This window comes from Aplidium turbinatum, chromosome 8 (assembly GCF_918807975.1).
Source record: "Aplidium turbinatum chromosome 8, kaAplTurb1.1, whole genome shotgun sequence".
Lineage (NCBI taxonomy): Eukaryota > Metazoa > Chordata > Ascidiacea > Aplousobranchia > Polyclinidae > Aplidium > Aplidium turbinatum.
In genome coordinates this window covers 7,196,654-7,268,742 of record NC_137479.1, presented here as the reverse complement: position 1 = coordinate 7,268,742, position 72,089 = coordinate 7,196,654, and the positions used below count along the sequence as shown (strand labels likewise).

The 72,089-nt window shown below is 38.1% G+C and overlaps 2 protein-coding genes and 1 pseudogene across 2 annotated transcripts; all 3 read right to left on the bottom strand.

Moving 5' to 3' along the window:
• Window positions 1–6,958: 6,958 nt before the first annotated feature.
• On the bottom strand, window positions 6,959–7,270 carry LOC145775058 (histone H4-like; annotated as a pseudogene).
• Window positions 7,271–15,517: 8,247 nt separating this feature from the next.
• LOC145776009 (multiple C2 and transmembrane domain-containing protein 1-like) lies at window positions 15,518–43,607 on the bottom strand. Its single transcript, XM_082587419.1, has 17 exons — window positions 43,580–43,607; window positions 43,074–43,129; window positions 40,871–40,916; window positions 37,020–37,060; window positions 36,716–36,797; window positions 34,552–34,862; window positions 30,759–30,885; window positions 29,259–29,407; window positions 26,849–26,979; window positions 25,801–25,966; window positions 24,597–24,793; window positions 24,052–24,256; window positions 23,445–23,639; window positions 22,858–23,006; window positions 22,262–22,414; window positions 21,462–21,669; window positions 15,518–17,456 (listed from the first exon to the last, which is right to left on the bottom strand). Exons 1-17 carry the CDS (start codon window positions 43,605–43,607, stop codon window positions 17,394–17,396), a joined length of 2,307 nt encoding a protein of 768 aa, XP_082443545.1. The 3' UTR covers window positions 15,518–17,393.
• A 10,359-nt stretch (window positions 43,608–53,966) lies between these two features.
• LOC145775561 (uncharacterized) lies at window positions 53,967–67,646 on the bottom strand. Its single transcript, XM_082586863.1, has 10 exons — window positions 66,644–67,646; window positions 61,822–62,054; window positions 61,198–61,345; window positions 60,960–61,093; window positions 60,622–60,750; window positions 60,112–60,289; window positions 59,664–59,752; window positions 58,400–58,489; window positions 57,383–57,852; window positions 53,967–56,854 (listed from the first exon to the last, which is right to left on the bottom strand). Exons 1-10 carry the CDS (start codon window positions 67,491–67,493, stop codon window positions 56,338–56,340), a joined length of 2,838 nt encoding a protein of 945 aa, XP_082442989.1. The 5' UTR covers window positions 67,494–67,646; the 3' UTR covers window positions 53,967–56,337.
• Window positions 67,647–72,089: the final 4,443 nt, after the last annotated feature.

The following is a 72,089-nucleotide window of genomic DNA, read 5'->3' as shown; positions in this document are numbered from 1 at the left end:
AAAAATTTCTACTACGGTTGGGGCTTCCTCGCATAAAACAAAAATGTTGTCCCCTCCTTCCAATATATTTTAAATGTCTGACTGATACAATTGAATACCTGAAAATGAGAATGGCCCAAGTCCAAGTGATATTATTTCAAGAAAATCAAAAAAACTTCACAATTTTTTTTTTGTTAAAGATATCAAAGCCTGGTTAATGTGGGTAGTTACTCATGGGAATAGACAACAAAAAAGCTGTATTGTGTGTTGCTGTGCGTTATAGTTTATGCGGTGCGAATCGTCAAACTCACTGGATTTGGACCCTTCTTATATTCAGGACCTCACAAATTTGTAATGCACTGCGCTTTGCTTGGATATATTGATAGATAGTACCTTGCCCACTGGCGTAGTAACCCCCTGCAATACCTGCAGTCGCAGGGGGGCCCACACCTAAAGAGCCCCACGTTTAAAGGCCCCTCTCGAAGTTGAAGACCTTTTTTGTTTTGAAAAACAACTTTTTAGGAAGAGCGTTAGGCTTAAGGATCCGAAATTTAGTTCGAACGAGTGCCATCATATTCTTTAAAACGTCAATTTATGAAAGAATGGCTTAAGAATAAGAATGTATATGGCCTAAGAATGAAAGATATAAAAAAATTATTATGAAAGAATGGCCAAAGTCCTGGACTTGGGCCATTCTGCTAATCATACAAATTTATTTGCCTTCGATAACACGTTTCAAAGCGTGGATTTGGATCTTTCATTTGCTCACAAGGTAGCGCTAGGCGTTAGTATTACGATGGTGGGTATAACTCATTTTGCCAAAAATGTGGACTTGGGTCCTTCTGATTTTCAGGTATTCAATTGTGACATTCGGTTAATATTTTCCCTTTTACGTTCCAAAAATAATGTAAAAAGATGGTGGGGACATGTAAAAAGATGGTGGGGACATGTCCCCACTGTCCAGGGTTGCATTCCTGGGGGGGCTCGGGGGGGCTGAGCCCCCCGAAAAACGAAAAGGCTTGATGTAGGGGGGGCTCAGGGGGGGCTCGTTCAAGCTTCCAATTTTTCAGCTTTTCTGGCTGAACAACAACTTCTCGATTGAACAAGTAACACTTTAACAGCTTTCTCACAACAGAACTGCAAAAAAAACACAAACATAAGTTGATACCAATCGCCAATTATCACTTTTGTCAGAAACTCTCCAGACTGGGAATATCAACTTCGTAGTAGCTAATCGTCATGTCAAATCGACTGTTAATTCTCTACTTCAAATAAAAAAAGCTATTCAAGAAGGAAAGTATTCGTTTGATGAAGTTGTTAACTTGAGTCCCGGAAGTACAAAAAACTACTCCTTTAAAGGCACAACATTGGACCAGTTCAAAGCTCGACGTAGAGACTACCCTTCTTTTGATCGTAATCGGTTTATTCAAGCTTTGGTTGACAACATTGGAAGCAGGATGGTGGACACCAACAATGAAAATTCTGTGAAAAGCTTGGAAATTACTGTACCAGAGTTATGGCCTGCTCCAGTCGAAGTTCCATGGCAAAAAAGGGAGCAGAGATTACGAAAAATATAGGAGAGATTTCATGTCATCACTCCTATTTCCGATTTTCGATTGTATGTTGACAATCCTTGTCATATTCCAGATACGATAAAGTTGCTCAAGAACGTAGTACTAAACATGATTGCTATAAGTTCTGCTGAAGCCGAACGTGGATTTTCACAAATGAACTTAGTCATCACACCGCTACGATCACGGCTGACCATATCACTCGTTTCAGCACTGTTGTTCATCAGCATCAATGGACCACCTCCTCATTTATGGAATGGCACTGCGGCAACTCAGAAGTGGTTGCAGACTCATCGGTCGGCTGTGGATATTCCCACATTGAATGAACTCAGATCTCTGCAAAAACTGTTTGCTGGCTAAAATCAAGGACTGTCGTGGAGCCCATAAAACCAAAGACCTGGCAGACAGGCTATTTGTTTTGTGTAATCTCGTTTGCACCAACTTTTGTTTTGTCCGCCCCGATAGCTCAGTGGTTACGCGCCGGGCTCAAGATCACACGGCGCTGGTTCGACTCTCGGGGTGTGCGCTTGAGCAACGCATTTCAGGACTGCTCTCCATTCAGCGGCACCTAGTGAATGGAATAATTTCTCGGCAACAAGACTTCAACAATCGGAAAACTTCACTCTGCCAATCTCGGTAACCGGCCCTGCGTCAAGTGCCTCTACAAGTATGCGAACAAGTACCAGGAATAACCTATCAAGGCTTTGTCAGTCCGAGGATAAAGATTCAAAACCAAACCAAACTTGGAATATGCTTTTGCTGTAATTGGAGTTTTTTAAACTGTTCGTTTATAACTAAATGAGATTTTAGTGTAACTGTCACATTGGCAGCTTATTGGTTCTTATATAGCAAATCTGCAACCACAAGCGCTCATTTCAAGAATTGCATTTCCTTACTTTCCTATTCAGTCAATGTTTTGCAAGTGTGCTTAGGATTGGCTCATACAAATAAGTTTACAATTGAGTTAAGAGATTGGAATTAGCTCATGCAAATCGAGTTTCAAGTGTAGGCCTACGCAGTAAAAAAAAAGCAACGGAGATTGCAGTGTAGCAACCAAGCCAAATTTCAAACTTATAATTTTATATCGGATTCAACCACGTTTTCACGTTTTGTTGCTTTTACCTTTTTCTGTACTTTAAGCTATGTTTTAGCATGGGTTGTTTTTCGACATGATGTTCAGAAGTAAAACCAAACTGAACAGTGTTTCCTTTCAAAAAAGGTAAAAATTGTTGGCTAACCTACACCGATTACTTATACATACTTTGTCTATAACAACACAGCTAAGTGTTAGAGCCCCCCCAAAAAAATTTTTAGGAATGCACCCCTGCCACTGTCCTATAGGGATCGGCGCCCATGCTGGTAAATATATACAGAAATTTTCAAATCGTACAAATAAGTTTACAGTAGGCTATTATTAAACTAAAAGGTAATTATTCACTGTCGAACAAAAAAAAAGAAAATTAATTTAAGATCATTGCATAATTATGTTTATACAGTTTCGCCGATAAAATGAAAAGGTGAACTGGCTCAACGCTCCAGCCGATGGAGGAAAATTGATCACAGCCGGGGAATCAAGCCAGGGCCTCTGAGAGACATTTTTACTAGGGGTACGAACAGTAATTCCGGCCCCCCTCTCACTCCGGCCCCCCTTTTTCATGGGCAAAACGCGTGATGTTTGCTTAGGCGTATTGCACACCATACAACATTTTACTGCAGAATTGGACATCTGTGCGCAATAATAGTATCAGGCTGCAATGAAGCTATTATTTAGTGCAGGGCTTCCCAACCGGGGGGCCATGGTCTCCTAGTGGGCCATGAGCCTTTTTCAAAGGGGCCATGGAAAAATTTGAAAAATTTGAGAGAATGTGAAATAAGTTGAGTGAATGTAGGTTTTCAACAATGTTACTTCTGAAGACAAAGCAGCGCAGTGTCTTGGTTATTCAATATGACATGCGGCTTGCTCTTTCCACAACCAAGCCAGCAATTAAGACATTTTCAGAGCAAAAACAAGCTCAACCATCACATTAACTGCATATGTAATAACTAATTAATGTACTATCATGTTTAAGTTATTGTGTATGTTGTATTTATATCATTTTATCATTCCAACTACCGGTTAAGCCTACTGTATAAACAAGTTTTTAATTAAAATGACGTTTCTTAATTTTTTTCAAAAAGTTGAAAAAATAAGGGGCCATTGATTTTTAAAATTTTTCAAAGGGGGCCACGGTGTGAAAAAGGTTGGGAACCCCTGATTTAGTGTTTTGTGTTGTGCGTATCATGTGATCTGTCCCTCGCCAGTTTGTGTATTCTGCATTGAATTCGTGTGACAGTTGTTGATGGTGCTGTTGAGAGGTAGGCTAGGCTATCGCTTGTAGGCTACAGCTTTAATGTAAAATTTTCAAATTCATTTATTTATTTCTCTTAGATGTAGCCTATAGCGTATTATTATTCCTGATGAGTACCTGTGGTGTCGAAAACGTGGGATCTAATAATGTAGTCTTTTTTTGTTTGTTTTTTGTGTGTTTAACAAAAAATGTTAAATCCCTTAACGTTACTGAGTGTAGCCTAATATGTATCTGGTACAAGTCAAGCTCTCTACCAAGGCCTAAATATAACATCGTGTTTATCAATTATAACATCCCTGTGGGACGCCGTTTTTCAGGCGTCTTAGTCTGCTCCGCCGTGAGCTACCGCGGTGGTGAGGGTTAAGCTTCGATTCCTGACAAGTTCCATAATCATATAAACCATATGTCGGCCAGGAAGCAGGCGAAGCAGCTTGCAAGTAAGGCCGCGATGCCATACGGTGTCATAGGCAGCTGTAAGATCTAGAAAAACAGCGCCGCCTTCTTTTTTGCCTCAAAGCAATCCTCGATGTCTTGGGTTAAGAGTGTGACCTGATCTACGGTGGATTTTCCGCGCCGAAACCCAGCTTGCTCTTTTGGAAGAAGCGGGTCGATGATTGGGTTGACGCATGCGTAGATCAGTCTTTCGAGGATCTTGAAAGGAACACAGAGGAGGGATATCGGACGATAACTCCTTGGGTCCTCTGGTGGCTTGTGAGGCTTAGGGATCGCAACTACTAAAGCTCTTCTCCAGATTTTTGGGATTGTGAGGTGGTGCAGGCAGGAAGAGAGGAATCTACGTAACCAGGACTTTCGGTCCTGGCTCCACTTCTTTTCAACATCTACACCCACGACCTGCCAACTACGGTCTCCGCAAAATATGCTTATGCGGACGACCTGACAATTCTCCACTTCAGAAAGTTGTGGGAAAATCTAGAAAACACCTTGAGCCAGGACATGAAAACTCTCTCAGACAATCTCCAGAACTGGCGACTGAAACTCAGCGAAACCAAAACTGTGGCAGCAGCTTTCCACCTCCATAATCGGGAAGCTGATCGTAAGCTACACGTCCAGAACAACGGAAAATCTCTGTCCTTCTGCCCCGAACCAAGATATCTTGGGGTGACACTGGACAGATCGCTCACATACCGCCACCATTTGGTGTCACTGCGCAAGAAACTCACATCCCGCGCTGCGCTACTCAAGCGCCTGGCAGGCTCCAGCTGGGGGGCGAGGGCTGACACTTTGCGTATAGCATCCTTAGCCCTTGTCTACTCTTCAGCAGAATACTGTGCACCTGTTTGGTGCCGCAGTGTTCAATGCCATAACATCGACACTGCCATAAACAGCGCCCTGCGCACAGTGACCTGATGCCTGCGTCCCACACCATTGGACAATCTCCTCATTCTCGCTGGCATCCAACCCGCTGAGCTTCGTCGCGAAGAAGCCACTCTGTCCCTCGGTCGACGGGCACTGGAGCCTAACCACCTTCTCCACCACAAGATCTCTGCTCTCCCAAACGAGCACCCCCGTTGACTGAAATCAAGACACCCACTCGTGACAGCCGCTCAACCTCTTATCAACGAAGCTGATGTACAAGATATCTCTGCGGCTGCTTGGGCGGACCATAAATGGAGTTCTGAATGGAAGTTAACCGCCACCAGACTTTATTCGTTCATTTCCGACGCCGACACACGCCCCATCGGTCTAACACTACCAAGACAGGCATGGGTGCGCCTCAACCGTTTCCGTAGGGGCGCCGGGCTTTTCCGCTCAACCATGGACTAATGGGGAATGGTTTCTTCCTCCTCCTGTGAATGTGGTGCCGAGGAACAGACCGCAGACCACATCATCAATGACTGCCCCATCTTCAAGCCACCTAACGGAGTGGAAGGTCTGCGTGTCATGGATGATGAAACCAAAGACTGGCTGCTCTCTAGTATAGCCTTCCAGTGTAGTCCGGAAACATTGTGAATCTGGGGTGGTAAAAGGATAGACCCTCAGCCCCAGACGCTCACACGACGACGACGAATTATAACATCATTATTTTTTTCCTTCACCACACGCCTAGAAGAGTTGAACGAAGCCACTTCTTTTTTTTACTCTGGCTGCGCTCCCTGCTCCAAAATTAATTTTAAAGTAAAATAAACGTGAAACTACCTTTTTCAAATAGTTTTTAAAAAACACAAAAAAGCCCAAAAATACCTGGGCTTTTTAAAAAAGCCCGGGGTTTTCTCAACCCTGCTTTTGCTACACTATGCCTCCCCCCCACCGGACAGGAGAATAACCAACATTTATGATTTAATTTAGGATGATTTAAACAAAACATTTGTGCTCGTAAAGCATTAAATCACCAATTTGGGCTCCCAATTTGTTCGGAATGCATTCAATTCCCTTTTCGGGCCCTTTTCCTACAATACGGGTCCCCCGGGACTAAAGAATAACAGCTTTTATGCTTGAATTTAGTCGTTTAGGATGGTTTTAACCAAATGTTTTTGCGCGTAAACTATAAAATCATAATTTCGGCCCCCCCAACAATCACAGTCCTGAGCCCTCCAGGTTACGCCGTACTCTCCGTACCCGTACCCCCCTCTCATAGGCCTTGAATCAAGCCATTGTTTATCTAATTAAATAAACTGCTGCTATATAAAAGGAAACTATCTGATAGAAAATAAATCATCCAATAACAGTCAGCACACAGCGTTACATTCAGAGTTGGTTCAATCACACAGTTTTTAGTTTAATTACCGTACATTGTAATTACACCATTAAAATTTTTAATTACGAAATTAAAAATAAATTTAAAATTACGGTACATCAAAAGTATCAGACTAGTTACATTACAATACCTAAGTAGCCTACATAGTTTCGAAATCTCAAAGTACAATTCCTTTCACATGTGATTAATTGCACATTTCGATTATAAAAATTTAATATTTCCATACTTAGGGCTATGTTCGTTAAAAATATTTCACAGTTTGATTCTATCAGGGAACGATTTAATTAAAGATTTTATATTTATATCATATTAATTAAATTAAATTGCTGTTATTGATGAATCTTCTAACCGCCGAAACCGTACAGGGTTCGTCCTTGGCGCTTCAGCGCGTAAACGACATCGAGGGCGGTGACGGTCTTTCGTTTTGCGTGCTCGGTGTAGATGACGGCGTCGCGAATCACGTTCTCAAACAAGACCTTCAACACGCCTCGGGTTTCTTCGTAAATTAAGCCGGAAATGTGCTTGACACCGCCTCGACGAGCGGGTCGCCTGATAGCGGGCTTGGTGATTCCCTAGATATTGTCACGCAAGACTTTTCTGTGGCGCTTAGCGCCTCCCTTTCCCAAACCTTTTCCTCCTTTGCCACGTCCAGACATTTTCGTAAAATGGATGCAAATACAACAAGTTCAACACAAAATGAAATTTCATATTAAATTCCATGTATTATGTATTAAATTTATATTAAAGATTTTATTATAAGAGACATATTGATTGATTGACTTAAGACTTTATAGCCTTTATTATTATTATTTATTTGTATCAGACAAGGTTGTCCATATTAAAACCAAACACAAAAAACACACAAAGACAACACGTAAGGAGTCACTTGGATGACATGTGCAACATATCGTTGTAGTGCTTAAAAAATGTCGTTTTATAGAAAGCGTCTGAGGACATTAATGCTATATTTTACTTTGCGTCATAATCTAACCAACAGCAGTACAATGCATTGTTTTGACAATTACATTTACTCTGCTTGTTTGTTAATATATGAAGCTGTTAAAACAAAATAAATTGAGTTCACTTGACTATAGTCATTAAGCTTCCCTACTTCAAGAACGAGCTACTTTTGAAAATGGCGTCAATGTATTTGTTTGTGCAAGTTGAGCTTTACCTGCTTAAATCACCCTCCGCTCTGACTTTATTCTAATGATGCACTTTGGATGAACGTTACGTAGGCCATGTAAAATGAACATTGACAATTGAGTAGGGGAGAACCTCTATCAATGGGACAAATTTTGCGTTTTGCTAATTTTTTTAAATTTTGTAACGAAATGCAGTGCTTTTTTTTACAACACTAATGCCAATGCATTTTTTTTTCAAATAACACTTGGTTTAATTTCATTATCTCCAGTGGTTTAAAAATAACGCGCAGTTTTTTAAGGTTACTCAAAACGTCCCATTGTTGAATCTGGTTCCACCATTGGGACAGGCAATTTTTAGCAATGGGACACAATTTATTATCAACATCTAGCCCGAGTCACCGCCACCGTTCAACGGTGGTGAAACTGATTGGAGAGGCAAAGAACGAAGGTTCAAATGAAATACAAGTAGTTCTCAATTCATTTTTAATTTTTTAAGTCTTGAAAAGGATCTCTTTCCTGGGCACCTGGAAGTCGGATGATTGAATCGACATTTGGGAAGACCATCTGAATTATTTCGCTTGCATATAATTTGATAAAAGTCCGTAGCCTATGCCCTATGAGACAAAACGTGCTCTTCTCTAGGCCTATAGTTTTGTCTTATGTTGGCTACAACTTGCGAATTTGTACAAAATTAATGGAGGACGAAAAGAGTGCTAAAAGTAATAGTTCGTTACAAATTAGCACATAATAATTTTCTTAATGAGTATAAACAGTCAAGCCATTTGCAAATTAACAGTTAAAAATATAACCTTTAAGCTGTGTTATATTTCCTTTCCATAAAAAATTCACTAGAAATTTAATTTGCATTCGGCTACGACCTGCTTATGAATAGGCTATATCCAGAGCTGGATTTCAACCGGAGCGCCGCTCCGGAAGCTCGATCAAAAAATTGGCTTCTCCGGAACGGCGTTCCGGAAGCTCAAATATTTTATACTCTTATTATGCTTTGCCCTGTTCAGTAAAAGTATATCCATAATTCTTGATGAGTCGAACACGTTAAATCGGGTATTCACTCTAATAATATATCTTCGCACCAGTCTTGACGGAAGCGAACCTGTGAATGTATTAATTTTGTAGGTCTTGTTGAGCTCGCTATTCTTATAGCGAATGGCATCTATGATTTCCTGAAGAGCTGCCTAAAATCATAAGGCATGTCTACAACATTTTTATCTTCTTGTTTGATTGGTGTTGTATGTGATGGCGCGGCTGTGATGATAGGTCGCAAAAATGGTGTAGCACAATTGCTTCGTGATGAATTTCCAGACATTGTGCTGTGGTATTGTGCAACCATAGATTGGAACTATCGGTTCATCATGCTGTAAAATCAGTCAGTAATTTGAATCGATTTCGATCTTTTACCAGCCTTTACCACGCTTCTCCTAGCAATAGCAGGGAATTGGATGAATGTGCAGCGGCTGTTGAAGTGCAGTTGTTGAAAATCGGAAGGGTAGGCCAACTGGACACACGTTGGATAGCCTCGAGTTTCCGCACAGTTAGTGCCGTCTGGAATGATTTCCCAGCACTTGTCAAATTTTTTAAAAAAGGAGCTATTAGTGACACAAGAGATTCTCAGAAACGTGCGAAATATCAAGGACTCTTGTCGAAGATAACATCCACGGATTTCTTGTTGGATTTGGCTTTGATGTACGAATACTCGCAAGAATTAACCGAAATAGCCTAAGCCTTGAATTGTAAAACAGAGCATGTAGGCTACTATTTGAGATGCAGATAACAAAATTAATAATCTTGCAAAATTAATGGAAACATGAAGGAACGAACCCGGACGACATTATGGCATTGCTAAGGATGCTGAAGAAAACTTAGAATTCAAAGGTGTAGAATTACATGTAAACAATTGCAGAAATAGCCCGCTAATGAATCCCCGCATCTTCTCACTGTAAATCAAAAAGTGTAGTTTTAACCACTTCTAGGGGTGGTCTAAAAATTACACTTCTACTTTTTCATTCCCACCCCATAGCCTATTGGGAAAAATAGTCATTTCCACCCTACCAATGGGTGATATTTTCCACCCAACAGAGAAGGGTGTATAATCACTTTAGAAATTCCATCCAAGATCGCTTGTTGAATTCAACAGACTTGTCATTTATTAACAGCTGAAAAATACTTGATTCAACTATTTGGCCAGAGGACACAGTAGCCTAATGACACACGAAGAAAACGAAATCATTGAAGTGGCAAAGAGACTGCGCTTAGATGAACGCGAAGCTGCTGTGAGAGGACTTCGTAAATATATAACTACGAAAAGAAGATCCCATAGTCTTCAAAATTTGATAGCGTCACTATAATCCCTTCCAATTTCATCGAGCGAGTGTGAGCGCGGATTTTCACAAATGAACCTCATACTGACATCTGACCGTGATTCTCTACACACTGTAACTGTTTCAAGTTTACTCTTTATACGCATGATCGGTCCTTCACTGAGAAATTTTTAACCAGCGAAGTATGTTGGATCCTGATTACGCCATGGACGTAACCCGGCAATTGAGACCCGAAGTCGCCAGAGGTTTTATGATTTTGAATACGATAAGTGTCTTAAAAATTGGAGGCTATAACTTGAAAAATCAAAAATCAAAAGTGGAAAAAACTAAAAACAATTTTTTTTCTTTTTTTTTAGGCTATAACTTGTATTTTTTTGTATTATTGTTTCACTAAAATATGAATATTTGCATTGAACAACGCTATACCATCTATAGACCATGATACTTACTTTAGCAACGTTTTAGGTACATCAAGTGTGTTGTTTCAAAGTCTTATAAAGACATATTTCTGAATTTCTTCTACGGCACCTAGTGCATTTGGAAAGTAAAAAACTAGCGCTCCGGAAGCTAATCTTCTGGAAATCCACCACTGGCTATATCCACTTTATTAGAACTGGTTGCCAGAAAATTCCACGTCATAAGCCTACAAAATGAGAGTTTCTACAATTATACCCTTTTAAACGTTTTTAAATATATGTGGTAACACCTCAAATTTTAAGGCCCCTAAATCTTGAGACCCTAGGCTTTAGCCTTTATAGTCTAATGGTAAATCCGGCACTGACAATAGCCTCAATAGGCTACTACTCAAAACGACATAGAAGTATAAACGGATCGTTGTAGGCCTGTAGCCAGATTGCTTCAACTTCATCATGCTTGATGAGGATTACCTTTATCAAGGATCACCTTCATCAGCTGTTGAGTGTGGCGCAAATTCAGACAAATTGTTGACCCAAAATTCAGTAGATTTTGCTACTCGATTTTATTGACAGGGAGATAAAGACAAAGAAACAACCATATGCCTACAATAGGCTCATGAATTTTTTTTAAACTTTCATTTACTTAAAATTCTTTCAATTGCATTTGCAGTTCATATTTCAAGTCAAATTGCCCCAATTATAATTGTTGGTCATGAAAACTAAACATGATCAGTAGCTTTGACAGGGTGATCCGGGGGTGGTTTTGAACCTAGGCCCAGAATGATTTTAAGGGTCCGTGACCTTTCTAAGCAGTAGTTTCCGCTTGCAGTAGAAGTGCGATTGGTATCAAATTATTTCATTTGCTAAGTGTAATTGCAGAACAAGCTCTTCTAGAAGCTTGCTTTTTCGTTGACAAAACAATTTTATGTTTACTTACCAATTAAAGTTGCAGTACAACGGCCCGGTTGCTACAAACATTGTAAAAACGTACATACTATTAAGTTTATTACGACGACACAGTTGCTGAACAATGAAAAATCTGGACGGTTTTCAAGATCAACCTGTAGCCTACTTTTCTTGTAGTGACTGCAGCGTTTATCCAAGAAATAAGAACGTGCGCTAAACGTAGAAAGATATAAATCCGCAGCCAGCAAAACAATCATTTTTTGCATTGATTAAACGTCTGGGTCGCTAATACTTCAATGATATTTCGTGCGCCATGAAAATGTACATCCTCAAAGCAAATAACGTAGATACACTAAATGTGAAAATATTTGCTGCAGGAAGAGTGATGGCAAAAAGATGTTAAGTCAATTCCTTTTGCTTAGGAGTTTTGAATATACGGTAGTGGCGTTTCCATGGAGTAGAGTGTGATGGCACTGTAGATTAACAAACATCTTTTGAACATTGTTGTTACTTGCTGTGTTTTTGTTTCGCAAGTTGTAGCAGAGGTCTAGAAAAAGGTAGAAGCGACAATGAACGCAGGTAGAAAATTAACTACGGTACCGTTACATAGAACGTAATTTAAACAAAATACACAACGTAACCTGAACAAAGGAATTGAAAACCTACAGCCACGTTCACTGTATAAATTTAGGTTAAGTTACATCTGTTTTGTGCGGTACGGTCTTCAAAGACAAAGCATTGAGATGCCAACTTTGCCGCTGCAGGTCTAAAAACTGATGAATTCTGTTGTCTGAACCAAAATGGCCAATACCTTTGCGAGTAATCAACAAAAGAGAAAATGACTGCCATTAAATTGAAAGTTTGGTCAAAGCAAGACGCCAAGAATGTGAACAAAGCAATTGGTCCAGGTGGCTTGATGTATTTTGTGATGAGGAATAATAAATCAGTGATGATGCACATCAAAGTACAAAATGCTAAGCGTGAAATAACTTTTCTCATGTTTTTGTTTGCAAATTTTTTCTTGGCACTGTGCTGAACTAGTGGATACGTCACAAGGCCAAGTAATGTGAGTTGAAAAACAGTTGCAGCCACAAATAATGCTGGAGAAGCTATTTTGAAAACCTTCATGAAAGATACTGTGCTTTCAATTTTGCAGCCGGCCTCAGTTGCAATCAATTTTGTAAAAACTATCTGTAAAGTTGTTAAAACAACTTGAAAGATGATAATCCCAACTAAAGTAACCCAGCTTACGACTTTAATTCGAGTTGTAAAAAGAATGGACTGCTTTCCCTTGACGTAAATTTCTTTCTGTCGAATCCACAAAATAACATATGGAAGCGATTTGTTGAGTCCGTAACATATTGTTGACACTAGTCTCAAAAGTTCACAAAGGATGTCAGATAGATGTCCAATTCTCATTCGAGTTTCTAATGTTATTATTCGTAATAACAATGTAGTAGCAGTTGTACTGAAAATTGTGTTAGTTATCCTTAATTTGTTTTTACCATATTTGAAGTGATACCGGTAAGTAACGATTAATAAATAGAAATTGATAGCTAGAATAACTCCAGCCATAATTTCTTCATGGAGAGATTTCCCATTCGTATCTTGCGTCTGGTTTGTCACTTTGACAATTGAACGCAGCGTTGAAACAGTGGAATCAAATTTGTCATCCAACGCCATTGTAACAGAAATCAGTTTAAAACTAGATAAGTGATAAATTAGACTCCTAAAAAAAGCACTTGGAAGTATTAAAATGCCCTGCAAATCACGTAAGGTTAAGGAGGCCAATTGTCTCGGTCAAATCTTTCAGAGATTAGCTACTATTCTTTCTTCGATACCAGTGGCCTTCAAGGTCTGGGCGGGTTAAATTGTGTTTTCCCAAGAAGAGCCCTACAAGGAAAGTGGTAGATCTTAGATCTGATATAATAATAATCATGCTTTTATTTATCTGCTTATTGCTTTTTATTTATCTGCTTATAAATATAATCATTGCTTTTATTTATCTGCTTATAAATCCTACTAGGGATAATACATATATCACTGCGGAGTTTAATGGCGATACTTATTAAGAAGCGTGCTAAAGTGGGCCCACATAAAATTCTGTCTCGGGCCCTTAAAACCTTAATCCACCAGTGGTTGACAGTGCACTAGAAATCATTTGCCGTCTACGGTCCACCCTAACGCTAGTTTGCTAACCGAGAGTAAACCTTAGCGCTATTTTTACAAAGCTATTGGTCGGCTACGGCCTGACGAAGTAAGATACCACGCCCATGCAGCCTACAGTAACTTTCGGACCTCCACAACGATATTATTGCCATTCCACAACTCAGTTCTTACTTTGGTTTACAACTGATGCTACTTCTCATTTAAAATAGCAAACTTATCAGATGTTTAGTGACTGCGCTGCTTAAAAACTAAAGTTGGACATAATTGTGTTAAAAAAGTTAAAATATAACAGAAAAAGCTTAGTTCACAATAGTTTGCTTCCAAGAGCAAATAATGATTTTTCACAAAAACAGCAATAGGCACATACGTGAACACCACTGAATGAACAATTAAAGTAGCCTAATTGATAATAATGATTATTTTACCTGTTTGCATGCAATTAATAATTTTAATTAATTGAACAATAAAGGCTAATGAGCAAAATTTTGTCATTTCCATATGAAGGCAAAAGTTCAGTTGTTAATTCAGGCCAAGTATATTTTAACAGGTTCTTGCAAGGCAGACGTCAGGATTGACGTAGCCTAACATGCATTGTAGGTTTTTCAGTGCAAGTAAATGCTATAGCAAATCAAAAATTTTTATAACAAAATTATCAGAATGGTCGCTGCAAGGTGTGATCATTCTGATCAAGACTTCTGGTTCGCATCAACTAAAAATTCGGTTTCATTAACCAGTAGGCTGGGAAGAGATGCTGTTTGAAAAACCATAACTGGTGCTAATCATGAAGTCGAATAGTCTCAATTTTGTCATACACAGCGAGCAGATTAATCAGCTCAATATATCGACTCTAGACAAAGACCACGAGCTACAAAATCTTCCTGAGATATTGCGTTACAAATTTACAAGCAAGAGCAGCAAGCTATGACGGAACTGTTAGCTCAGTGGTTATTCGCCGGACTCAAGGTCACGCGGCACTGCATAATTCGACTCTCTGGGGTAGGCGCTTGAGCAACGCATGGAGTGCTCTCCATTCAGTGCTCCCAGAGGATGAAACAATTTTGGTCTAAATCCCCCCCTAGCGTAAGTCTGTTGAAGTTGGCAGTCCAACGCATCGCCGTTAACCTGCTCATTGTAAACTTAAAGTTTAGTTCAATGTGAACAATGTTGCTTCTCAGCGGTCGAGTGTACAGTAGCAAAAATTGACAGCGATAGATACGTGTTTCACCCATAAGGCTGGGCTCATCAATATCGCACCACTGGTTTATGCCACATAGTTCTCAACCTCTGCTTTCGTCAGTCAATTGCGTCAGGTAGTGCTGACGCCAGGAAGATCGCTTATTCTCAACAACTATGTTTACATATGATTAATATTTGAAACAAATTACTATGCCTGTGACGTCAACGACGCCATTTTAAGCCATCGGGGTAATTGTTAAACGGCAAATTATTGTCCTATTGGTTCAACATTTTCCGTATTAGCTTTAATCGCGAGTTTAAAACATCTTTGCCTACAAGAATGAAAGCAGATAAGCCAAGTTTATGATTCGTGGTCACCCCTGGGTGATTTTCACAACTCCGCTTTTAAATTGTCACCCAATCAACATCGACCTCGCGGGGTATATGGCTTATCTCGCACAGATGCTTCAGCAGGTCTCAAAGACCAGTTGTAAAAAATGTAATGCCCCAAAGACATGTCGTGGGCTGTGCTTACCAAGTACTTTTTCGTCGTTTAAGCTTCTACAGACCTTAGGCTGCCAATGTAGCCTACCACGTTGAAAGAACCAGAAAGGGGAGAGAAGCTTTGGTCTCGTTATGACAACCATACCAACATGATGCGTATAAAGAACGAGAAACAGCCTATAAATGAGATCAACGGACAAAATTCAGCGTAAATCTTTTCTTTCAAAATGATTCCAAAAACTTGAATTTTCGTTCCTTTTTTTAATCAAATGTTCAAATAGTCGACCAAGTTGATGATACAAAAAGTAAAAACTGTATGCAAATGTAAGCCAAAAGCATAATTTTCAATACGACTAGTGACATTAGTGCAAGACAACCAAATGACTTGCTACCATCCCTAGGCTTGCCATAAACAAAGCATTGCCACGACCAACTCATGTGAGATAACGACGGTAGGCCTACGAAGCATCATGCCTTATTTGACAGCGGGTCAAATAAATCGTGTATGAATACAAATATGTTGACGCTATGTAGTATGTACACATAGCTCTGGAATAACAGACTTTGGTAAGCTGCTTTCTCCCCTTAACCAACTTAAAAGCTTGCGTGATATTGTTCTACACTTGTGCCAAGGTTATGATAGCCGTGGAAAACCGCTGGTTGAATTTCCTATAGTAAAATGACACAATTCTAACACCAAGTATAAGTACTGTAAATCCTGTCCCTATACTTTGCTAACGTCAGACAGCATGCATAACCCGTCATATTTACATTGAAATCAATGTAATAATGACGGATTTTGCTGTCTGGGACGCCCTTCCAGCCGAGTTTGGCAATGTCTTTAGATCCTAGTGAACAAAGTGAAACAGGAACTTTCCACCAAGATGCCCATGTCAATTATGAAAACAAACAGCACAAATTTCAGTGCCATACTGGAATAATATTAACTATGCACAACTTTTAAACCTTCGCTGTCGCCAGAAAGTACCTAGTCACAAAAGTTGAATTGTTTACATTGTTTCAACGTCGCTAAACGTTAAAACGATATGAAAACAACTTTACCTGGCTTGGCGATGACATATTGATCGCTGCGCTCAGTAGTGCAAATGTAATGAATAAAATAAAGCAAGAAAATACGGAGGAAGTATGTTGGTAGAATTCAAGAGATACAAACTTTTCATTTGTTCACATTCAAAACGTGGGTGTAGAATCCCAGTCAGCAAGTCAGTTCTCTTTTGCATTGATTCAAAGTCTGCAGAAGTTTAATCAATGCAAAAAAGACTGTTTTGTTGGCTGGGGTGCAAATTCCAGCCAGCTGGATAAAACGCCACGTTTCTACATTTGCAAATTGTATCGCAACGTTAAAATAACATTAAGAAACAGCACTTCTTGTCAAAAAAATCACAGCAAAAAGTACATAAAACCAACACTTGCAAATAGACTACATAAATATATCAACTTTTTTTCCACAAAGTAGACCATTTGATACCGGATAAACGTTTATAATGTCAGCCAGCAAATTAGGTCTTTTTGCATTGATTCAACGTCTGTAGAAGTTACATTAATGTAGAATAGACAAAACACAGACGGTAAATCAATGTAAAAAACGGATGCTGTGCTGTCTGGGTGGTCCAACTGAAATAATCAAACGGCAAATTCGAGCAACATAACATATAAGAACCAGGCGGTGTGCAAAGGGAAAATGTGAACACACTTGGACAAAATGAATTACAACAGTTGATGCATGATTGGTGCAGCAAAACTTTGATCATGAATTACAAAAGCAGTTGCGCAAGGGAAAGCATTAAAATCTACGACAAACGTTGTGACAAAGATTGCAACAAGAAGTGCATCAACAATATGATTAATTGCTTTTCGAGATTACAGTAGAAATTGCAGTGCACTTTTTAACTTGACAAAAATGAAATGGAGCCACTGTCGACCACAGAGCATTTCGTCATTCAAAGTCTGGTAAAAACCGTCGTTTCCAGCTCCAGGCAATGCAATTCACAAAAACAGTACAGAATCAAATGCTTGTGCAAATAAAAAATACGTGGACGAGTGACATCATCACTCCGACTGCAAAGCCCGTCGTTTTTACATTGATTCAACGTCATGACGTCATCACCGCTTCTTCTTACTATTGTTCCGCAAAGTCGGACTTGCAGGGAGTTCCCTGAATTGGTCCTGGGCAGCAAAGAAGATTTTAATGCAGGGCTGGTTATATCAAATGCAGTCACTAGTCTGTAAAACCTTTAACAGGCTGTTTCATAGGGTGTTTCAAAATTTCACCACTTTTAAATTTCAAAACGAGTACCTTTTTTTTCTGATGGAGTTTTGGCCGCTGATTACGAATCTGGCATTATTTTTTCATTATGACGTCATCTTGAGGGTGCCCCACGCGATTTTTCGCGTTTTTTCAATATCTCGATAACTACTTGGGCTAGACGTATGGAATTTGTATCAAATGATGCAGAATATACGATTTCCTATCTATACTTACGAGAGTTTAAAGTCGTATCTGCTTCAGAAAAAAAGTAATTTGAGAAAAACACTTTTTTATTGTTTTTATATCCATATCTATAATCTTCGAGCTATTTGACAATTACAATTGTGACGTCATTTGCAGGATGGGTTCAAATTTAAAAAGCGTTTCTACTTTTAAATTTGATTTTATAACCTGTAGTCGTTCTAAGTCCATATTATACAATACTATATTAAGTAAAATACACCGCAATATTATAAAAAAAATGTTAGCAACTAAAGAGCCTAGATAGATTGGCCAGGAAAAATCACATGCTAAGAAAATTCCACTGACATAAACAATCGTGAGTAGTATAATCAGGAATAAAAGAGCATACAGTATATCCCACTCAGCTGTATCTTTACCAAAACAACAAACTATAAACTAACATAACACTAAAATTATTTTCAACGTTCATGATGGTCGTTTGCTAATTACAAAGAAACGCACGGAAGCGAGCATCTAGCTGTCTTTCCTGCTTGTGATGGGCTATCGATAATCCTGTTGTTAACGACACCTTTTAATTTCCCAATCATCCTTTCCGTCGCTCTGTTGTTGTTCTCAATTTTTTTCCAAAATGTCTCCGGAACATCGCAACACATCATACAAGGAGCAGTTTTGCTCTTTGCAGTAAAAAAGTTTCGAAGTCCGGCTTTGCGATCTCGCAGTAAACTTCTGGCATCTACTGACTGCGGAAACGCTACTGTTTTTACAGCTTCAACGGAATAAGGTGGTACTTCAGAGAAAACGTTTAATGAGATGTTTATTGGTGTCAGCCATTGCAGAGCATGGTCGTAAAAGTACTTCAAAGCGACATCTGCAAGTTCTGAATCGAGGTCTCTGTACGCAAGTAAAAAAATTTGTTGCACAATCATGATACCCGGGCCTTCAGCAGCGGAAGGCATCAGGTAAATAAGCAAAAACGAAGGTAGATAGACTGAAACTATGTAAGATACCAATCTAGTAAGTTTTTCTTTTTGGTTACCATCCAGTTTACAGACGTTGAAAATCAACAGACGAAGATATCCGCTTGCTGTTGTAATCCATCGGCATGGCATGTCGGCTCTTGGTTGTGAACCAAAAGATTTCTCGTGTTTTCTGGAAAATGAACGTTTTTTAAGGTAAGCTTTTCCTCCTGCAAGATGCTTGGGAGCAGGTTGGTAATCCAGGTCGAAATAAGTTGGCGTGTCCCTAACATTATCACTCGTCTCTGCTTCCAAAACATCATCGTTGGTCTCATTAGAATTTAAATCGAACTGGCGCGGTCTCAACGAATTGAATAAAACTTTAGAATTGGATAGGCCTCCGTTTATTGTAGCTCTTAATTTACTGGATGTGGGGTTCTCAATATCATCTTCCGCCGTGGTGCGTCGCTTGAACTTGATTACACTCTGCAGCTTATGTATATTAAACAGTGCATCTTTGGATGAAGATAAAATCATTCTTCTATCGGACCTTCGATCTTTCAGAAACATAATTTCTTTTTCTGGAACTCTGTGGTCAAAACTGCAACTACAAATCAGCTTACCTTTATACGTTTGAAATATATCTGGTATTTCACACCGGCACTTGGTTAGGCTATATCAAAGAGCTGGTCGAGCCAGCCATCGCTGATTGAAATAAGATTCAATTTCTTGGCACGTTTTCTTGCCACAGCAAACTTGTGAATAAGTTGCTTCAGTTTTGTATGGATACTTCTCAACTCGATAGCAGGCAAGCTGGCTCTTCTCCACAGTTGAACTATGTCATTCATAACTACATCTTTGATATCATTGAATCCTGGAGTTTTCTTCAAAAATTTAGTGTCTGTATCCATTAAAAGCTGCTGAATACAATGATAGTGCTCTATAACTTCTCTACACGTTGGTAATGTATTTCCAAGTAACTTTTTCGAGACTATCAGAGACTTAACCTCAACAGATCTCAACTATGCCATATCCCTGTTTATACTGCATTTAAATAAGTTCTCCTCTGCTTGCGATAATTTTGGACTAACAATCAGCACTAAGAAAACAGAGGCAATGTATCAACCAGCCCCTGGAAAATCCTATAGCAAACCACTCATCACTGTAAACGACCAGATAATACATGCATGTCAAAGTTTCAAGTATCTCGGTAGTACTCTTTCTAACACAGCCACCATTGACCTGGAAATCAACAACAGAATCGCCAAAGCATCTATCGCCTTCGGTAGATTGAGGTCTAACGTATGGGAGAGGCGGGGAATCAAGCTGCCCACAAAGCTAAAAGTTTACAAAGCAGTTATTCTGACGACCCTTCTGTATGCATGTGAGGCCTCGACTCTTTATAGGAGACACGAAAGGCAGGTGAACCACTTCCACCTCTCCTGCCTCCGAAAGCTCCTCAAGATTCGATGGCAGGACAAAGTCCCAGACACCGAAGTTCTCAGTAAAGCAAACATGCCCAGCACTCTTACCCTCGTAAAAAAGGCACAAATAAGATGGGCTGGCCATGTCCACCGGATGCCGAACCACCGCATTCCTAAACAACTGCTCTACGGAGAACTGACTAACGGCAAACGTCATGTAGGTGGTCAAAGAAAACGCTTTAAGGACACTTTAAAAGCTTCCATGAAAGAATTCGCCATCGACGTAGATTCGTGGGAAGATTTAGCCGCAGAACGACCAACATGGCGCAGTCTTATTTATAAAGGCGCAGAATCAGCTGAGAAACACCGTACGCTATCTGCTGTCAGAAAACGAGAACATCGCAAGGCCCGAGCCTCAAACAACCCTGGCCCTAGCCAACCATCCTTCCAATGTCCATCCTGCAGCAGAAGTTTCACCGCACAGATAGGCCTCATCAGCCATCTCCGCACTCATGTAGCCTACACTGACCAAAGTCAACACTAAAAAAAGAAACTTGATCTCAGTCTCATTGGCCATCTTCGGAAACGAAGGGCGAACATCACTGCATTTAAAACTGACCAACTAAATTCAAATTGGAAATTGTTTTTATCCCTTAAGACCCGTATTGTCAGCAAACAATTATCATTGTTGATTTACAAACAATTACCATTGTTATTACCAATTACCGAATTGACGTCACAATGTATTGTCATATAGCTCGAAGATTATAGATATGGAATGGATGTAAAAACAATAAAAAAGTGTTTTTCTCAAATAACTTTTTTTCTGAAGCAGATACGACTTTAAACACTCTTAAGTAGAGATAGGAAATCGTATATTCTGCATCATTTGATACAAATTCCATACGTCTAGCCCAAGTAGTTTTCAAGATATTGAAAAAACGCGAAAAATCGCGTGGGGCACCCTCAAGATGACGTCATAATGAAAAAATAATGCCAGATTCGTAATCAGCGGCCAAAACTCCATCAGAAAATAAGGTACTCGTTTTGAAATTTAAAAGTGGTGAAATTTTGAAACACCCTACTGTTTCACCATTGTTCGGAATCATTAGAAAAGTTCTTATTCAAACACTAGAGCTGCTTAAAGGGAAGTGGTCAACCTAGTTCGAGCGTCTATGACCTCCTAAAATGTGAAATCAACCCACAGCAAGCATTTAAACAAAAAAGATAATTTAAATTTGCAAAACTACATATGAAACGTTGTTTTTCGTGTTCAAAATCAATTCCAGTTTTACAGTGTTTCACCGAGTAGCTCAATAATAACGTAAAGGCAACGTACCAACTGGATATTGGACGGGATCCTTGAAAGGTAGTCCATAACCTCGTTGTTGGAGATGTAGTTTGGTTTCCGCAGTCGTTTCGTGAACTTATTGATCCCCCACAATATGACGAGCACGCGGATCGGAATGACGTAAAGAACAAGGCATGCAGCAACCAGCAGGAAGACGAGGAGCCAACCAAGGAAGGGCACGCTCCATGTGACAGTGCTGGCAACATAAAGAGGTGTTGGAAGTTGGTGTGCAACTGTACATGGGACTGATGGTTTAAATCTCAATAACTCTTTTTATTTTATTTTTAATTATCAATTTCTTGGCCATCAACATTTGGATTGTGAAGAAGACGACCTTTGAGTTGATATCTGGTCAATATGGCGGTTTGTAGGCTATATCTGAAAATCTAGAACCAATTCGAAAAAATCAAGTGCATTTTCAGAATTAGGAACCCCGAAATATTTTGAAACGACTCTCACATCCTGTGCTTTTGAAAAAAAAAATCTTAATGTGTGAATTAGTGAACTCTTGTGGAAGAATCTTATCAGGAAATTATCCACTGTTTGCAGCAGAGAACTGAATTAGAGCTAACTTCATGAAATACTGTATTCTAAATGAAGTAATATTCTTTTTAAATAATATACTGCTAAAAAATAAGCTACGTTTGTGACTAGATAGCTTTCTTCATCAACATCAACAATGGGTGCATGGCGTCTGCAATTTTCAGCGCATCAAATCAGGGAACAATTTTATACCAATACTTTACTATAAGAAAAAAAGATGTTAATGAATGTTTGATTAGACCAACTTGTAAACTCGCTCCCCTAGAGATGCAACAGCGTCAAGGATGTTCTGGACTTTGGTGAGAACTTCCTCGATCGCTCGGAGCTTTTGTAGAAGTCCGCTGGATTTTGTGTTGCTGGCATTTTCTTCATCATCATCATCGTCGTCTTCACCACCACTGGAGAATTTCACAATAAACTCAGAAAATACATTGAAAAATTAAAAAGTCTCTGCACTGGTATCCATAAACTTGTGTATGAATACTTTTCACTAAAATATGTAGCATGCTAAATTAAAGTTCATTGCATTTTATTCAATTTGCCATTTTTTACTGAATCTGTTCTCCTTATCTCTGGGTCAAAGGTCAATGTTATTACAACACAGAAACGAAAAACAATTCAAGTCAATAACCGACATAGCGGAAAGAAAGGCAGATATTATAGACAGTAGGCACTTAGGTCTTAGAGCTTTCCTAACCGTATAAAACCAGGTGAAGAAAGTTTGTATCTCACTTCAAATGACCTCACAGAATATAATTTCTCTTCTACACATTTAGCACAAGTTTAGACATATTCTTTAACATATCAAAAGCTTCACTTTTAAATGTCTTTCCATAATTACCTGGCCCTCTGCACTTCATCAGCATTCAAGAAGTGTCGTGATAGCCGAGTCTTCCTGATGAAGATATCGATGTAATTCTTCATCAGCAACATCAGAAGAGCCACAGGCAGCATGTACATCTCAAAGTTCCACACAATCAGTAAGAACATCTGGAAGAAGGAGGACAATATTGTATCGCATGATGTGACTATAGATAAGTTTCACATTGGTTCTGTATACTGAAGAAGCGCCTACACAAGGCGCATGAAACGTGAAGGAAAACATCGAGCTTTGTGTGATTGCTGTGGCTCTTAAATCTTCAATAAGCGTTTTAAGACTGGTATCACGCAAATGAAAGGTTTTTAGGCATAGCCGGGCAAGTCGTTCAATATTGTACTCGGCTGCGCTGACGCTGCTTTGTGAAACTGTGGCATGGATATCAGCACTACATAAAAATGAACATTCCCAAACAGAAAATTAACTGCTTTTTACATTCTGTCTGCAGACGTTGAATCTATGTAAAAAAAGATTGATTTGCTGTCTGGGTTATTATCATTATGACTTTGATTGAAGTACTGTCAGACAACGTTAACTTGACGTTGACCTACCACAAACGCCACAGCGCTTCTCGTCCTGTTCTGCCAGGTGAAGCAAGAATTGATGAACTCAGCGGCGGAGATGATGCGCTGGACTATCCTCCAAACCCTGGTGAAGTTCTGGAGGAGCAGATCCTTTTTGAACTTGGCAGCATCCTCCATGAAGTTCTCCTCTCGTGGCTGCAGTGTCCGAGCAGCCGCCCGAATCTGATGTTTAAGATACGGTTTTAGAACATCCAGTAATGTTGATAACGCAAAAATAGGTTCATATAAAGCCAAATATCCGCTTTATTTAATACAGAATCTACTAGCGATGTTTTTTTTTATTATTAGTAGAAGGAGGATATAGTAGTAGTTAACAGTGGAGATTTTTGTAAGTTGAAGGAGAATACACACTTACACAAGGACACATAGTTATGCGAAGCTGTTATGGGGTAGTCTTTTTTCTAACTAACTGTGGATAGTAGCTAATACAAGACGTTTAAAAGAAAGCGCACAAGATGAAACAGCACATGGGAGGTTTTTGGGAGTCATTCGAGACTAACACAACATCTTCTTTCGATGCAAAATTCAGAGTTACACTTTGTAAGTTGAGTTTCAAAATGGTTTATGAACTAACGGGATTGAATATGTGGTTGATTTGCAGGGTGATGGTCCCTTTGACTCTCTCTTTTAGATTTCTGTCTTTCAAGGCATACGTCCTCTCGGACCCGTTGGATGCTCGGAGGATCGGGATGTCGACGCGTCCCAAAAACTCCTTCCCGCAATTCTGATCCTGGTCGAATATAGTGATGGTGAAGATGTCGTTGATGTCATGGATCGGACTGAAATTGAAAAAAAAAGTGAATGATTTCCGTTCATCCAGGTTGGCACAGACAATATTGATGCATTGAACTATTTTCATGTTGCAAAGTTGCAAAATAGAGTAAAAGATGGAAGTTTTTTTCATTCACACTTAAAAAGTTTAAACAACCCTATCCGCATCTTTAGGAGTGAACAAAAGTGGTTAGATCTAAAGTAGCTTTTTTATATCTATGATGTAAAATGGCAATCAAACAAGAATAATATAACTTCGCGTGCTTTGGGATATGTTCGTGCAATTTCGGAAAACGTTGTGTACAATTTGAAAGTTTCGACATCGATGTTGTCAAAAAAGCAACTCACAAGTTGAAAGCGCGGTTCCACACCGGATCCAGTGTCTTGTAACAAGGCTGTGTTTGTGCTCTTGCGTTGCAAAGCTGTACAACGCAGAACGGGTCCGATTTTCCGGTTATATCCGCCGCTTTCAGGTTTGAAGCAGAGACAATGCGAATTTCGGCAAATCCGATGTTTTTCATTTCCTTAAAGGTAGATCTCAAGCTCTGGAATGAAGTGTTTCAAGCAACGGTCATCAAAATCCTAGTGACAACCCAGAATCAATGTAAAAGTGACGGCTTTTGTTGTCTGGGAAAGCAAACACAACGAAATAGCACGATACTACAAATTTGTGCAATTGCGGCAGATCAGAGAAGACTTTATGAAGAAAGAACTCAGAATCAACAACTCAAACATTTGCCCAACAGCACAAGCCATCGCGGTGAAGTTTGCAGAGGCTTCTGTGGATGTGGTTTTGATAACTGTGTCCATGAAGTTTATTTTCACAAGAAACCCTCAGTTTATACAAACGGACAATATTTCTCGCAACATCACATAAATTTTGAATATGCTGACGTAGTGAAGATTGAAGTAAAAAAATTAAAGTAAATTGAAAATAAATGTACAGAACTGCTTTCAAGACAATAAACGAGAACTTATAAAAACAAAGCACTCATTATATTCATGCTGTTGTATATTAGCACAGTCAAAAATTATGGAGCTCTGTAAGTAGGGTTTATCTCTATTCAAAACTAAACCGCACACAATGCACTCATGCACTGCATCATACCGTAATTTACGTATGCAAAGATGAAGGAAGAATAACTGAATAATTTATTATGCGACAAAAATAACTTCTAAATAAATCTGAATACAATTTTGATGACGTGTGTCATTGACGAATGTTACGTTCATGAACGTTTTTTTTGTTATAAAGTTAGCGTTGTAAAATTGTTACAAACAGTTTTAACCTTGATCCGCACAAGTCTCGTTTGCACATGGTCGAACTCAACCGAAAAATTGCAATTTTATACAACATACAGAAACTTGTATCAAAATTGCATTGCAACTTTGATACAAGAGTTGCTTTGTTAAACTATAAGCAGACAAAACCCAGCAAAACCACGGTGTCGATTACGATAAAACACAAAGAGAAAACGATTTTTTCCCGTGATAAAAGTCATGTTGTTTTTGTATATATTCAGTTATGAAACAGCAATCTATTGAAACTTACGTATTTGACACGGAGTTCGCTCAGGTCAAACGAGGTTAACATTTTGTCATCCGGTTCTACTTCATGGATGGTCACCAGGAAGAGCAAGCTCCCTGGAGTGTCGACCAGTTTCAGGAGGAGGGAATGGGTCTCTTCTCGCGCTAGAGACCAAAGATCTAACTCGCATCTAAAACAGAACAAAAAATGTTTAAGGGCAAACCGTCGGATCTCAGCAGCACCCTTCTTGTGCATTTTTATTTGCTCGGGCGTGTTGGAGCTGCTAAACGTCAACTATTTACATCTATGGACGTTAAAACGAAGTAAGATGGAAACTTTTCGGTGCTTGGGCACAGACTGTTTCAAACCAATAAATCATAATATTTACTAATAAACAGTGGTCAATAAAACATGAGACGAAGAGGTTAAAAGAACCACAATTTTGAATCAATTTTTAAGCAAATTCTTCTTAAATCGTGCCACGCAAGAATGAATTGAATAGTAACCACGTCATATAAGCTTGGCAAAACAAAGAAAGGCAAAACCATACATGTAGTGAGAAGATCAAGATGGGAAGCTTGCGGGGTTGATCGAGTGAGTCAAATTTGTGACAGAAAGAACGTTTAAATGAAAGAAGTTGACCACTGACCAGGCATTCAACAATTGAGCAGGATGGAAGTAGAAGAAGACGAGAACAAAGATGTAGGAGTTGCTTAAGGACACGGAAGTGATGGGATCACAAGATGACGCACAAACAGGTCATTGTGGAAATTAAATATTCGCACCGTAGACCCTGGATGGAAGTTAGAAGACCATTACCGCTTCCTTTCATCCAGCAAAATTTGCCTTTTTTTAAATAGATGCAACAACTGGTTGACATGTAAAGCAAACGTAACTGCCCTTTTCAACCGCCGTCAGCAGAAACGAATTAAATTCGAAACAATATGGCGGAAAGCTTCGCCTCACATTGAATGGGGATTGGTTGTGCAGAGAAGATTTTCAAAAATACCGTACTATTAGTTGTTTTATAAAGATAGAATGATCAAATACTTAAAATCGCGCCGGGCGCTACCTGCCCATAAAGTCGTCCTTTTTATAAGCGTCTCTATCCCAAACAGTGACCTCTAGTGTCGACGTTTCTTGCGTGGTGAGGTAAAATGTGAACTCCTCTTTCCAGACAGGGTTCAACGTTTTCATACAAATCTATAAAGCAACAAAAATTTCGTTTAATTACCGCAAAACAACATCCATTTATTTTTTAAAGTTAATAAGATCTCACACACAAGGCATTTAGACACAATATTTTCACTTCCACTGGTGTCTTTTACAAATCCATCATTGTGTTAGGGAATCCTAAGTATGTTTAGGTACTTCAGGCCCAGGTGCTGCAAAAGTTGTTTTCCATAGTTTATCAAGCCCTGTCTTGTCGTCTGCATGTCAGATTGGTAAGAGCGTCACACAACAAAAATGCAGCCATGCATGTCGTCAAGCAAGACACAGTCGCATGCTTTCGAGAAACGCTGAACTTTTTACACAAATTATGAATCATCGTTTTTACTATGTCACTAAATTGTTACACGCAAAAGACATGTACCCTACAAAACATCTAAGTGCAGTATACCCTTAATGTATTACCCCTCAAAAACTACTAGACATTGGAAACTTAACTCTTTCGCGCCCAGCGATTTTGCACGGTTTGACCGCAAAACCCAGGCATTGTTGCTATTTTTCTGTAACTTTAACGAGTTGACACGCGTGACACCGATTGTGTATTTTGACATGGAATATCTCATGGGAAAGATAATTTCAAGTTCTGACTATAAATGTTAGAACCTACTTTTCTAATACAACATATTTGAAGATGCAGTATTTTCAAAATGTGTACTTTTTTAACTTTTTTTTTTGTTAAAAATTTTGTAAAAATGAAGCATCTTACAAAAAAAAGCTTCCACCTTTTCTGTAGATCCTAAAAAGATTTTTTTTTCTTCAATGGACTTTCTAATGATATGAAGTGTCAAGGAAAAATCAAACATGCCTTGTTCCCAGTGGCGTACGCAGGGGGGGGGGGGGCCATTGGGCTTTTTAACAACCCCACTTTGGCACGCGTGGGACGTCACGATATTGAGAATGATGCTTTCAGTCTCTTTATGCTTGGGAATGATGCTTTCAGTCTAAAAAAAACTTGCCTAATTTTAAACAAAACTGCATTAAAAGAGCGAGTTTTGCCAATACCAAACATTCAAACATCTCAGCCAGGAATTAACAACAAGAAAACATAGAGACTTAGCTTTATTTCCGAAAAATGCCGATGAAAACATGATCTTATCCTTTTGCTATGCCACCTGACAGCACCATTTTACAGGAATATTCATACCCACATTTTTGTTGAAAATGCTCTCAGAATGCACCAAATTCAAAGTAATTTTTCAAAATTTTCCGCTGGGTGTCGTCTTAAGCGAAAACGCCGTCGGGCTTCGCCCGCCGATCGTCAAAGCACCCCTTTTCAAAATTCCTGGCTACGCTACTCTCAATGGCCCCCCCCCCCCTTGAGAAAATCCTGCGTACGCCACTGCTTGTTCCTTTACTACATACTTTTCTTTTAACTGTTGGCTAAAGTAGCCTAACCGGCTCGCGTTCCAAATAGCGACTGTCAGAACAGCGACTGTCAATAGAGCGACCACACGACAGCGATTAATTAAAAACAGCGACTGTCAATAGAGCGACTACACGACAGCGATTCATCAAGAACTCGATTAATTAAAAACAGCGACCTCGAAATTTGGCCTCCAAGTCAAAACCTGCTGACTGGCATGATATAAATCCAAAAATTATGAAGTCGCTATTATGAAGTCGCTATTATGAAGTCGCCATTATGACAGTCGCTGTTTTGACAGTCGCTATCCGGCCTGGATGCCAGCCTAACCACACTTTGTCAAATTTGAACAATTTTTTTTTTGAAAAACACGAAAATATCAATAAAATAAGCATTTTACAAGGGATCAGTAAATTTATAGATATTCTGCTACAAAGACAAAGTTTTATATCACGCATCAAACAGCATCATTTTAAAGTGATGCTGGGCGATTCGCGTTAAACCTCAAATCATTTTAAAATGATGCTGGGCGTTTTGCATTAAACTGCAAATCATTTTAAAATGATGCTGGGCGCGAAAGAGTTAATTCGACCGAGGGGCACTAAATATTTTAGTTCAGAACCTATAAAAGGCGATACAGTCGATAGATCTGTATCAATGTGGTATCGCTTGAAATGAGAAGCCGTTTTCAATCAATACATCGTCATTATCTAACTTTAACCCAAGATCAAATTTCAAGTTGAAATACTAAAACTGCAAAACATGTATTGTGAAGTTCTGTTGTTATGTAAAAAAAGACCGATTTGCCAGCGGACTGGAAACATGTTTAGCTGGCAGCGTAATACTTCAGCATGAGCTAGCAAGTTCAAGCACAGTAGCACTGTGATACCTTGCTTTTCTTTCTTTTCGTCTTCCCCAAGCACAACTTGACGTAAGGATCAGAAAATCCGTTGGTGTCCCGCGCTTGTAACTTGCTCCCGGAGACTAGCTGTATCGTCGCCATGGCAACGGGAGGAAGGTTTCGAGTTTGAATGAATCCTGGTAAAAGTAGTACCAGTTTAAGTCAAACAGATCATGTTCTTTCGGAATTCACCGCATGTCACCATAGTCACCAAACTACGACCCCAGCTAGTAAAATTCGTTTCTTTTTACGTGTATTCAACATTCAATCCATGTAAAAAGAAACGAATATTCTAGATGAGACTGCACCTGAAGTGTTACCCCTGCTATGAAAAACAAGTACTTTGATTGTTCATGCAAGCACCCCAGCTTGCAAAATACGTTCTGTATATTGATTTTACATTAACAGACGTGGAATCAATGTAAAAAGAGCCGTTTTGCTAAGTTGAACACCAAAACAATTAAGTTGTAACAGTGAATACACACAACAGCTAAAACAATGGTCACCCAGTCAACAAACGGAATGGCCCGTTTCGGTGAGTCCGATCCCTATTCGGTAATTTTTTCAATCTTTTTTTTTAATTATTGGGAAACGTAGCCTAATTATCATTGCCATTTTAGGGTTAGGGGTTAGGAGTTTAGAGGTTAGAAACTCACCGAATCGGACTCACCGAATAGTAGCAGACCCGTCAACAAACGTCCGCCTTTTAACATTGTTTCAACGTCAACAGGCAATAGAGAAACTTTTAGATGAAGATAATTAGAAATGACAAGCCATGTTTTAAACAATGTATAATTGAGTGGTGCTTTCTCTTCATGTTTGGCAGCTTGTGGTTTGACACGAAAACCAATCAATAAACGATGCAAGGTAACAGCTTCACCCTAATAAAGGTGGCTCCTACATGTGATACTAAGCATCATGTGATGAGAAGATAAGGTACTCATAATATTGTGAGTGTTAGCCTGGTCAAATGTTTTAAAATTCAGACTTAGAAAAAAAGCTATTGATTTATTTTCTTAAGGTTCTCATAATATGTTCATTGTCCACCTATTTTATTACACTTTGGCTGAAGGTGAGAAGTGTTTCTTCAACAACTATGTTTAATTGTTTATCCTAGTAGCAATTAAAATAACAGATTTACAAACTACAGATTCTTTCTTTGGATTTCTAAACCAGGTACAAATCGAACTGATAATGTTAGGTAAGTGGTTAGTGTACAGCACATTTTCAAAATATCAAAATTTGGAAGGTTTAAAGTAAAAAAAGTGGCAACACTAAAAATTAAAGCACATCGGAAAGAATCATATTAAACTGCTTTCAGTGAGCAAACGGAAGTTTATTAATTAATACACATTGTACCATTCATTTCCATAATGCAGTGATTCCTGACAAATGGCTATTTTCATATCAACAAAGGCTCCAATGAAATGCACATTCAAGACACGCGTAGTCATTGTCAAAAAAAGTAATTTGATAAATTTTTCTCACCTGCTCTTGCTGGCTTTCTAACTTCTAGTTTTTCAATGGCCGGCACTTTGATTGTCTCTACAGGCTTCGCTTGTACCGGGAAGACAGGAACAGGTATCTGCCTTATGAGAGATTCGACTTTATCTCTCTGCGTTAAAAGTTCAATGATATGATTTGTCACAGTACTTGCTAACACAAGCTACCAAAAGTGACCCAAATCTAGACTTGATGTAGAAAATAACAAGGCTCGATTGCAGAATGGTGTTGGTGAACAACGATAGTCTTAAAAAAAGAATTGTTGAAACCTTATGGTTGCGTTTGGACAACCACTAAATGAATTTTTCATTTAGTACTTTGATTTGTCAAAAAATGGGTTGCCAAAGTAATCAGCCACGTAGCTGTTCTTGCAACTATTTACAGCAAAGGTTCTTTGATCAAATGCAATCAGCATACGTTGAAACAATGTTCGTATTAATTCAATCGAAACATTACAGAGAAATCATAAGCCAGCCTGCGGTGTTTGACGTCACCAAGGGACATAAAAGACTACAATGACATCATAAAGGTCACGTTAAACAAGGAAATTTGCTGCTTACCTTCATGAAATATTTATTGTCATTGCGTTACTGCATCGTAAGAAGGCCGTTTCGGAACAATGCTCTAAAAGTAATTACCTCACAAGTCGAAAACTCACTGTTAGTATCTACATTTCCTAGCAATTGCAAGACAGAAAACCCAACTAATCTCACCGGTCAGCAAATCAATCTGCATACGTTGAATCAATGTAAGAAACGTCTGATTTTCTGTGACTGGGTTATCTCAGCGAAAAGGATATGTCGAATAAATGCATGGTGTTAGAAAGTTCAGTTTATGAGTGCAGTCACGTTATTTACATATTTATTGCATAGGCGAGTGGTAAGCAAAGGCCAACTGCAGTCATAATGACATTGGGATTCTTTCCTTGCAGTTATTGTCTTAACTCCTTTACTCCATCGCACCTTCCTCCTTTACCTTGTCCACCCAACTCTTCATCCCAAGAAAATTCAGAGATTTTTCCCATCTCGTTAAGACAGTGGCAAACTTTCATGAAATTGGATCAGAAGATCTGATCACCCATATATACTGTAACTTCCTTTTCCTTTGAACAATGATACACCAATGCTTGCCTCCACTGCTGTAGCATTCCCTCACCATCCAATACCATTTGATAAAGTCATAACATCACTTCAGCCCCCAGCTCTCCACTTTCATCATCTCACATGTGATGGAACAACCACTCCATGCAGTTTCATTTCCATTATCTACGCCATTTCTTTACAAGTAACCTTTTCTGAAGGCACCTCTGTAAACTTCGCCTCTGTGATATGATCCCATACATTTTCCTTATTCATAACATTTTCCATACGATCTTTTGGTTCACTGTAATCTCATTGCGGTAATTTCATCGTGGTAATTTCATCGCAGTAATTTCATCACATGGTAATTACATCGCATACATTGTCATCGCATTGTAATTACATCGCAAGACACATCCTAACCTTAACTCTAACCTACTTAACCCCAACCTATTTAACCCTATTTAACCTAATTAACCCTAACCCTGTGATGTGGTGTCTTGCGATGTAATTACAATGCGATGACAATGTATGCGATGTAATTACCATGCGATGAAATTACCACGATGAAATTACTGCGATGAGATTACCGGACACCGATCTTTTGATACTTCTGCTCTGCTTTTCGGACATTACAACTCTACCATTTATACACCGTCCCCTACAACAGTGGTTCCCAACTCATGGGTTGCGACCCAAAGTTGGGTGGCCTGATAATTTTTTGGGTCGATTGTTTTTCAAGCATATTGTATCTTGGGCGAAAAAATCATAACAATAAAAAAAATTTAAAACGTGAAGAGATCGATCACAAAACTGGAAAATCTAAACACAAGTCATGAAGCGTTTCATGTCGAGACATCGGAAAGCTTTGTAGGCTAGTGCAAGAAGTTTTTACAATTTTCGCTTTTATTATTAGTATTATTAAATGTAAACCCAACAAAAATTTTAGTCTCAAACATAAATTAACTTGACAAAGTTACGGATATATATTGTAACGTGCACTTTGTCACGAACGCTATGTCGGACAAACTAAAACTATGACAAAGTTTTCCACACGTTGGACCACGCACAGTCTGGTGTGGTAAATCGCATCGAAGACAAAGCCCCAAGTGCTGTATGGACTTATTGCTTTCTCCACAGAGAGGCCTTTGCTGCAAAAAAGCTGTCTCAAGAGCAGCACGAAGTGTTGAATGATGTGAAGTGTGTAAACTTCATCAAAACAAGTCCACTAAATCGGCATTTGTTTTCGTCTTTGTGGATTCTGATTATTATCAAACATTGCTGTTGCACACAGAAGTGCGATAGTTATCACGAGGTCGTGTCCTGAAGCGAGTTTGTAATTTGCGAGAAGAGATTGCTATCTTCCTGAGGTAACAGAACTGTGTGAGATTAGCCGTGAAGTTTTTCAAGAAGATTTCAAGGCAAAAGTTGCTTACCTTGCCGATATATTTGACTCTCTGAAGTCTCTAAATTTATATATGCAAGACAACGGTTTTACGGTGATTGATCGCGCCGCAAAAGTTTCTGCTTAACACAAAAAACTCATATTCTGGAAAAGTTATGTCACCAGAGATGAGTACGATATATTTCCTCAGCTAACGCAATATATCTGTGGCAATAAAGTTAGATATTAAGCAAACGATAATTAATTGGACACCTGGAACAGTTTGCCAAAAAGTTTGTGCACTACTATGGAGAATCTCTAACACTTAATAACCAAAATGATTGGATGATTGATCCATTTGTTGGAAAAGATCTGCCTCAACTTTCCATCCATGTTGCAGAACAGTTTATGGACATAACGACAGAAGTAGCAAACCGTATTTCTTTTGCGTCCTTCAAAGACAAATACCTCGAAGATTCTGCAAACATCCACTTTTGGGCTTCCATGTACAAAGTGTATCCCACAGTTTCACAATTAGGGATTCAAAAACAGGTTCCATTTGCAACAACTTGGCTTTGTAAGATTGGATTTAGCGCCCCCTGTTAGCGCCATGTGTGTATTGAAAACTGAACAGCGAAACCGGCTGAAAATTAAAGCCGACATGCGGCTATGCCTAAGCAAAATAACGCCTCGATTTAAAAACTCACTGACAGCAAGCCAGCACAGCTATCTCATTAGTGATTTGATAAACATATTATTTTCGGAAAAAGTTGCTGCTTTTGTAGTGCTGTTTGTTTGCAGCACAATCTTGTATGGCTTTCAAAATATTACGACAATTTGCTTGGATCGCAAGATTTTACCGAACTGATTTTTTTTTTTAAATGGGTCGCCTTAAAAACGAGTTGGAAACCACTGCCCTACAATATCCTCTCATCATTTTTCACTTGTTTTATAAGCCTGAGCACTTTGTTTCTTTCTCAATTCACTAGATTCTAGTTCAGCACTGCTTTTTATAGCTCTTGCAACCACCCTCTTTATATATTATGGTTATTGAATACAGTATTAAATTAAGAAATCTCGATTGGAAGATCAACCAGATATTGATAACTGATTCCTGCCTATGGTCAGGTTAAAAACTCGGTCCTATTTTACATTGATTCAACGTCCGCAGTAATCTAACGTCAGCAATTGACGTAAAATTTTCTTTTTCTGATTGAGCATCAAAAACTTTATGAATTAAATTAAAGGAGTTTTAACTATATTCGTCGCTTTTACACTGAAACAACGTAAAGCTACACAAAAATAGTGAAATTACTTTTACTATAGGAACAATCCGCATTTCAAGATGAATGCATCCCAATTCTTCATCCGAGCACGAGTCTTTTAGGTGGATGGTAACGTCAGCAAATGTGTCTTCTAATGAGGAGAGATCAATCTTTCCTTCTCCCATAAAGTCATCTCTCAAAGCAAAGTCCTTGTCGTACACATGAAGAGTGACACAAGACTGAAGATTAAGGAAGACATCAAACTCCTCATCCCAGATTGGATTGAGCGTCTCTTTGCAACATCTGCTCTTGAAGACAGTCTTGTCTCCAACCCGAAACTTCACATAGGGATCACTTTTACCTGAAATCGAAAACAGATTGTGTTTTATTTTTTGCTGGATTGTTTTATTGAAATCTAGACAAACTCATCCAGCAATAAAAAAGCATTAGGGCAAGGAAAATGGGGTTCTCTCTACAAGGATAAGCACAACGTTTCTGCCATCTAGGAATGTTAAAAGCGAGCATAATCTTCACAAGGATGAAGAAGAAAACCCTGCTTATAAAGTTTCAACAGAAAATGGTCAGCATTTGCAAGGGCTGCATGAAAAGCGAAAAGCTTGAAATACGTTCAGTAAAATTTGTTATCTTGTTTCTGCGCCAGTCGTAGGAAAAATGTTTTGTTATTGTTTTGGTTAAATAAACGTTACAACGACGTTGAACATATACCGTCAAAAGAACGTTCTTATTAGAAAAAAATTTCCACCGTCGTTAGATGAACCAATGAAAGAAATGTTTGGCAGGCAGATGTGAATGTGGTGAAAACATTTGTAATGGTATGCTCATGAATTTGGAGGTGATAACAAAATTTCAAAATAAAGTCTCAAAAAACATCTAGAAAACGTTATGCATCCACATAGCGCAGTGGTATAGCGGTGGGTTATAGGTAAATTGTTCGTAAACAGTTAAACAATTCTTTGTAAACAGTTGTTCGTAAAACAATTGTTCGTAAACAGATGTTGGTGAAATGAAATCCGTAAAACAATTTTTCGTAAAGCATGTCTTCGTCGGAATGGCCCGTTTCGGTGAGTCCGATCCCTATTTGGTGATTTTTTCAATTTTGTTTTTTTAATTATCGGGTACCGTAGCCTAATTATCATTGCCGTTTTAGGGTTAGAGGTTAGGAACTCACCGAATCGGACTCACCGAATAGTAGCAGACCCTGTCTTCGTATACAATACATCAAATCTCAATTGCATGCACGAAGAAATGCTTTGAGAAGAATTGTTTTGCAAAGAATTAATTTTACGAAGAATTGTTTTACGAAGAACTGTTTACGAAGAAAACGTCGGACACCATAGCGGTGCTCCTGTGCACAATGGCGGACAGATATGAAAGCCGAACTATCACTCGTTGATATAAACTTTCCTAAATCACAATCTACACTTAAGTTAACATTTTGTGAAGGTAATGTGACGTTTTATTAATGCAACATTCTTAAGAGCATTTTGAAAGCGCTAAGGTCACGGGATGCTGCATTGTACGCGGGAAAATGTCAACAAAGACATATCATAAAAGTGATCATCGGTGAAAAAAGAAACAAACCGCTAATATGTTCTGTGGCGGTCATAGTTATAATGGCCTATTGTTCCTGTGCTTTACGAATAGAACGACGAGGAAATGTTTAGTCTTGCCAAATTTTTCTTCTAACAAAACTTCGTTTCATATACTTTGATAAGCTTAACCTTCCAGTACAAACCACTCAGACTACATTATTGCTGCCCAATGTCCATAGCTACCTAGTTAGATTAAAACAAATACAACACTGTGCAACACTATACAACACTGTATAAATGCTCTGTTTTATCATGTGTATTTTTACATAGGCTACAGCATCAGCTAGCAAAATCCGTCGTTTTTACGTGTGCAGACGTTGAATCATTAAAGAACAGCCAGCCAAGAGCATTATCACCCTAAATCCATTCCTTTGCTGAATGCCAAGCAGGATGAGATTTAATACCACTTTTTAAAAGTCTTTGGTATGACCAGATAGGGTATCGAACCCATGTCTACCGATTTACAAGCGGACACTCTAAGCCACTAATCTATGCAGCCATCATGGTTCTGCAACACATTTTTATTGAAAATAGAACAATAATATATTCTGAAGATCAACAATAGGTTGTTACAGAGACGGGTAACAGCAGCAACTCTTACCGTTTGAATCTCTAGCTGCCAGATCTTCTCCACTTCGTAGCTTAACCTGCAGCTCGTGAGTGTTTTCGAGGGGGGAAGTAGACTAAAGCAAAAGGTTCATTAATATTATAAAGAAAACAATGGCAATCCGAAACGCAAACGTCAAAATAACGTACCTCGTTAGAACTCAACATCACAGACAGCAAATCTGTCTGGGATGTAGAGTGGTGTCTGTGCAGTGTGCAGACTAACAAAAACAAAACTAAGCTATCCATCTAACTGAAATAACACGCTTGGTTCCCAAATTGGGAGCCGCGGCACTTACTTTTTTCGGTAACGAATTTTCTTTTACCGGGCTGGAAATTTCTGTGAAACAAATTATTAAAATTAAGAAGTGAAGTTACTCTAGGTAACACTTGAACCTTTGCCAACCAAACTATTTTAAATGTCACATTCAACGCATAAAGACGTTGGATAAATGAAGTAGCACTTTGTAAATGGCAAGTATTACTTTTGGCACTACCCAGACAGCAAAATCCATCATTTTTACATTGTAGACGTTGAATCAATGTAAAAATAACGAATTTTGGTGTCTGGGCAAATACTGACAAACGTATATTTTACGTATGCTAAGCAGACTAAAATCAAACCACTCTCTTCCAACCTGCCATGAGCCAGCATGGAAGCAGTACGGCTCGTGAAATCACATGGAATAATATGTCAACCAATAGTATCGCAACTAAGAGGAGGCTACCTCCGGATCCTCGCATGTCGACCAGGAGGGCACATCAGCAGCCCCGGACTGATGTGACAGTTACGACCAGGGGTTTGCATCAGCAGCCTCGGACTGATGTAAGACAAGTGAACAGAGGAAACAAGAAGAAAAATAAACAAATTTTCAACCTATGCACATACAACCCAAGGACAATCAATGACTTAAACAGTCACGCACTTGAAACAATGTTCCATGAGCTCGAAAATGTGAATTGGGATGTGGTCGGCCTAGCTGAAACCAAAGTCATGAAAAGCCAAATTACAACTCATAACACTTCTAATCACAAACTGTTCCTATCAAGTAATGAAACCTCTCGATCTAACGGAGTCGGCTTCCTGGTACACAAATCCTATGCTCCCTTTGTAGAAGGATACCAACCTATATCTGACAGACTTGCTGTGTTACGTCTTCAAGGAAAATTCTCAAAACTAGTTCTCATACAGTGCTATTTCCCTACCTCATCCCACCGCGATGAGGAAGTCCAAGAACTATATGACAAAATCCAAGCTATCACTGACAACGTACCAAAAAGAGATCACCTCTTCATTATGGGAGATTTCAACTGCAAACTAGGTCAACTACATAAAACATTCCCGTCAGCAATTGGAAAACACACTCTAGCGACCGGAAATACAAGAGGCGAACTACTGGGCCAGTTCTGCGTAAAAAACAACCTCCAAGTCACTAACACATGGTTCCAAAAGAAAAAGAAAATGTTGTTTACTTGGACCTCTCCTGATGGGAAGACAAAAAATCAAATAGACTTTATCCTATCACGCACCTCGTCTTCTATACTAAACGTCCTGAACAGCTCTACCTTGAACACTCCCGACATATCAGACCACAGAATGATACGTACAAAATTCAGAATAAGCTTCTCATGGCCTCAGAAGCAGAAGCAGAAACCAATCCAGAGAGCCCTCCTTATGAAACAACAAGAAGTCGCTGAACACTTCCAAGTAAATTTACAAAACAGATATGCCACTTTACAGCAAATGACAGACCCAGAGTCCATACAAGAAGCTATAACCGCAGAACTACGGGAAGAATCAGAAGTTGTTCTTCCCAGAAAAATGCACCAAGACCAACCGAACTGGATGTCGCAACAAACTAAAAAAGCCATCCAAGCTAAACATAAAATTAGAAAACAACATGGATCCTCATCTACTCAATACAAAATCGCTAAATCTGAGTCGAAGAAGCTCGTGAAAAAAGACCAAATGAAGCAATTAGAAGATAAAATCGATGAACTCAACACCCTACCTCCACACAAAATCTATTATGCTGCCATAAAGAAACTTAAAACAAAACCTAAAAACATCAGTTGCGGAATTAAAGATGCAAAAGGAAACATCCTCACGAGCAAAAGCTGTATCCTCGAACGATGGGCAAAATTCTATGAAGAACTCTATCACGACAATCCGCAACAGATACTCATCGATGACTCTGCCTCTGACGAAATCCCATCTATTTTAAGAAGCGAAATATCTAATGCTATAAGCAACTTAAAGTATGACAAATTTCCCGGTATAGACGACATTTACTCGGAATACCTCAAAGCAGGAGGCGAACCTCTAATCACAGCACTGCTTCATCTCTTCAATTCTATCTTAACAACGAAAAAGATACCCAGCAATTTTAAAGAAGCTCTAATAATTGTAATCTACAAGAAAGGCAATAGACTCGACTGCAGCAACTACCGTCCAATAAGTCTACTCAGTCATGTATACAAACTCTTTATCACTATCATTGCGGCACGCATAAAAAATGACCTATATGTATCCCTCCCCCCTACACAAGCAGTCAACCAACCAGGAAGAGGAACAATCGAGCAAATCTTAGCGCTGGAACAAATCATAGAAAAGTCTATTGAATTCAACAATCCCGTTCATATCACCTTCATTGACTTCAAAAAAGCGTTTGACAGTGTTAAATTACCCTACCTTTGGCAACTTCTGGATAAAACTTCCATCAACAAAAAATACATCAACCTCTTGAAAGCAACGTACGACGACTCTAAAGCACTAATCAAAACAGACATCGGAACAACCAGACGAATTGATATTATAAAAGGTGTTAAGCAAGGAGATGTCTTGTCTGCTATCCTGTTTTGCATCGTAGCGGCTGCAATAATCTCAGAAACAGAAAATAAGTGTACAACTGGATTCACCATCGGCGGTCATGTAATATCCAACTTAAGCTACGCAGACGATATGGCCATTTTGAATAATTCTAAACTGAAAATGCAGGAATACCTAGATGCTCTGTCAAAAAATGCTGCTAAATTTGGCCTCCAAATAAATGTGTCCAAAACCAAATGTATGACAACCGACAAAACTAACAACACACTCAATCTCACTCTCTATGGAAAACAAATAGAACAAGTACCAGAATTCATATATCTTGGCCACCGACTATCCGCAACCAACGATGGAAAGACTGCAGTGCAACACCGAATTGGCTTAGGCTGGGCAGCATTTGAAAAGAACAAAAAGATTCTAACATCCAATAGACTCCCAATCAAACTAAAAGCAAAAATTTTCAACACCTACGTTTTACCAGTCGTGCTGTACGGTCTAGAATGCGTAAATTGGACATCATCAACAATGAAAAAACTCACTACCTTCCAAAATCACATCATGAGAAGCATGACCAACAAAAGGTTACTTGATCACACAAAAATAGAAGATCTTCTAACTATGACAAAACTACATCCAATTGCAGCAATAATAAAATCAAAAGTTTTAAAACTGTTTGGCCACACTAAAAGATCACAATTCTGAATCAGCAAAGTTTGCACAGAAGGCAAAGTAGAAGGAAAAAGAACACGTGGCAGACAAACAAAACGATGGCAAGACAACATTCAATCATGGACCGGACTCCACTTGACGACACTGGGCGAGTTGGCTCAAAATCGCCACTCTTGGAAGCAAATAAGCCATGTTGATGCGCAATCTGCCGCAGGCGGAAATAACGACTGATGATGAAGCAGACAACGTTTCGCGTTGATTTATACTGTGTATGAAACTGAATCGTTTCAAGAATGCTCGACAAAATATTTGACCTACATTGTTTGTATAAGAAGTGGGTCTTTTACTTGGTGTGTGGTATATATCATTAACACAAGGTAACTCGAACATAACATACTTTAATCGAGACAAACTTGAGTAAAAGTTTAAACTTAAGAGCCTTGTATTTTTTATTTTAAAGGGCCAGGCATTAACAGAGCAGTGGCCCACTTATATAAGGGTGCCATTACAAGGGCAATGATTACTACCACGACCAATAATAACAGGGCAAATGTTAGGCAGTAATTTATTACAGCCTTTCAAAAGGGAACATTTTTTGACTATCTTTTGCATGTTATGTCAATGCAAAAACAACGCCAACATCACACAAACCTGATGACGTGTCCGGGCTGTGTTGCTCACCGTTTGAAGTTGGTACCTGGAAAGCAACGGGAAAGATGTCATGAATCAATTGCGCGTAAGAAACTGGACGTACGGTAAACGTCAGGCGCTGTGACAAACATGCTCAGTGTGGTAATCTCTTCCAGTGTCACCTTATGAAGTGAACAGGTTTTTACCTGAGGCGGGGTCAGAAGAAGAAGTCTTGGGAAGATTTGATTACTTAACTTGACTGTGTTTAAAAATAACTGTAATATTCTGTCATGAACTGTGGTTGAATACGTTAAAAACTCGGAGCCCGTTGCTAAGCTTTTAGTCATGTATGTACTATAGACATAAAATATCTCGGTGTTGTTGATTACCTAGTTTGTAACCATCTTTACTTAGATTTCTTGCGATACTGCAGTAGTTCTGTAATCAAAAGTGTATGAACAATGTCCTCTCATAATTCTACAATATCGAATCAACGTCTCATGTTGCTCGTTTAAAAATCGCACCACGCAATTCCAAAAAACCTGTATTTTCTGATTTGGTTCTTTATTATTTGAGTTCTAATGAATGTGAAGTAAAGCTTTGATTTGGTTACAAATTAACAGACATGTTTTTGCTGGAAGTTAAAGTTAATCTTAGAAACCGTTTTGTATGTATCAGTAAAAATAATCGTCGAATATTAGATAATTCGACCGGGTAAGAGAGCTCATGTCTTCTAAGCGCAACGCCGCAAAATCACTCTTTTCTTTGTGAAACCCGCGAGATTACTAACGTTACGTGTCAAACTTTTCGAAATGAAAAAAGTATTTAGCCTGCCTGGCCACCATTTGGTTTAACCATCCTTGAGTAAATTTACGACAATCTTCTTGCACATGTGGATTTATGGCCAATGGCTCAGGAAAGCAGACACTGCATGCTTCAGAAATCTCAGATGTTACTACATTATGAAAAGTTAGCATGATACAACACGAGTAACCCATGATATCCAGTATCCACGCTTTATACATGCAAATCTTAAAGTGAAGAAAATTTATAAAAATAAACCTTACTGCCGTTGGTAGCATTGTTCCCAAAGTTTAGTGAATTCTTGTGTGAATTCAACAAAACTGGTTACAGCCCTATAAATAAATACCTTTGTCAACAAATCAGCCTATTGTTTACACCGATTCAACGTCAGCAGATGAGCTGGTTGAGTAGGTGGAAGCCTAAACATGTTGTCTAACTCTGTTCCGAACAGAACATACACTGACTAGACTAATATGAAAAACTTTACTACAAAGTGAAATCATTTCGGTAAAACAAGTTTAAAATCTTTTTTTTTTCTTGCCACGTTTCTCGAGAAGCCAATTTGTTAGATCAAGTTTTAACAGCATTTGATGAAACCGCACAGACGCCACATGAAAAGTTTGGAGGGTAATAAAAAGAAAAATTGTCCTGATTCTAAGTCGATTTAGTTACTCCCCTGGATAGTGGATGCACATACAATTCTACATACCGAAAGAAAACTACCAGATGCAATATGCAAACCATTCGAAGCAGGACAACGAAACAGGCTAAACAACAAACGCCTTTTAGCCTGCTACATATTTTAGCATTATGTATTACAATCGAATTCGGCACCCATTCACAATTACCAAGCTTGACTTAATAGACACAGGGGAAATCCTTAAAGTGTGACTCATAAGAAGGTGGTACCTTTGTACTCGTTTGTTTACAGTGAACACTGAAGAGATTATCATGTTATTTGCCATTGTGCACTGCAGTGAACCAAACCTTTTCATAGACAGAAGAAAATTGTTGCTTGCACACAACAGGCAATTTTTTTTTGCAAAATCGGAAAGTTTCTTTCATGGAAGATTGACAAAGGCTTAAAAAAACGAGAACATGCGAGCTGCATGTATTATGAACTTGTCGTTTGTCTAATCAAGCACAGGAAAGTGTTTGAGCAATCTATGCTTTGAATAATTCAATTCAAACAATATACAATTGCGCATGCACAGTGCTTTCTAACTGTGTACAAACATAATATGCCTAATTTTAGTTTGTTTAAAACTTTCAATGCGTCAGCATGTTTCACGTTTCGTCAAGTGTTCACTCGTTCACTCAAGCAGCATGCTACTTAATTTCAAATGTTAACTTCCAGAATTTAATATCTTCAGTCAATCAATTATTATGATCACTTATTTACTAAAACCTGGCCACATACCCCATTTCCGGTGTGCTCGGCATTCGTTTGGTCCCTTTGATCACTGATGTCTGAATCTGAATAAAATTCAAGTCACCATTAAACTGATTCTGGTCAAACCATGAAGGACACAAAAAGTTATAAAAAAAAGCTGTTAAAAGTGGACTCAACTGGAGAAACGACTCATCTGGTTAGAGTTACCAGCAGTCGTTTTAAAGGGCTGTACTCTGTTCTGCAGAACCTAATAGAAGCAACGATTGGTTACAGGCAACATTGCATAAACTAAAAGGAAATTGTTAACGAAGAACACGACACGTTTCGCTTGTTGAAAGCTCTTAAAGGTAATAAAGTATTGATATGCAACACTAGCAATACATTTCTAAGGACGCTTTCTTAACCTAAGTGAGTTTATATACGTTCCAGATTATTTAATTTCCATTCTCATCTTTGTGAACAGCAGGTCGTCTTAAGAACAAGATGTGCTCATATATATTTCAAAACATTAAAGCAAAAAAACGTTGTATTACCTTTTAGATACCGTTTTATAAACCTCATCCTTGAAGCGTACTGTGCCTTAGTGCCTAGCTCTAAATAGGTGTGTTCACACTTTAGAAGACTGTGCTCTGTACTCAACAGTGGTTATAAATTGCTATCTTGGTATATCCAATGAAAATTTGGAATAGGTTTGTATCAATTTAACATTTTATAGCAATAGCACAACGTATATATAATACGTTTCAATTTTTCTTACAGTAAATCTACGTTATGTGATGCGTTATGACACTGCTTAGGTATCCCCAGGTTTTCTTAGATTTACAACAACAAATCTGTATTTGCACTGCATAAAATTTTACAGTAAATTTTATGAAATTTCTATGTTCAAAAAATACACAGTTGTATACGAAATTAAAATCACTTAGTGGAAGAGTGAAATTTTATTGATTCGATCATGTGGGAATGGAGCAGAGATTTTGTCATTATAACTATGCTAAATGCATTATAATACATAGGCTACAACATACAATATGATTTAATAAATTATATAAATATACTGAATAACTGATGTACAAAAATTTGAATTTTTTTTACAAAGTATAACTATAGAAGATTCTCATTCCACAGTGTGCCATGATGGAAGTAGATAATGGAATATCTTGGAATAGTGAACAGGCATTCAATTGATACACTAAATGAAAAGTTATGTGGTGTATTCAGGACCTTCCACAGATACCGTACTATATATTGCATTAATTTCAAATGAATAAATAACAGTTAAAAGTCAGTCACAACTCACAAGGCTCACGTAAGCAAAGTTTAACTTTTTAACATTTCACTGCCTACCTAGTTAAAGCATGAAATAATTAAAAGTATTTTCTTGAAATACAAAATGATTTTGGCATCAAATTCACCATATTGTCTACTCTTTACATCAGAGGTTTCCAAACTGTGTGCCGCAACACACTGATATGCTTGCCAGTGTGCCACATAGCCAGATAATTTGAATGATGCAACCATAAGCGCAAAGCTGCAAAGTGTCAATTTAGTTAAGGAAGCATATTTCCTTTCATGTGATAAACTGATGATGATTAACTGCGTAATCGCTTCATTGAACCACTCCCTACATTTAACTGCGTAGTCAAAATTTTCATATTACTTCTGCATGTCACCAGCTTAAACATGGCTGCCAGAGCAACTGGTCAAATTAAATAAGGAAAGCTTGTCACAGCAGAGACACATTGTCAAATGGATGTTGATAGTTTGGATGAACATGCGTCAAAAAGTGTCCTGGTATTGCTCAACAGCCATTTGTGTTTTTTACCATTCACCAAAGTTTACTTGTGCGAATCGGCTTTTTCTGTACTTCTTCTGGCATTTGAGGCCGCCACAGGTCACGTTTTAAATCCAGACACAGCAGCCCATTAGCAGCACAATTGTGTGTTCATACTGTTCATCGAGCATTGTTAGGTCCACAAACCTAATTACCTATCTATCCTGGGGTCTGTATACAGGACATTATTGGTAGATAATGTGGCATGCAGTCTTCAAACCTGACACTGATCAAGCCCCGAATAAAGACTGTTTGCGCACAAAAGTATATACACTTTTTTTCACAGTTACAAGATGTAAAGGTAGCCTGAATGATTTTGTTGGTATAGGCTTCTTCTTCAGTTGGTCTCAGAAAGTATTCCTATTATATATATGTTGTATAAATGATTGTTCCTGCGTCATCGTTAAATTGTTGAAATGAATTTGTCTTTTGTTTGCCAGGTGACCGCGTTATAAAAATTCTACCAGTTGTAGAGAGACGCTCCAGTTTTGGCTTTCTTATTACAAGACCGAAACATTTATATTGTCTAGTTTTTGTGTTTTCAAACAGAGATCTGGTTTGGTTCACTTGGTGCAAAACACCTTTATTTGTCTTCTTTGCAAGCCATTAAATACGTTGCATTCTACAGAAGCACCACATCCCAAAGAGCATTAATTTTTTCAGTCATTGAGATATTCCAGGTTTCACAGCTGTATATCAAAACGTTGTTGTCAGCATATCGTATGAGGTTAATGGCTACACAAGGCTCCATTGATTAAAACAAAGCTGACTATAAGTAACTTTTGTCATAAATAGGCTTCTTTGTTCAACTTAGCCTACTTGTTGGTTAAAGATTCTAAGTGAAAAGCAGTATTTCGAAAAAAAAAATTGTGATGTAGTGAATCAATGTGCCACTGTAGATTCTGAATTCTTTGATGTGCGGTTGTCCAAAAAAGTTTAAAAACCACTACATTGTTGTAAAGGCAAAAGATTATAGAGATTCAATTTCCAATATAAATATATATGTGAACAAATTTCATAAGCAGAAAATACACATCAAATTTACGTTAAGAATGTTTTAGTACTGTATAAAGATATGCGTAGCACAGGCAGTCAAGCATATAATTTAATCAGTGCAGTAGTAATATTGAAAAAGTACATATATAATAATTTATATAAACCTGTTTGCAATAAGACTTCTTTATGTTTTCCCTTCTTTTGAGTCTTTTGGTGAAAGAAGCTAACAATTTTCTTCTTTTTTATGTTTTTTCTTGTGGAGAAGGTCGTGGAATCTGAAATCAAGAATTACATGTAATTTTTTCACTGACAAACATTTCTATGCAGTAGTTGCTGCAGTTTGACAACTTTCTTACAAATGCAATATATATACAATTTTGGGCAAATTTGTGAAATTCTATATACATTTCAAAATACAACTTTTTTATTTCATTCCATAACACAAACACTTTCAAAGAAACCTACAATTGATAACTAGACTTGTTGCAAAAAAAAATAATTGAAAGCAAAATGTTGCACATATGATAATATGCTTTATTTATAGAACAGTTATGAAGTCTTTTTGAAGTCTTTTATGAAGCCTATGAAGTCTTTTTGAAAACAATTGTCTTTTGATTTAGTTTTTACTCAGTGATCATGTTTTGAGGGTGCATCAAACCATTTTGTTAAATTTATAAAAAAATTCAATTATAATGCATGTTGCTTCAAATGTTAATTGCTGTTATTATGATGTCATAAAAGTAATAAAGAAACAAGACTAGAATAAATATGACTTGAAACCCTTTTAAAGCAGTTTTGTGTAATGTGCTGGTTCGACTCTCAGGTTGTGCAATGTGCATTTGAGCAATTGACGCATCTTAGGACTGCTCTCTATTCAGCGGCATCCAGTGGATGGAATAATTCCCTGACAACAACACTTCAACACAAGTGGAAACTTAGTTAAGGACTACTCTCCATTCCGCGGCATCTTATGAATGGTATAATTCCACGTAGGGGTGTTCAATTTCGATTATTTGAATATTCGAAATTCAATTTGTTTTCGATTTCCGAATTTCGATTTCGAATATCACAACTATTCACTAAACTGCAAAATGAGATTTTATTGAAAGAAACGACATAAAAATTCGCTAAAAAACGCGAAAAAAAGCCATGAAAATTTGCGAAAAAAGAACACAAAATAACGTCTACAGCTCCAGGCCCATGTTGGTGTTTATGAACACAAGCTGATCGACATGGTCACCCGTCAGTCGGGATCTCAGCTACGTGAAGGTCAGGCCAGTTTTTGAAAACGATCGCTCCGTTGGAGCCGAGGTCGCTGGGATCCCAAACACTTCAAGTTTATTTTTACAGCGAGCAATTCACTGCTGCGACATTTCACTGCAGAGTGCAGAGGTTTTGACTCGAAAGCGACATCGAGTATGTTTGCAAGCGCATAAAGCTAAACGCACGCTCCGTCTACGTAGCAAATTATGTTGTTTTTGGGTGCATGCAACATCTGATGACATTGAATCGACACAAAGTCGTAGATTTTTGCTATGTCCCATGCAACAAAATCAGTCATTTTTACATTGATTCAACGTCTGCAGACATTAAATCAATGTAAAAATGACAGATTTTGTTGTCTGGTGTTGGATTGTAGCATCGCAACTCGTTCATAGTGATTATTTATCGCGAAGCTGTTGCGGTTTGCTTTCAAAAAGTGTTTTCCTGCTGCCGATCGCTAGTTCATCTATTGTTTTATGTATCAATATTCAATACAGCATAAAAAGTTGCCCCCACACAGAAATATGCGTGGGGGCCTGGCACCCACGCAGGCCCGTAGCCAGCCGGGGGCCAGGGGTGCCTCGCCCCCCCCCTTTGGCAAAATCTCAACATTCTCAAGCAACAGTTACAATTTTAATGATTTTGCCCATTTAAATTTTTTTGCCCACCCCCCTAAAAAAGTTGCCCCCCCCTTGCTCTGCGGTCTGGCTACGGCCCTGCACTCACAGCTTAGGCGCCTATGGATTCGATAAAAATGGATAAAACTGCGACAAAGCTCAGCCTACACTTTCTGCTATTGCACAACCTAGCTATCTTCATTCTTGAGAGAAATTTGTGAAATTTGGCATTAAAAATGCCAACCTGCATCCCTGGTGCAGGACTGGCCGTTGGACTCGCGAGAACGTGTGATAGTCACGTGATCGACGATGCGCATGCGTCGAAGTCTTTTTTCGCTTGCAAAATGCGACAAGACAGATTTTGCGCCACTCGCGTTACTTTCAACCGCGTTCGGTTCAGTCGTAAGGGCTGCTATAATTTCGAATATGTCCGATACGAAAAACGAATTTCGAATATCACCTTAATCGAAATCGAATCGAAAATCGAAATTGAACACCCCTAATTCCACGGCAAGAGTTCAACAATCGGAAACTTCACTCAGTCAATCTTGGTGATCGGGCCTGCATCAGCGATTCAAAGCCTCTAAAAGTATGCGAGACGGCCAGGATTAAGCTCTGCAAGAAGTTTTCCCAGTCCGAGGACAAAAATTCAATCAATCAACTTTAGTCTGTCAATCTCGGTGACTGGGCCGGGCTTACGTCAGTGGTTCCAAGCCTTCACAAACATGGGGCACCAGAAGCGGGGGGCATAAAAGATGCCCCCTTTCCCTCAATTTTTGTGTGGATGAGGGCAGGGGGGGAGCAATGGTGCCCTTTTAAGGTCATGTAAGCTGGGTTACTGCACATTTTGCAATATAACAATTTCTGCTATTCCCTTTTAGCATAATTAAAATCTTTTGTTTTTGCCTCAACATAATATTCTGATCTGCAAGACGATAAACATACTATTCACGGCACAAAATTCTGTATCACAGTAGGTTACATCATTATAACATAGCATGATGCCCTTCTGTGCCATTGTTCTTTGTATACCGAACACTTATATCATTACTCGATAATGAGCTGAAAGGTGAGCATTATCGCTATATATTTTTAAACTTTAAAAAATGGGCCTTTCAGCAACAAAAGTGCCCTTTTTCATAATCCTGCCCCCCTCCCCAGTCAAAAATTGTTCCGGCGCCCCAGTTTACAAGTATGCAAAACTATCAGGATTTTACCTGGTACTACCAAGCTCTCAAAAAAGCTTTCCCAGCCCGAGGATAAAAATCAAACTAATCAATCTTTGCAGATCTGTCAATACTCATGACTTTGGCAATGCTCAAGCAAATGCCAAATCAGCATGTCAATGACATCTGTAAATATATATCCAGAAATGCATATTTGATCTGATTATTTATACACAATCAATTTAATGTAAAGACCTTATTGGTTTTTGACAGCAATTATATCATATGGGGCCTTTTTTAATACCGGTACTGTGACATGGTGGTAATGCATAAAACCTAGAAGACCCAACAGAGGCATTTAAATTTCAATACAGAACATAATGTTTGAGGTGTTCAAATATTATATGATTTGATCGGTAACAAATCATAAAATGGTAGCATTTTATTGTCAAGTACGGTACAATAATCCGATCTCCGGAACAGAAACTGAGAAAACAGTCTTATTCTATAATGTTAACCTTGCAGATACATACTCTTTCAAGTATATGATAATTTACCTGCTAAAGATAAGCTGTCCTTTTCTGAATGTTCTACAGATGTACTTGACTTTGAAGGCATCATCCAATTATGCAACACTTCATAAATAAAACAAAGTGAGCTACAGCTTATATATAATAAATGCCAGCTTCAAACAATAAAAAAATCATATATTAACACCGAAAATACCAGCTAGAAAAATCATTTCAATCAGATTTAATTGTGTTTTACTAACACAATAGCTTTTAGCTACAGTATTAATCAAATAAGGATCGCAATCGTTTGAGCGTTTGGGCCCAATGTGTTTTTTAGCTAGAGGGCACAAGGCTCAGACCTGGTGCTAATAAGGCCTAATCAACAGAAAGGACTGCTTGCTTTTTGCACAGCCACAGGTAGTTTTAATTTCCTAAATAAGCTTTGGTTTATTTCCGAACTTGAAAGACTACATTAAGTTACAGTTAATAGCATGATACAGAGAACAGAATAAATTGACTACTAACATTGGGTTTTGTGGCCATGCTAACTAACTGATATATAGCCTACTACATAATTTTTCATTCAGGCACGTTTTTAAACCTTTTAAGGTTTTGCCACCTTTTCCCGTTCATTAACGTGCTGGTAGGTCTATATCGATTTTTGTAGTTAGTATCTTTTTCGTCCCGGACGCGTTAATGAGGAAAAATAAAATGATTGGAATGATTGGATTTGGAACATGTAGAAAACAAACAAAAGTCCTTTCGCGGGTTGCAAATAAAGTTGCCAGATAAGAATTTACACTTCTGCCAATCTATATCAAAAATTACCAAATGTTGAAAAAAATCTGTTAAACTTCATAGACCATCCGAAATCTATTCGAAACAATAGTATATAAAATATTTTGAGACAAAGACAAGTTCATTTCCAAATATATTGTTATTGAAGTTTTGGCTCTAAATATCAAGCTTACTTTGAAACCCACCTCCTTTTGTTTTGGAATATTTTGAATAAATTGTTTTAAACAATCCCGTCTAAAAGAAATTACTTTTGAAAAATAATTCATTTCAATTTTTTTTTTGACAAAATGGTTTTCAGATAAGCTTTTCTTTATCACTAGAATGTGACGCACAAGCGCTTTAATTTTTTATTTTTTGTAAAAATTTGGCCGTTCTGGCAACACAGTTTACAGTTTCAGTTGCAGGCAGGTTGCATAAAATAAAGTGAATGCAGATTGCAGACTCAGTGTCTCAGTTTGCAAATTCAAATGAATACTGTAATACAGTAGAATTTGCTTATAGTGACAACTGAAGGGACCGCGGAAAAAGTGTCACCATAACCGAAGTGTCATTATAGCTGAATTCTACTCAACTGTTGCGTATGCAAACGGGACTTTGCAACAGGTGTCACTATAGGCGAAGTGTCACTATAGGCGAATTCTACTGTAGTTTCGCTTATGTAATTTGGAAGCTAGATGCTGACGTGGTGATGGCATGTGTTCTGATATTAGATTTAAGTTTTTGATCACATTGTATAAAAGTAAATAAATATCATTAGCCTAATTTGGTGGACAGTTTATCTTTAATGTAACCTAGGCTAGCCTACTCAGTGTTACCTATGCGTGAAATGTTACATGCTGGTATCACTGATATTATTTACAGTTATCTTTGTTTTCTTAGATATAGGTATCAGGTTATTTTCCTGATGAAGCCATGGTGTTTTTCAGAAAATGTTTGAATTTATCATGCCGCCTATGTGAGTTTATTTGATTACGGTAAGTAACGTTACTAAAATCCCCCTAAACTTTTTGTCTGAGGTATTTTCAAAGCATGCAAGTTAATTCAACGTCTGCAAACGTTAAATTAGCTGAAAAGACTAATTTTTCAAAGCTATTTGGCTTTCCGTAGCAGGGCAAATAGGCTACACGCTGCCTGACTTTGAAGATTGCGCAAGAACATCTCATTTTAAGGATAACCAGGCACACCACGGAGGGTAATCGCTTTTGAGGAGACAATCACTCTCTAGTCTAGAATAATATATGTTTAACTTAGGCCTAAATTCTATTAACCCTACAACGCTTTTGTACCATTGTACTTTATGTTACATGACGCTGGCCTTACGAACATTTGCTTTTGCCTCCTTAAAATTTTCTTTCTAGCTGTACGTCACTTTGAGGATATCTCTCCATTCAGCGCTACCTTAGCAAATAAATAAAGTGAGTCCCAAGAAATACTAGCGAAAATTTGCTCTGTCAAGTGTCAATCTCGGTGATCGGGCTGCGTCAAATCTTTAGCCAGAATTCATAAATTCTCTGATAACCAATTTCTTCAAAGCAAACCAAACAACGAGGACAGTTAGCCTAACAACTAACAGAATTAGCCTACACGGCGCTACAGTGAAATCGATAATAATAATTCAGTCACAGCAATCAAACAGATGAAGATTTCAAAAAAGGTGGCCAGTGAGGGTTTAAGATTTACAAATGGGTTGTAGCCATCATTTTAATACGGGTAGCCTATTTCTTTTCGAGGATATCGAGTGAATGGTGGAGTAAGTGAGCGAGTGAATGATTGTTGTTTGTTTGTTTGTTTTTCATATCTTTATCGTACATTGCGGGAAAGCGGGCTTGAGCGCTATGCATCGGTGTACGCCTTCCGACGTACACCTGACCCACGCTGCAGCCGACGGCAATGTCTGTTTCCGGTTGTCTTACTTATGACTTAAATTTGGTACTACCCATTACTCGAAATCGATCACTGGGTAGAGGCAATTATCGTAAAGTTTCTTGCCCAGAGAAACAACAGTAAGTGCGGGTGGCTGGAGTCGAACACGCAGGTTCAAATATTTAGCAGTAGGCTACTTAGAAATGAAGGTTACAGTTGAACTTTAGAATCTCGTCGTTTGAGGGCTCCCTGTGGCTAAAAAGCTCAGTGCGTGACATGGCCATGTTGATTTGTGTGCAGCTGCATAATTATAAAGTTTGAAAGGACGGCGCCTTAAACTTTCCAAGATATTCCAGAGTCAGTTACTGCTCACTGTCGAAATTTTTGGGAAATTGATAAAATGATAAAGAGACCCTTATACTATAGGCTATACTATAAAACCAAGGAACTTTCAGAAATAATTAATTAAACTACCATTCAACGTTTTATAGGCAGAGAAAACTTTTTCTCAAACCGTAGAAAATTTCATTGTCAGATCACAGCTTCAATGCGTGATGGAAATCTACAGATAAATCTGCATCAAGCATTGCAGAGTGCAAAAAACAGTGTTGCAGAACGCGTTTTCGAATATTAAATTCTCATCAGTGCAACTACGTTTATGAACGCAATAACAACGGTTAAATTTAAACTCAATACAATACATTACAAACATTATAAGGACATATTCTCAGTGTTCAATTGAAGTAGTATCTGTAGATTTCCATCACGCATTGAAGCGGTGATCTGATAATGAAATTTTCTACGGTTTGAGAAAAAGTTTTCTCTGCCTATAAAACGTTGAATGGTAGTTTAATTAATTATAGGCTATACGTCTTCGAAATTAGCGTCGGCAATTGCCGACACAGATGCATGAATGGCCAATTAGCGTCGGCAATAAAAATGCCGAAGCCACAAGATTACAAAAAAAAAACTAATATTTTTAGACTACACCAGACTAGGATGTTGATTCAATCTTACTAATTGCTGGATGTTTTATTTAGGTTACTTCCTACTTCGCCGACGTTTAGACACGTGCCCAGTTGGGAGAATTGAATCTTTTATAGAAATATTACCCTATTTGCATTGATTTAACGCCAGTAGACGTCACATTATTGTAAGCATCTGCTCTTTATTGCGCCTCGCTTTATCTCGTCCAGCTGATACAACGTCATTTTATGATAATTTAAAGTCGCTAGATGTCGAATTAATGTAGAACAAACGTAAATTTCTTATTGGGCATTGTTGTTACGCAATAAAACCCACCTAGATAATAAAGTCGATTTGTGCTGACTCGAACGTTGAATCAACCCAAAATTAACTTACTCCCCCCCATGAGTTATTTAACGTGAATTACCGTAACAGCGTGCGTATTGTGTTGCTCGCTTATCGCTACTTTTGCTATTATTACATCACAACAAATTAAACAGTGCGATCGTGATAGACTACTCTAGAATATTTTTCGCTTCTCGTTTTACATGTTTTGGTACAATCTTTTCGTAATAACTGTTCACAGCAATCGCCGAGGCAATTTCAACTTTTGCCGTTTGGCCTCGGCAAGGTTTTTGCCGAAGTAAAAATATGCTAATTTCGAAGACTGGCTACATTATATTTTTACCAGAAGGCCGTTGCGGTTTACTTTCACCACCACTGATCTAAGAGCGTGCAGGGATATTCAATTGTTTCATTTTAATGTACTGATCTACCACTGTTATTACCATAGAAAACGAGTCAGCAGATGATACGAAGCTCTTAGTAAACATTTCTGGGCGAGTTCTGTGAGTTTTCGAGGTCATCCTGAGCTAAATCTATCACCAATCACATCAATCGAAAGCTGATACAATGAATTTATTGTGAAATAAAAGATTAATTGTTAAACAAAATTCGACCAATTGTTAAAATGTATTATTAGTGAGTAACATTTCATGACGTAAGCCTACACTAAGAGGTACAGATTAATCAGAGAACAAGGACGCAGAGAGCGACCTGTAAATTTGTTAACGTTTCATACTTTGGGTATGTAGGTGGAAACAGACTTTAGATAAATTTTCTATATACATTTTTATACAAACAGAATACGCATGAATATGAACTAACTTCTACAATGGCTTAAAGTACATAGGCTACCGTTATACCTCGTAACCAACCTATGGTTGGCTCCTACAACAGTGATTCAACCTCCACCTCTAAAACCTAATCAAATCGACAGTGGCTAGCGAACATTGGTTGGTGCAGCTAATTAGAAGTAATAACAATCCAGTTAGTAAACGTCCTTTTTACAAGGATTCAACGTTTTTAGACGTTTAATTAATGTAAAAAAGACTGATTTACTGACAGGAAACTAATTTTACATAGTGCCACTTCTTGCAATGGAAATTCAATTAACCAGATCAACGAGATGATTCGTAAAGCACTAACATCCATTGCAGAAAAAAGATTTCGATTTAAACGGTAACGTTTCAAATATGTTCTTTCATTGGTCACTTTGTTTCCAGAGCATGGAAATGATCTGAGTATGTGCAATATGCATGTCAATCAAAAGTGCTTAACAATGTCAATTTGCTGCACGAACCACTCACACATTGTCGCAATCAGTATTACGGTTGTTATTACGTCAGTTTGACTTCATACAGTGCTAGGTGATGTAGAAACTATGGCTTTTGTTGGCTGCTCAGAAAAGTATCCAAGGTCACAAAACCAGTGCTTTTCACGTTAATTCACCATCCACAGACGTTGAATTAATGTGAAAAAGTCGGATTTTGCTAGCTGGGATCCCAGCGGGCATACACTTACCCATTTAGCTCAACGTTGCCAAACATTGAAGTAAAATATGCGGCTTTTTGCTTGCTGGCTAAAATAGCCAAAGGACTGCTGTGCAGTCACGAATATATCCTGCTAGCAAAATCTGTCTTTCTTGCATTGATTCAATGCGAACAGGCGTTAAATCAACGTAAAAAACGGATTTTGTTAGTTGGAATGTAGTAGAGTTTGGATAATCGTCTGGAAGGTTGCTACTAGTCCAAGCCAACCGCATTGGTCAGTAAATGTGCAACAAAATATCATGTAAAAGTGTGAAAGTTTTTTCGGAAAGCTGGCACCATCCGCGGCTTCTCCTAGGATGGCGCCGTGGAACGCCACCAAGTAGTAAAAACGCTACCTTTTTGTATGAGACTTCTCCGAGTAGAGAGGCGGGCGTTGGAATCGGGAAAAGGTTTTTTCTGTTGCCAGCAAAAGTTGTTGTTTTTGCATCATTTCAACGGTTAGCGACGTTGAAACAATGTGAAAACGTTGACGTTTGCTGGCCGAGTTGAATGTTGTTCTATAATTGCAGAAGCTTCTCAAAAAGCGATCAGTGCAAAGTGATGTGGTACACATAAAATATAATTAAAGAAATTAACAAAACACTGATGCCCAACACATAAATATATTGCTCAAAACATGGAAAAATTGTTGTCAGCTACTTTGTTGAGTTTGAAAAGAATCAACAAGTTTTCTCAATTTGAGAACTTTTTGACTCGATCAGGGCTTTAAGACGACGAAAGTTGTTAAACAAATTACAACAAACAACGTTTGAGTTACACAGCACGAACATAACTGACAGTGGAAAACTAGGGAATCGTATTCTTCCGTTGATTTAACGTTATCGAGCCGTTAAATCTACGCAAAATTGTGAAAAGTTGTGCTTGAAAGATTACAAAAAATATAATGCAAGTACAACAAATACAACGTAAATTAGACTTAGAGTGGAATAAAACGTCAATTAAAATAGTTACAAAGTTACATGAAAAATAATAATTAATGTTAAGATGTTGCGAAACTTTAGCAAGGGTTCGCTTCAACAGACAGGTTGTCCTCAAAATAAAGCCAGTAAAAAAGTCAATTTCATTTTGTTTTAACTTCTAACAATCTTTATAGCGCAAGTGACCCAGACAGCATTCAATGTAAAAATGACGGATTTTCATGTCAAGCATACAAATAAGTTTTAAAAGCGACAAAATGTGCCGCAGGAATAAGAACTTGTAGGTTAGGGCTCCGTTAACATGTCGCATCAACGTAACACGAGCCCATTTTAATGTCTGCTAAAATTTACGTCAACTTCAAGCTTTTCACCTCTGTTACATGTTAGCACACCGTTGAACTTTACAGTAAAACCGCTTTGTTTAAAATCTAAGTACTATTTTTTAACGTGAAAATGCGTCTTTTCTATCAAAAATTAGGCAAATTTGACCAGCTCAAGTTTAAGTCATTCACATCCGGGTAATTGCTACTGAGCCGGGTGAAGCTGTTACTTCCACCACTTATGTCGAGCAGCTTGCTGAAGCTTGTGTTTAGCGGCTCTTCTTTTGAGGGGGTCAAAGTTGAAAAGCCACTGAGGGGGTCATCAAGATTGTCGTAGCTTCCGGTCGGTTTTGGCTTTGATATCGGGCCGTTGATGTACTTCGACGTGACATCGGTAAATGGAGAACGTTGCTCGGGAGATAAGCTCTCGAAATGCCGCACGGGAGCGCTCGGTTTGTCTGGAGTCTTGAAAACGGTACCGATGATGTCTTGAAAGAAGTCGCTTTCGTCACCCGAGTCCGCTTTGGTGTTGTGAATCGGAGAAGGGATTGGCATTATCAGATTCGCTTCGGAAGAGGACAGATGTTCTTTCCATTTTCTGTTCTTAGGAGGGGTATGTTCGGCCGAAAGATATGTATTCTCGACTTTAATATTTTCCTTGTTGCTGAAATTCAAACATTTACATGGTGACTGCTTCCTTAATCCTTAAAGATATCTTACGTATCTCTCATCATTGTGAGGTGAGTAAAATGGTTTCATTTTAGACAAGAAGAATTTAATGAATTCCGGTTCATTGTTTACATTCGCTAACCAAGCGAATGATAAAGCTTTGGTAGAGAAAATGTATGACAAAGTCCAATTTTAATTTATCGTGTTATTTTATGTTATTTGAACATAATCAGTGTTGCAGATCTTTGGTAGAGAGTTCGCTTTTTTCTATTGTATGTCTGAGGTTGAACAAATGAATAACCAGTCAAAGAGTAACTTACAAAAAGTACTTAATGTGAAGTTACTGGAGAAATTAATAAAAAAGGATAGCATGAATAAAAACATACAGAAGTTACAAAGTAAAACTATACGCAATTATTCCAATGATTTTTACAAGACTAACTTATAAACAAGACTGAGAAAATCCTGGCAAAATAAGAAATACAGAGGTCATTTTTTGCCACTGTAGTACTGTTTATCTTACCTTCTAGCAGATTGTGTTTTCCACTTGTCTTGGTGCAAGGGAGTGGAAGTCGGCAAAAAGCTTCCTTCGTTTTTGGCAACTTGAGCTAAATCTCCGGCTTCACTTTTCACTCTGCGGATGAGCTTGCTGACTGGAGTCTTCTCATTGAATGCCCGAAATTTACGCTGGAAGTTGGAGCCAGAAGTGCTGGACTCAGGAGAGCCCCAGGACCGGCGCCTTTTACGGGCGCTTTCTAATTTGGGAGATACACTAAAATCACAAGCTGTGTTGTGGGTCAGATATGTTTTAAACGGAGATCCAAGGTCATCAAGTAGTTCGCTGAAGCTCTCGTCTGAAAGACCAACTTGAGAAGACTTTGGCAAGAGATCTAGTTCTTTCTTTTTTGATTTTTTTGAGATTTTCTTGCACAAAAGAAATTGCTCGCCACTTGGAGATAGATGTTTTCTTGAGGGAGGAGAATTTAGGTCATCCTACAAGATTGTTTAGTCAAACTCGTTAGTCGAATTTATTCCAGCATTGTAAAAAAAGCAAAAAAATAGTTCAAAGAAATCAGGGTAAGTTTTGTCATTTACGTCACTACCTAGACAACAAAATCCGTCGTTTTAACAATGATTCAACGTCTGCAGACGTTGAACCAATGTAAAAATGACGGATTTTGCTGTTTGGGTATGAGATCAAATCAACTCGGATCGCAGAGTCACCATAACAAAAAGATTTACATCTAGATTGATTTCCTTATAATTTAGTTTCCATACGTTAAAACACGAAAAGCTCCATACAGTAATTTTAATAATGATATGTAGCCTATGCTACTATGTAGACTGTAGGAGTGTAGGTGTAGAAGTGTAGGCTACTGATGTAGATATGTCTGTAATGAAAGCTAGGAATCATTCTTAACATCAGGAGGTAGCCTTTAGTCACCAGAAGAACGCAAGTCACTTTATTCATTTCATCAAATGCCTGGTGAACAGTTTTACTCTGTTTTTAACCGTATTGATGTTGTAGTCTGATATTTACCTTCAAGAATCGAAGCGAGGAGTTGAGAGAATCATTGAGCGTCTTCATCGGTTGCTTTCTCGCCCGCTTGCTGCTGCTACCAATCCTCACCTGGTTGGACAAGCGCAAATGAAGACTTAAAACAAGCTCGGTCGAAAATTAATCTCACATTTAAGACTTGGAAACATCTTTCTATGTTTCCTAACGTGATTGGTTGACAGAAGAGTTGGCGATGCGAGGGTTGGACGCCAACGAATGTATATTTTGTCTGATGGCATTAGTCCGTGCCACCCGGTCCTGAGGGTCGACCTACTGATTCCATATCTGCTCTTCCCATCGATACTATTGTTCTGCAAGCACGTTCTTGCAAGGTACTCCAAACAGCATCCGCGTAGGTAGTTTTGTTTAGCTTGACTAGGACATGGCTCCCTTATTATTTTTATTACTATAATTATTATTTTTCTGATTTATCATTTTTTGTTACTAATAATTTTTTTTTGCGATGTAATTTGTTATTTTCATGAGAACACAATGATGCGTAGAAAAGATTTGAATTTGTTCTGCTACCTTTGCAATTTTATCTGATCTATTTTTGGCCCTTGCAGGCGATCACTCACGACATCAATCATTGGTGGTGACAACTCACACTCGAAATTAATTTGTTTCAGATTTATTGACTCATTAAATTCCAGTGAGGGGAAAACCATTTGTTTTGTCTTGTGTGTCTCTATAGCCAGGCAGCAAATCAGCTCTTTTTTACATTACTCTGCATGTTTGTTACATCGTCTGAAGACGTTGAATCATTGTAAAAAGAACTGATTTGCTGACTGGATTTCAAAAAAGGACTGTACTGGCTGTACAGCGTACAATATACTACACTACAATCATTCTCTGTAAACTGCAAAAATCAAACACTTTCATAATAAACTACAAGCTCAATTGGACGGTAGCAAGTCATGGGAAAGTAGTGATTTTGTTTGTTTGACAATACAAACTGTACACACTGCCATAGCGGAAGGGAACAAGTTAAGACATGTCTACATTGAACAGGGAATGTGTTTTATTAAGTTCAATGTAGACAAGACACTTAAAGACATGCCTGAAGGACGAAGATGGACACGAAGATTGGCTTCCTTGCCATCCCGTTCGCTTAATCTAAATCTTCAACCTCCAGGTATAAGTCTGATTACTACGAAAATGCCTTTTAACCCATAGATGGCTCTACACGCAGTTATCAGAGACAGACGAGGTCAGAAAACCAGAAACGAAACAAAATTTTACTCACGTTACTCTGCGACAATAACGGGCTGGGTTCGTCGATTGTCTCATTCGCCTTCATCAGCGCGGATGAACTTTCGTTGTGCAAGAGCGATCCTTTAAAATGTTACAATGCAACAATCATGATCGAGACTGGGTGGTCAAACATTTTGTATCGAAGAGATATATCATGTTAAAAAAGTAAGTAACAACTACCTTGCGGATTGAAAGAAGACTCACATTGTTCAAAATATTATTTTGTAAAAACGTTTCTCGATTAGCTCCCTATCCATTTCTCTCTCGAATAGCTCATATTAAATAGCTAAACTTCATTTTTATTCGCAGCTGTGCCGAAAATGCACTAAATCATAATGCTTTTCAGAAACAAGTTAAAGGACCTGGCGTAAGTGAACAAAAAGATTATTCAGCTTGAGCTGGATAGTTTCCTGATGTTTGATCACTTTAAAGCAACCGACCTGATTCGGATGAAAAAGTAAAGTTTTTGGATGAAGCTCTTGGAGTGTATTGGCTCATGTCGGAGTTGATCCCGGAGTCAGCGAATGCAGAGGAGGAGAGAGAAGCGTCTTGGCTGTACGCATCTGAGCTCTCTCCCTGATGAGGGCTGTCCGTGGACCCATTTTTATCTTTGTTGGACTGAAAAAAAAGAAGTATGTGAAGTGTGAACTGCTCCATCTTCTGACGTCACAACTAATTCTTTTTAGTGTATAAACACCACAAAAGAATTATCATCACCATAATAGATTTTGAAAAAATTATTTAGAAAATTCAAGCGAAACATGAAAGACTAACACAAGAAACGCAGCAACGATGTTTCAAAGAATTCAAAAACCTTTGGATAATTTGTATCATAGTTTTCCTTTTTTTAGACTATACACCTCCAAAACAGGACGTACAAACGCCTTCAAAAAGTTCAAAATGCATTCATTGCTAAGTCAAATAAAACAAAACAGCAGTGATTAAAATACCTGTAGCAGCGGCACAGGAAGTAGTATGTATGGGCGGGAACAATAAGGAAGCCGAGGCAATATGGGCTTCTGTCCTTGTCCACAAGTCTGTAAGGACCAGACCGGGCTTTGTTGCGAAGAAGACGAGGCCTGAAGCAACAAAGTGAAAATTATTATCCTTGTGACTTGATTTATAAGTAGAAAACAGCGTTTCATGTTTATATCGCGGCAAACTTGCTGCACTTCTCACAATGGACTTTCATGCAACACAACATGCTGCATTGAATTTTGTAAACCAACTGTCAAACGTTTATGTGAAAAATGCAAGGGTTCTATGTTTAAAATTTAGTTGTACAAACCACGCTATCCAAAGTTAAAGGTCGGACGTTGAGGTCAGCCCGCAGTGTCCAATAAGATATCTTTGACCCAGTGGTGACCTCACGAACAAAAAGGTCATGAAGCGATAAGTTATGCCGGATAGAGTTTTTCCAACCTGAACAAAACAGGTTTATTTGCGCTGTGATTGGTACTTGAATATTTAATAGCATATGCTCTGTGCAGAGCTAACAGCACAATTACACGCATTGAAAAACTGACCCGGTTTTGCAGTTTTAAAGTATGGAAATTTGTCTTCAATCCATTGGTAAATCTGACGGAGCGTCATTCGTCCGTTTGTGCTGCTGTTGATAGCGAATTGAATGAGCGCCATGTAAGAATAAGGCGGCCGCCCTCTCTTGTCGTTCCGCTAAGATTCAGAGGAAATAAAGAGTTGAAATCTTAGGTCTTATTACCATTTCAGTACTTGGGTTAGTTGACGTTCTATTTCTTGGCTTACTACAACCCAAAGTATTCGCATTTACAAAAATCTCGTTACATACTTGGTTTCAAGACACAGTGATTTGCATGATCAGCAGTGTTGCTGCTATCAGGGTGAGAAAAAAAAGCATAACCAAACAGAGCTCCCAAAACTTCAAACTTTTTGTTTCGTAACGGACGTAGTGATTAACAACCCGCTGAGTAACAACCCACAACCTTTGTAACAACCATAAACGCAGAAATGATCCATGGAGAGGCTACACAGACTCCAGAACCAATAATAAGCGACGTCAGGGAACGTAAAAAGTTAAAAACGATATATATACGTAAAGCTCACAGTTGAGCTACAGTTTCATCAAAACTAAGACTTTACAAGATCGGGAAGACAAACAACCTAGTTCAAACCTCTGAGCATTTCCTTTCTTTTTCCAGCGGCACTGGCATGAAGTTGTTCACGCCCATTCTACCCAGCCAAGTAATGTTAGTTAAACTATCGTCAGTCATGGCCGGTTCATAATACTTGGGTTGAATGTTGTGCGACTGAGGGTTAAATTGCACATCCGTGTGCTTATTTGCTCCCATATGGGCACCTTCAACTTGAAAAACTGGGTTAGAAGAATACGGTTGGATTATTGCACCTGGAAATATTAGAAGATCACTTTATTACTTACGATAAATACTGTAGTGTATACACTAATCTTTTATTTTGTCCATTTCACTTTGACAACTTGATGCTACCATAGTAATTTTCCATATGCTAAGTACAATATATACAGTATTATGCACATATATAATATGCATTCAATGTAAATAGTTTACTTATAGTTTACTTAGTTATTTGATTTAATATATAATATATATATTAAATCAAATATAGTTATTACTATCTGAAGCCTTTACAAATTGTTTCACCTAACGGATCATCAGAAGGTCTTATTCAAATAGAATTAATGAATTAATAATGTTAGATGAAACATGAAACAATTTGTAAAGGCTTCAGATAGTAATAACTATATTTGATTTAATTTGCTCTGCTTTGCCTTTTTGCTTAGCATTGAGCACTTTTTGTAGTATTAATAGTTTTCATTGTTTTATATATATATTCATGACCTTTATATTAAAGATATTCAAATTGGGATTAAAGTACAGAAGTACTAGCCACAAACGTAGTGAGCAGTGAGCACACATGTGTCTCTCTGGGATTATGCAATGTAGATCAGTGGTTCTCAACCGCCAGTCCGCGGACCGGTGCCAGTCCGTGTAATTTTTTTACCGGTCCGCAGAAGATTTTACTTTCTGCAAAGCTTATTTTAACGTGGAGTCATCAGCATATTGTAAAATTGTGATCGCACTGTGAACCATGCACAGCTGTAATACTGACATATCTCCACGTAAAATTGAAGACATATCTCTACGTAAATAAAGGTGAACTTTTTGATGACCTAACTCTGTGCCGTTGATAATGTTTTTGTTACAAATTGCGTGTAGTTTTCAAAAAGTTTTGAAACACAGAGATAACCAAATGGGGAATTTTGTCCTTGATTTTGAAAAAATTCAAAGTCTTTGGAGACGAAAATTTGAAATTAGATAAATTTGAAGTTCCGGGATAAAGTCAGGCCTGCAATTTAAATCTGCCAGAACCGGGGTTTGAGAAAGCAAAGATCTTGTTTTTCAAAGACTATGCGGAAAATAGCGCTTCGGAATAGAATGAAAACAAGCCAATTTGCTGTGGAAAATGCTGGTGAAATGGAGTGGTAAATAAAGTAAAAAGAGGTGCTAAGCATTGTGAGTCAACACTTTAAAGAGTTGGCTAACAATTTTGACGATCATTTTGCGTAACATGAAGATCCTCGACTTGGAAACTTTTGGATAAACAATCCATGCATCGATGATGTCAACACATGCGACTTTAATCTTCATGAAAAAGTCTGATCGAATTACTATATGTTGTGCTTCTACTTTGCAGTCCAGATTCGAAAAACATTATTTTCACACTTCTGGTTATCTCATGCAAACGAATTTGTGCCTAACTTTCTAAACAATCGATTTGATGGTAACTGTTTCAACTAGCTCTTTAGAAACGACAATCCTTTATCATCTCTAGCTTTAATAACAAAGCAAATTTCCCACTGACATTGTATGCAAATGGACATTTTTCTGTTTGAGTTGGTTTGATTGCCGTTTTATTCCAATTTTGTTCTGAATACAAATCATACCGTATGCTAAAACCTTGCATTATGGTGCGTAACGACAACTTTGGTTAACAAAACGTTACAAACATATATTCATTCTATTCACTACGATCTTTGGTTGCCAGTCCGGGAACATTTTTTAAAAATTTTGCCGGTCCCCCACTGTTAAAAGGTTGAGAACCACTGATGTAGATAACTGACAGAAATGAGTTTCAGGTAGTTTTTTGTTTAGTGGTAAGAAAATAATCCTACTATTCTGGTAAAGTGTCAACACTCAAAAAGTCTTCTACTACCACGTTTTTTCAAGTATATATGTACATACATTATGCTTAGTAGAGCGGCAAAAATTACTGCTGATTTCAGAAATCCCTGAACAGTAGATATTTCAATGCAAACTTGAAATTACAACATGTAAAAAATGAAAACCAATCATATCAAACCTGTGTTAACACATAAATGTAAGAAACATAATATTTAATATCTTTTCAGGAATTACAGATTTAAACGTAAGAAATATATTTATGGTTTTCAATTCCAAACATTAATTTTTTCAAAGCAATACAAACATTGAAAATTAATTTTTTGTTGACATATTAGTAGTCTTTACACTAAGTACTTTACTTTGACTTTTAAAGTTTTTAGGTCTCACCCTCCCAAAAGGTTCCATTTTGGATAAAAACACCCTGTGTGAAATATTTTTGAAAAATATTAATGTTTAGAGGTTCCTCAAGGCTCTAGAAATTTCCCCATACACTATGTATATATAGGGGGTGTGATGCGGTATGAAATAAACTTTTTGAAACCCCTCTAAACAACTTTGTGCAGACATGAAAACACCTGAAAGCACTCTTAATCACAGTATTTTAACAGCAATCACAAGACATAATTGTTCCACTCTAAGACACAAATTTGTATTGCTTAATTCTCAAAAGACATAATTGTTCCACTCTACGACATAAATGTGTATTGCACAATTCTCACAAAACACAGTTGTATTATTAGAAGACACAATAGCAGGCCTCGAAATGCATGGCGGACATGTCCGCCGTCACAGCATGCGATGTCCGCGAAAAGTACCATCTAGATCGGTCATATTCAAGGAGCAGTGGGAGTACATAGCTCAAGAGAATCATGAAGATTCTTCCCCTGATGAAGAAGCTGCAGCAGTGTTAAAGATATTAAGGATGACCTTATTCAGTTCATTCATGTAGTATTGGCCAAGGAAAAGCAACCTTGAGATGATTATCGTGAACTAATGGAAATCTTATTGCTTTTTCTTGGAGATACTACACTGGGGCAAGCTAATTTTAAAGCACCTGGTGCAAGCCATCATACACGGTGGATGATGAAAGTGATATACACCTTCAGGGGTATACACCTACACCTGCACCTACACCTGATATACACCTACACCTTCAGGGGATAAAATAAGTTGCATCTTTAAAAATCTACGGTAGGTACCATAGCTGCTTGAAATCAATTTCAAGTAACTTACTAATATCAACAAAAACAGGTTACTTTTGGTGTTACAGTTGTTTAAAACGGGGGAGGTGGCACAGAACATGTAATTATTGTTAAAGGGAGGTGCTTAAAAAAAGGAAGAGGCTGTTTTTCCACACTTAATGCCATCGTTACAATCAGGTGTGGTTATTTCGAAGTCAGTTTCACCTGACGTGCCGTGAGCAAACGGTCTCCATGACCTATGTGTGTTTTTTACACGTATCTATATCAAGGCATGGATAACAGCTCCTTTGGCTATAAAAGCTCCCAACAATGATTTGTCCTTATATAAAGAATTGGAAGCTTATAAAACTGTTAACAAAGGTATCTATGAAGCAACAACTGAAAAGATGGGTCGTCATCTGTGGTATTTTTCGGAAGAGCTTGTTGCCCTTTCTCTGTTTGATGATGATGTTGCAGCAAACATCAAAGAAGAAATAGTGGAAGTAATGAGAATTGGAGAAGAAAATTTGAAAGCACCCAATAAAAGAGTCACCATGACACTAAACAGCTTAAAAACTAAGACACTATCTTCATTTGCCAGTACAAACACAAAGTTGTTGTTCAAAAAATTAAGCCTTCCAGATTCTTTTCTCCATCTTCCTGTGTCAGAGTGGGAATAAAACAGTGCTTATCAGACTGCTCGAGAACTATGTAAATCTCTAGCTGTGACCAATGATCAGTAGCACTTATCCAACACTTTTCTGGGCGACTCACTAAGGATGAGGAACAGTTGCAGTACCTTCTTCAAGTCGTTTCACAACATCACAAATGCATTTCTGAACCACTTAAAAAGGCTTTGATTTGACATTTGATCATTTTTGAGGCGTTGACCATTATAACCATTTTAAAACCAATGACTATTAATTTGCATTTAGCAAGTTTGTTTTAACAGGACCGCAATATCGCATGAATCACAATTTTTCTAAATTACACATCCAATATATATCTATTCAGCGTGTATTGTTACTTTTATTGCAACTAAAGGCTCACTTATAGCTATTGCTTTACACTGTTTGTTGCGCAATTTTTCGAAGGAATTAAATTTGCTTCATCACTTTCAAACATGTGAACATTATCATTTTTTTTATGAATAATATTTATTATCAAGATCGCAAAAAAGAACTTTTGTCTTAGGTATACCAAACTGGGTTATTATTTATGCCATGCTGATGAAAACAAGCCATAACTCTGTGCATTTCAAATCCACATGGCAAAACCAAGCTTACAGAGGTATGCCATTCTTGCATAAAAACGTGAAATTTTCAGAGGCCTCGAGGAACCTCTAAACGTTAATATTTTTCAAAATTTTTTTCACACAGGGTTTTTTGTGGTAAATAGAACCTTTTTGGGGGGTGAGACTTGAAAAATTATAAAAAAATTTTTTTAGCCCCAAATAAGGACCGCCCTAATATAGAAGTACTGCCAACAGACAACAGTTAATGTATTAACCCTTGCATTCACATATATATTGGAAAATAATACTAAATTACCTACGTGCATCATAAAAAACAGACAAGAAATAAGTGATTTACCTTCAGAAATAATGGTATGCGGAGAATTTGTTGAGAATAATACTGGTCTGTTTTCTGTCATATTTAGTTCCATAGGAACAAGATCAGAATGGTTTTGAGGAACAGAAGATAAAAAGAATTGACCACCTGGAACACTAGGTACAGTGGAATATTGCTCGTGAACATCTGGTAAGAAAGGTCCCACGGCTGTATCATTCAGTGGAACAGACACTGGTCGAATGTTCTGGTACTGTTGAGGACCACAAAATGGGGCAACATTGCCAGGATTACATTGTGGGAATGCAATGGCTTCATGTTTCATAAAGTTCTGGGAATGAGCATTGAAAAAATTGGTGTTTTGCACCAAAGGAGGACCTTTTAATTGGTTATTGCAATTTATGTTCTGCATTGGAAATTGGTTTGGCTGCCACATATTCTGTTCATGCACAGTGTTTTGTCTATTCACACATCCAACCCATGAAGGAGATCCACAATTTTCAATGATCTCAGTTTTAACTATGGGTAGAGGCAAAACAGAAGCTTCAGAACTTGCTTGACCAGAATGTTTTACAATGTCAGCCGACAAATTTGAAATCGGTTCCGTTTTCATAACAAGGTTATTTTCTTTGCCCACACATCCTCGCAAATGGTGACTTTTTCTTTCAATTTCTGTCATACTTTTTAAACGTGGCATTCCAACAGATGTTTTCAAAAGCTGTGATTTATTTGTTACATTACCGCATGAATTTCGTCGTAGTAAAATTATTGGACGATAAGATTTTGATTTCACTTTTCCCAAACTACTAAATTTGTCTTTGCCATCACCTGTGTCTTTAATTCTGTCCTTTTTTATGGTAGATGATTCCTCCATAATTTATTGAATGAAAAGCTAGATAAATGTTAATAAAGTTTTTCCTTTGATGCTTCCATAAAGTGGTGATAGACAGGCAGTGCAACTGCAAAATATTCTGTTGCATGAGAAAAAAAGTAACAGTAAGTGCAACTATGTTCTTTTTGTTGTAGTTGCTTTCATGTCAAACCTAAACAAAATAAAGAAAATTATTTATATTGCAGTGGCTATTCTTACCATTAGGGTGGCTCTTATTTGGCAAAAAATGAAAAAAAATTGAATTTTGTGTGGGACACCCTTTTAAAAGGTGAGGTTGTAAGAAAAAATAACACCTGTAAAAAATTTTTGAATTTCAAATTGATTTAGAGGTGGCCCTCCCCCCCTAAAGTTTTGCGCCCTCCTCCAAAATACCAAACCTGCATATCTCAAAAACTGCTTGAGCTAGAGATACAGTTTTTGTGTCAAAAGATGCAGAAAGCATGATTTCCTATCTGCTTTCTGAACAGTGATTGCGTCTATCTTGAGTAGAAAAGCAGTTATTTAGAAAAAACCTGTTTTCGGTATTCTAGCACAAAACAGTGCTAAACAAGTATTGTGGCCCAAACTATTCAATAAACAAAGTTCATAAACTAACCTGTAAAACTGGTAAAGCAATAAACGAAATAAGTTTTCTTAAACTTTTATGCATTCATGCATAGCTAAAATGCCCGTTTTTTATCATATTCCTTGGAGAAACTCCTGAGCGTGGAATCCGCTTTCAAGCTTCAGGTGCTATGCATCGCACTTGTTGGATGGCGAAGGCGATTTATGCAAAAAGCTTGATTTGCATTCATGGTATCTGTCCGAAGAAATGGTTGGACTAGCCTTGTTTGACTCTCGATTGTCTGTGGAAAGTAAAAAGCTAATGGTGGCAACCATGTTAGATGAAACAGGAGAACGTCCACCAAGGAGACCAAGCATCAAAGTAGATGCGTTTCTTAGCAATAAGGGTCTAGAACAGTATTACACCTCTAATTCAAAATGGCTTCTTCAGCTGTTGGGTGAAGATGAAGCAATAATTATACTTTCAAAGGATCTTGCTCATTGGACTGAAGATGGTGCATTTATTCAAGCTTTACACATGGCGAAGGGACTTTCAGTAGTGAATGACAGAGCAGAGAGAGGAGTTGCTTTAAGTCTAATCCAGGATTTTAACAAAATCTTAACTGAAGATGAGCCACAACTTCAGTTTCTTTTGCAAGTTGTTACTGAACACAGGAAACTGTTTCCAAATTCCAACAAGAACAATATTGTCGATTCTTCTTCGTTTAAACCTTCTTTGTTACTCCAGGGGTCAAGGGCTCAGTCTTTTACCACTCTTGGGCAGTGGCGATGCGGTTTAGATGCTTGAGCAAGTGTCGAGCAGCAATCCTTTGAATTCGTCCATTGATCCATTGATTCATCATCCAGTTCAAGCAGACCACGCACCCCATTTGGCGCAGTTACAGATGGTGTGATCTGTGGTTTGTTCCTCTTTGCCACACTCACAGATTGCGGATGGAGCCATCCCCCATTTGTGCATGTTGGAGCGGAATAGTCTGACTCCTGTAGGCTAGCCCAGTACGCAGGCGGTTGAGCCGCACCCAGGCCTTCCTTGACAAATTATGCATTCCGGTTGGATGGGGGCTGGTGTCGGAGATACAACTTTAGAGTCTTGAGGAGTTCTTCTTCCACTCTGAGCTCCATTTGTTGTCCTCCCAGGTAGTCGCGCTGATGGATTGGTCTTCAGCGGTTTTCATCAGGAGTTGTGCGTCACATACAAATGGTTGTCTCGATTTCAGTTGCAGAGGATGCTCGATTGCTCGCTCACAGACTCGTAGAGACTTGAGTGGAGCAAGTGGTTGGGGTTCGTAGTGCGGCGAGAAAGAGACAGGATGGCTTCTTCGCGACGAAACTCAGTTGGTTGGTTGCCTGCAAGGACAGGGAAATTGTCCGATGGTGTAGGTCGCAGACATCCTGTCACAATACGCAAGGCAATATGTAAAATATTGTCGATAATATCGCTTCTTCCAGTACTGACCAGAATTACATTTTGAAATGAATATCGTTACCAGTGTTCCCCCTAAGGTGCAAAAATTAAGACAAAAAAACGAAATTTTGTAGACGGTTTCGTGGTCACAAAAAAGGTTGTAAAATCAAGATTTGGTCAAATGCGTTTTTTCTAAATAACTGCTTTTCTACTCAAGGTAGATGCATTCAATGTTCAGAAAGCAGATAGAAAACCATGTTTTCTGCATCTTTTAACACAAAAACTGTATCTCTAGCTCAAGTGGTTTTCGAGATACGCAGATTTGGTATTTTGAGGGAGGGCACAGAACTTTAGGGGGGGAGGGCCACCTCTAAATCAACTTCAAATTTAAAAAAAATTTGCAAGAGTTATTTTTTCTGACAACCTCACCACTTGAAAGGGTGTCCCAAGCAAAATTCAAAAACTCAATTTTAAGAGCCACCCTAATATATATTGCCAATATAGCCTCTGAGGCTATATTTACCGGTGCACTCAAGCATGACACATTTTTCTTTTAACAAAGAAGATTGGGAGAACAACGAAGAAATGCGGCTTATATTGCCTCTAAACTCAAGAGTTTTTCGTGATAGCCATGGTGGCTAATGTGTTAAGTGTCAACAATTGAAATGCCAATGGATCTGAGTGACAAAGCCTGCTAGCACTTGCTAAAAAACTTGATTCAAATTTGAAGCAGCTTAGTTGACGATTTTATGGCTTTTTAAATATTATGAGTAATAAATTTAAGATGCTGGAGTTTTTTGATTTTAAGAGAGTTTCTCAAAGTAAATTTTCTTTTGTCAAAAAAAGATGTCACCACTGACCGTGTTTGTCAAATAAATTTGCATGTAATCTGTACGCTACCGAACAACTGTTTGCTTTGGTTCAGTACTAGCCTAGTTTAAGGAAATCGCTGATTCTATGCACTGCATTTTTACTGATAACAAGTGAGTTTAGTGGCTGCCTAAATTAACAATATTTATTTCAAAAGCAACAGTTTCATCAATGTATAAATTTAGAGTTTTGATTTCGCCATTTTTTGCTGCCATACGTTTATTATGCATGTACAACTTTGAGTTTTCAAAAAACATGAAGTTCATAAATGCAACATGCTTGAGCGCATATTGAGGTCAAACATCTTGCTTGAGTAAACATGAAAATAAAGCCTCAGCGGCTATATGCACAATATATAGTAAATACAGCATTCCTACTTGTATCGATATGAAAGGCACAGAGATTAAAACAAAGCAACAATGTCAAAATGCAGCAACTATTGTGAAGCCCAACTGTTTTTATTTTCAATGCGGAATTCAATACAATGAAGAATCTTTGACAAATATTACCGGTATAAACATAATAAAACAAGCTGATCATGAATAACAATAATACAGTATGATAAAAGTCAAACTTAACCAAAACAAATATCATCTACCACTTAAAAGCATCTGTAGAGTAGCAGTGTTTAAAATAGGCAGATACCGTATGGTTACCAACTTTAGATTTATTTGATTGCTTGTTGCTGGGATAGTGGAATGTTATTGTGTAAATGGCCACATTTACAAAACCATACCACTAAGTTAGTCTTTTGGGAAATTTTTTGAAACAATAGAGCATGAAACAAAATAAACAAGTAAAAATTAGCATTAATCCACAAAGTTTTAGCAAGTCTTGTACTGTATATCAATGTCCAATGTTATTGCTACATTTAAAGTAGCCCAAGGTACACCATTAGGTGCTGCGTTGGAAGGTAAAGTTCATGCATATTTTATCCCTTTTTTCTTTCATTGAACCAATCAAATCATCATTAGCCCTTACAGGTCTAATCGGATGTCACTTTTGAATACTGGTAAATATTGAACTGTTCAATTGCAATTATATGATTGATTTAATACACTGTCACGTTAAGAACAGGGAAGCAGATGACTGATATAGTATTTCGCTGCTTCCTGTCTGTTGTGGTATCTCAATTGCTATTTATTCATATTGTGTATAATTGTACGGTGCTATTCTCGCAACAGACGAAATGAAAGTTTTCTTTTCTCTGTGAAAAACTCTTTTTTTGATTCACTGCAGTACATACAAAATTGCTTAAACATTATAAACTTCCCGCTGCTTTTAAGTGATTGTAATTTATCCCAGCATATGATCTAGTGAATGAATAAACTGATCAAATTTTAGTTAGGCAAAAAAATCCAACATACAAAAGTTTTACAGCTCTCGGAAATTTACAGTACTTGAAGAACCACTTTTTCATAAGTTCAAATGCGGTGCCACATTAATCAACCAATCACAGTCGAGCATTCCCTCAATCAACCAGCTGCTTGACGACCAAACGAAACAAATGGTAGTTCTTCGAAAATATTTTTATTATACTGAAAAGGATTTTAAAACACCAAATATCCAAAAAAGACTGTTGTATGTGCAACGTTTTGTAAAATATTAATAAAATATATCTCATTTTGTGGGTTTTTATTTCCAAACGTTATGGCGTTTGCATTTTATCGTTTCTACCTTTTTCTAGAGCTCTGTTATGTTATGTTGTTTGTGTTGGTTATGTTGGTTGCCGATAGCCT

Excerpts from the sequence above, each read along its gene's own strand:
- LOC145776009 (XM_082587419.1), bottom strand. The coding sequence starts at position 43,607 with ATGAGGTTTATAAAACGGTATCTAAAAG. Across the intron at positions 43,130-43,579 it reads TATAAAACGGTATCTAAAAG|ATTCAGACATCAGTGATCAA; the intron begins GTAATACAACGT and ends AATTTTATTCAG. Across the intron at positions 21,670-22,261 it reads CTAGGGGAGCGAGTTTACAA|CACTGTCACATGGAGCGTGC; the intron begins GTTGGTCTAATC and ends TTATGTTGCCAG.
- LOC145775561 (XM_082586863.1), bottom strand. The coding sequence starts at position 67,493 with ATGGAGGAATCATCTACCATAAAAAAGGACAGAATTAAAGACACAGGT. Across the intron at positions 61,094-61,197 it reads CTTTAAAACTGCAAAACCGG|GTTGGAAAAACTCTATCCGG; the intron begins GTCAGTTTTTCA and ends TGTTTTGTTCAG. Across the intron at positions 58,490-59,663 it reads CGTTATTGTCGCAGAGTAAC|GTGAGGATTGGTAGCAGCAG; the intron begins GTGAGTAAAATT and ends TTGTCCAACCAG.